This window comes from Phaseolus vulgaris, chromosome 1, assembly GCF_000499845.2.
Source record: "Phaseolus vulgaris cultivar G19833 chromosome 1, P. vulgaris v2.0, whole genome shotgun sequence".
In the NCBI taxonomy this organism is placed as follows: Eukaryota; Viridiplantae; Streptophyta; class Magnoliopsida; order Fabales; family Fabaceae; genus Phaseolus; species Phaseolus vulgaris.
In genome coordinates, this window is record NC_023759.2 from 42024623 (window position 1) to 42086815 (window position 62193).

The window sequence follows — 62193 nt, forward strand, 5'->3', positions numbered from 1 at the left end:
TCAATCAGCCATGGATCATCATAAAGAGTGAATTAACAAATTCAAATACTTCTAGACACACACACAACCAAAAACAAGGTCTTCAAACATTTTTCTTAAATTTTGAGACATCAAAGCACATTGTTCAACAATATTTAATATAAATAAGTAATATTTATTTTATAAATTTTGAAGTTTTTAGAGGTATTGTTGTAACGGAATTACGACGGGATGACATAAAAAAAACTTTGTAAAATAGAGAAGTCGCTATCATAATTTATTACGAAAAATTATGGAAAATCTAAAAATAAAGGTTTGCACAATTGAATTTCGGGTTGGAGAATGAATTACATGTAAGAAATGTATTACACCCTACAACACAACACCCTGTTCTAATATGACACCTTTAATTAAATATGTATAATGAATACAATTTTTTTAATATTTAGTTAAAAAAATATACATGTAAAAATAAGGAAAATAATTTTAAATTTTTTATTTGAATCCAACAAGAGTTGAGCGGTTCTAAAGGTGAAGGATCAAAGATATTGGTATTCACATTTTTAATTTTAAAATCTATATATTTTTTAGACTTTTAATATTTAATAATTCATGCTAATTAGTATTAGATAGTGAAAACATCTATGCTTAAAACTTTTTATAAATCATACACTAAACAAAGAGAATATAAAATATTGATTATTTGTGTAGATTTTACTTAAGAGAAAATATATCTTTTGGATATTTTTTTATTTATTTGGGCAGTGTGCCAACATTATATTTGCATTTATTATTTATTATTTTGCTTTTTGCAAAATTTGTTTTGATGATTGTATATGTAAGTAATGGGTGCCAAATGGCAGAAACACTGGACCAAAGGAAAGGTCCCTGCTTTTTTAAAGAAAATGAAGGCTGGTGAGTGTATAAATAAAATACGGGAGTGGTAAATAGCAAAAGTGCTGGGCCATCTGAACGAACTCATATTTTTTTATAGAAAAAGTTGCGTATAAAAAGCGGGTGGCAAATAGTAGATATCTTGGGCTAGCCGAGTAGACCCAGGATTTAAAACCAGATGATGATGTATATGTAAACAAAGCTGTTTCTTTCTGCACCTCCATATATTCTTCTCTCATCTCCATAAAATTTCATATTTCCAAAAATATTCCTCTGTAATATTTCGGATTACGTAATATGGAAGTCTTTTTTCAAATTTGTAATTAGTTTCTGGATTACATAATTCGAAAACCTTTTTTCAGATGCATGATTAGTTTCCGGATAATATAATCGGGAAGTCTTTTTTAGCTTCTGGATTACATAATCTGAATGTCTTTTTTCAAATGCGTGTCCGAATTACATAATCCAGATACTACTCTATGGGGGTGGCACACCAAGGATAAAAAGGTATTTGCACATTTCGTATGGGGATGGCAGAAGAATCTATGGAGGTACAGGAAGAAACAGTCCTAAACAAGCAGGTGGAAAATAGCAAACGTTCTGGGCTATAAATCTAATATGCCCAAGCTCTAAAAACAGTTGGTGTATATATAAAATTGTGGTTTGGATTCAGTAAAAACATTGGGCCAGAAAACCCTAAACAGCCAAAACGCTGCGCCGCATTGTAGTTCAATATTCAAAATAAAGGCAGAGACTTCCTACACCCAACATTTTTGAACCTGCATCCAACAAAATTTCCAAATTTTGAAAATGCCCTTTATTCCGGAAATGAAAATCCAAAATTGAAAATGATACATTCCAGAAAAGTGAATCTGGAAGAGATGTTCTAGAAAAAAAATCTGGAAACAAAAATCAAAATTCCATTTCGGATAAGAAAATTTGGAATTGAAAATAATACATTCTGAAAAAATAGATCCGGAAGAGATTATTGTGTTCTGGAGAAAGAAGTCCGGAATATATTTTATATGTACCATATTTTTTAAGGGTATTTTTATCTTTTCCACTGGAATTGGGTGTAGTGATATGGTGCAATTGCCAAGTGTTTCTTCGTCCACCCTATCAAAATTGTTCATGCATAATGCGAAATGATCAAATGTTCATCTAATTCGCTTTCATTCCACAAAGTATTTTGCCTCAGAAAGTATTTTGCTTGGAGAAGTTATTCTGAAAAATATATTTCAGAAAATATTATATACGTTCTGAAAATATCAATAAAAGAATTCTTTTAAAAAATGTTTATTAAAAAAATTCCAGAAAATATGCTTAGGAAAGCTTCCAAAAAAAAGATAAACCAGAAGTAATTAAAAAAAGAGAGTAAAACCATTTTTTAAAAGAATTGATGGGTTGCATGAAGAATTTTGATAGCATGAAGAAAGAAACATCCCAATTTTGGTAAATTCCCTATATAACACCATTTACACTTTTATTTTTCTAACTAACACCCTTTTGTTTTTATTTCCCTATCTAACACCCTTTTGTTTTTATTTCCCTATCTAGCACCCTTTTATTTTTTATTTCCCTATCTAGCACTATTTTAAAAATAAACAAAAAATAATTTATTTATTTTTTGATAATTTTAATTTTGAATATATTAAAAAATAAATATTTTTAATGTTTAAAATAGTTAGAAATATAATTAATGAATAAAAAAAATGAGTTTTTACAAAATAAAAATAAAAAAGTAATAAATTTAAAATGTTTAGTTTAAATTTTTTTTTAAGAATGAAGAAAAAAAATAATTAAACCCTACAACAACATAAAAGTTGAATCTATAAACATAAATTAGTATTTATTTTTATTATTATTGATGATGTAATCATGTTAATTTCAAGTAAAAAATACAAGACATAATTATAAAAAAACCAAAGTCAATTAGTATTAATTAATAGTGGACACACAAATAATATTGAAGTGTCTACCTTAAATGCAAAATCCTAAAAAAAGCTAAAGCAAATGTTACACTTAAAACTTAAAAATGAGAAGAAAAAAATGCAAAAATAAATAAGTCTAGAAAATAAAAACTGCAACAATAAAATAAAATAAAAAACAGAAATAAATAAAGAATGGATGAAAAAAATAATAACTAAAAACATAAAAGATATAAAATAAAGGCAAAAAAATAAGATAAAGATAAAAGATAAAAAAAAATCTAAATAAGATAAATATAAAAGATATAAAGCGATACTAAATAAGTATATATTGATCATAAAAAGGAAAAGAATTGAAAGATGATCATTCATTTAATATTTTCTTGAATGGTATAATTAATGACGAGAATTGCACACTCTAGTAATGATGGAACGAGAATTTTTTTAAATTTTTTTTTATTTTCTTCATTCATAAAAAAATAATTTTTAAACTAAATATTTTAAATTTATTATTATTTTTATTTTTATTTTGTAAAAACTCAATTTTTATTCATTAATTATATTTCTAACTATTTTAAAGATTAAAAATATTTATTTTTTAATGCATTCAAAATTAAAATTTTCATTTTTTTAATTTATTATTTATTTATTTATTTTTGAAATGGTACTAGATAAGGAAATAAAAAATAAAAGGGTGTTAGATAGGAAAATAAAAACAAAAGGGTGCTAGATAGGGAAATAAAAACAAAAGAGTGCTAGATGGAGAAATAAAAGTGTAAATGGTGCTAGATAGGGAATTTACTCTCCAAATTCTTACATTTTTTTAAAATTTGAATAACTCTTTCCAATAAAAAAACCACCTATACAATAAAAAAATACATATAGAAAAATTTTAAAAAATTATTTATTTTTATAATTATTTTTAATAAATATATTTTATAATTGAGTTATATATTTTTATTTCAATAGTTATTGTAAAATAGTATTTTTTTTGTCAAAAGAAAAAAAGTGTACAGATAATTCATCTTTTAATAAAGAATAATTTATTTATATTTTAAAATAGTTAAATAACTTCTAGAAATAACGGTTACATCTATAATTATATATAAAAAAGGAGATCTCACCACTCAATTGGTTCTCACATCAAATCTTACATATCAATTAAAATAATCTCAATTTCCAATCACTCTTCCCACTACATTTTAAACAACTATATTTTGTGGTAAAATCATCATTCTTTTGTATTTATCATAAAGTGAATCCTAACCTCACGTAAACATCATGACACCCTTTGATCCCAAAACCAAAACCACCCATGTAAGAAGAGAAAAAGCTTGAAGAAGAAGAGAAACTTAAATAAAATGAAGTTATTTAATCAATTCATCATTTTTCTGAAGTTGATCAGAAGAGAAAAATGCAGATACAAAGACACAACAGCGCGCCTGTGCTTCCCCTAAAATATATATATATATATATATATATATATATTTACCTTTTAATGTATATAATTTATTAAAAAAAATACTCCATTATTGATATAATTTAATAACTAAATTCATTAACAAAACTGGTAGGTAAACTCAAAATAGATACATTAACACTATTTATTTTATGTCTTATTTAAGGAAAAAATTATTAGAGTGTTCTATGCCGATGTTAACATCATTTGAGTGTGAAAACAAAATCTCCCATTTACGTCTTATTTTTCATTTTCTAAATTACATATATTTTATTTTTAGAGTTTATTTAACCAATGCTAATAAATAAATTTTAAAATTTAGTTCTACTTTATAATTAGAGTATATATAACACAGATACGAATATGGATACGGACACTGACACGATACGGATACGGACACAAAGATACGCATAATCTAAAAAATGTAGGACACGGAGACACAAATCTATATATAATATAATTTTGAATTATATAAATTGAAAATAAATATTTATGTGTAAAAGTATGTTTCAGATTCTTTTGGGAGCAAGAAAATATTTTTCATGACTGATTCAAAAGAATTTGTTCCTTATTTTTATAATTATAATAAAAATTTATACAATAAAATTGAGTTTTTAGAAAATTATTGTATTTATACCCTTTTAAAATTGTATTAGAACCGTGCTAGAATTTTCAAAAATCCAACAAATATTTTTTTAATTGAACACTTCACCGATAAGTGTCGTACGAGTGTCGTACGAGTGTCTGATCCCACATTAACATGTACTTCATTTTCCTTTTCAATTTTCAAAATAGATATTTTTTTATAAGAATTAACACACTAACTAATAAATTCAAAATAATTAACACACTAACTAATAAATTCAAAATATTAATTGTAATTTCTAGTTAAAGTTGTCTGATGACACTAATTTCAAGCCAAAAATAACATTGTTTTGACTTTGTTCTCCATTCTAAATAAAAACAAAAACTTATACTTTTAACACCCAATCCCTTCTGTGGGCAACCGTAGTCCGATGTCTATGGGAACAAAGAAACTCCATTGTCTTCAATCAAAAAGCTGTAGATGTAGAAGAAGTTTTCCACAATGCCCAACTTAAATCGTGGCTATGGTTGAAACACAAGGAACATGATTTTTGTTACTCCTATGCAGAATGGGTTATGAACCCGCTGACATACATTTGCAGTATCAAATAACAAGGGGAGGCATATAGCAGGCTAGACGGGATAATGGTGGTGCTGCTGGAAAGAAGGAGGGTAAGGACTAGGTAATGGCCACTATGGTCAGAGAAAGGAAGTGAAATGGGTACAGTAGGTCTCTGAAGTAGCAAATCTGGAGAGGGTGATACCACAATCGGTGAGCGTCGAAGGTATGCAAGTCAACATGATCGTCGGTCGGCGAAGTGGTGCTTTACATAAGTTAACTTGGTTGCCGATCGGTGAAGCGGCCTGACCCATTTGTATGTAGTCGGTGATCGCCAATTGTGCAAAGTTCAACATGATCGCCGGTAATTGAAACGGCGATTTCAACATGATTGCCGGTTGATCCCCTTTTCTTGCAGACGGCGATCGTAGATGGCAACGCTCAACATGACCATGATCGCCGGTTATATAAAACGGCGATGATCAATATGATCACCGATCGAGGAAGCGGCGTTTCCCTTATGTGAGTAATCGGTGGTCGCCGTAGCTACTTGAAGCGGCGTTCCCCTTATGTGAGTAGTCGGTGGTCGCCGTAGGTATGCAAAGATCAACATGATCGCCGGTTGGTGACGCGGCGTTCTCCATCCAACAGGATCGCCGATCGACGAAGCGGCATTCACCATATGTGTAATCGGTGGTCGCCGATGTTGGTTTTTTTGGGTAGGGTTTTCCCACTTTAAGGTTGTTCTGCTCCAACCATAAGGGAGACTTGCGCTTGTGGACGGTATAGGAAGTCCACTTCTGGTTATTGTATATGGGTTGGGATACCTCTGAAGTATCCCCTTTAATTTTATTTATTCATTACTGATAAAAAAAAAAACACCCAATCCCTTCCTCTTCCCACAAACTCTTTTCATTCTATCATGTTTTGTCTTTCCCTTTTCCATTTTTCTCCTCCCCTTTTATATAATTTTTTGACATCTTAGGGTGTTTATTTTGTAGGTGGATGAGGTTTATGCAATAGAGAACAAATTGGAGATCTATGGTGTTTACATCATTGCCCAAAGTTATTCCGAGCAAGAACAAGAAGCAAGATAAAAAGGAAAAGAGAAGGCTACGGTGACACTGGTGCAATGGAAAAAACATAGAGGAAATTGTTGGCATCATGGTTTAAACAATTAAGAGATGCCAAATTTATTACAGCACTATGATACACTTAATTGATAAATAAAAAAAAAACAGTAGTGAGCCATGAAGATATTTTCTTACAAATGTTACCATGAACATTTCTGTACGAAATACTTGAATGGTTTGCTAACGCCGCTGGAAATTAAACATTTTCACTGATATAGCAAAGACCAATGCAAAAACAACCGTGAATGCAACCATCACAGCTGCAACCACTCCAAGAAAATCATGCTTGAAACCAAAGTAACTTCTCACAAAGCCTTCCACTGTTGTTGTCCCATCACTGGATTCAATGCTTTGCTTTATATCTCCATATTGTGAAGCCACCAATCCATACAAACTCCAAGAAATTGGATTTGCCCAACTGTACCACCTCCACCATACTGGGATCCTCTGGTAGACCATGCCAAAAAGGAATATTCTCATAAATTTGCTACCTTCTATGCTTGGAGAGTATGAATCTATTGTGCACTAAATATGAAAGGAAGATGAAACTTACTGGCCGTGGGACTATGAATCCTGAGAAGATATTCCACACTGCATAAAATCCAGCAGAAACTATAGCGGAGATGTGTTGGTTAGGGGTCACTGCCACTGCCATCATTCCATAGTAGGTGAAGTACAGGAAGGTAAAGTACATGAAGAATAGGCACCAGAAAAATTTAGCCACTGTCCACTCATAACCAATCATTGCATAAATTATAATGCTATAGGCTACAGCTTGTCCAAGTACATACGGGACCTCAATCAGAACCTGCAACAGAAATATAGATTAGAAAGTAGGAATACAGAGGTAAATTATTCACTCTTAATGAAATAAATACAAGTAATAATTTCAAATCCTGGTAATAATCACCTTAATTACTAACACATATAAAGTATCAATTACCTTTGGATTTGACTCCTCTAAAGTGAGTTACTTTTTTTAGAGTTTAGAGGTTGAAGTAACTAATCCTGGTCGTTGACGAAAAACTTAATGAATATAAATTTCCAACATATTCATGATTTTTATGCATGCATACATAATATTAACAGTTGATTTTTTCATCAGTGATTGAGATCACTTATTTTTCATTCACTTTCTATATCAAGTGTAGTGAAGATTATGATTTAGGATGAAATAACACTCAAATAAAAGAAACGTATTTAGAAAGTGGAATTGCTTGCCTGGGCAAAAGCATATGGAAATGCTGAATACATTCCAGCTGCTCTTTCCCTATAAAAGACTGTCCGCTCAACAGCAACTACTGACTGCACTGAATTAGAATTCTTAACTCCAAGAAGGAGAACAGTAGCATACATGGAGCCCATGGCATTGAAAAGATCCTGTTGCTTTTCACTACAATAATTGATGGACAAATTTCATGTTTGATGAAATAGTAGCAACAAAACAAATGAGATTGTTCAAGTTTCTTGTTTGATCTTACATATTTGAGCCAAGGTTCCAAAACATGCTCCCAAGCAAAACAGCTACAATAGTTGAGTATAAAAATCTTAGGGCAGTGTATTGAGGATTGTGCCAATAAGACCAATGTTGTTTCCATAAGCAAGCCATGCATTGGGTGAAGAAGGAAGTTGAGTACTGTGATGGAAAATAAAGGTCTTTTGAACCAGGAGATGGAGTACTAAATTCTGTAACAAGTACTTTAGTTCTCCTGAGACAAATGCCAAAGATCATATATCAGCAATAATTCTACTTCTGAATTGAAAATAATTCTAATAATAAACAAAATATTATTGCAACTTTTAGACCTTAAGTGCTTTCTATCGGATTACTTTCGAGTCTGTAGTTTTATTACACCATACAACTGGAAATACCTGTATAACTCTGAATTTTTGTACACCTCGGCAAAATCAATCCCCAATTCCATTTCTTTTGCTGAACTTGTGATTTCCAACATCCATGTTGCTGGATTATAGCCATCTTTAATCTTACCGATACCTTGGATTTCCTTCAAAATAAAAGCGTGACACAAGTGAAACTTTTGCATGAAGATTGATTTGAAGCAAAACATGAGTTCAGTATTCCATAGCATTTTTATTTTCACCTCAAAGTAAGTAATTAAATTGGAAGAATGAAGTCCAAGTGGCCCCACATATATCTCTTGCCCCCCTTGCTTCATTAGAAAAAGCTGCATTTTGTCGTCACAAAAAGGTTAGAAACTTGGTTACGGAAGAGAGCAGAACAAAATTTGCTAACTGATTCTATTTTTCACCTCATCAAATGATTCAAATATGTCTATGCTAGGCTGATGGATTGTACAAACAACTGTTCTTCCAGTGTCTACAGTGTTCCTAACCGTTCTCATGACAATAGCAGCTGCTCTTGCATCTAGCCCAGAAGTTGGCTCATCCATGAATATTATGGAAGGATTTGCTACAAGTTCAACTGCAATTGTCAACCTTTTACGTTGCTCTATTGAGAGACCATTAACACCTGGCAATCCCACTAATGCATGCCTTAGAGGTTTCAATTCCACAAGTTCCATGACTTCCTCAATGAACATCTGCAATCATAAATCAGCGTCAAACATCAAAGTGATTTTTTTATTGTTTAACACTAATAATATTGTTTCCTTTGTTACTTATGACTTAACAATTCTAGTTTTGGCGCTTACAAATTACTGAAAAAAATTTACTAGCAAAATCTTACGTATGGGCTAGTCACAACTCAATCCAAAAAAGGTACGTACTGGATTACTTGAATAAGTCACATTATGTTTTCAAACTAGTTGGCAGCCTTTGTTAAACTACAATGAATTAGCATGAATGGCAGTAAAAGGCATAACATTTAGATACCAACCTTTCTGGTTTGAGCATTGATGTCTGAGGACAATCTGAGCCATGCTGAATAAAGCAAGGATTCATACACAGTAACATGAGGAGAGTGGATGTCGTTTTGCTCACAGTATCCTGAAATTCTTGCAAATGTTTCTTGCTTCTTCTGATACCCAGAGATTGTGATGTTCCCTCCAACATATCCTCCAGTTTTTCTACCAGCAAGTACATCCATCAGAGTTGTTTTGCCTGCTCCGGTAACACCCATTAGAGCAGTGAGAACACCTGGCCTAAAGGAGCCAGTGACACCCTTCAAAAGAACCAATTTATTCTCAACAATTCCTTGGTTCCTCATTTCCTGCAAGTATTTGATAATTTTTAATTCACAATTTATGCATGAGTTTTCAAAATGGTTTAATTCTGTTTCTATATTACCTGTGGCATGTCCACAGCATATGTTACTTCATCAAAGGTGATAGAATGTGGTTCAAAAGGAAGAACCATTCCTCTATAGCTAGAGGGAAAAGCATGGGAAGATGTATTTCCACATATACTTTCGCCATTTCTCACTGTGAAGTAGTTCTAGCGTTATCCACTAAACGAAATGTGAATTGGTAATGAACTATTAGAAATCTAGAGTTGACTATGTTATCTTCTGTTAAGAGAAGTACCTTTAGTTGAGTGACCAGTGAAGTTATATTTTATGTATCTCATAACATTAGTTCCTTTATTACTACCACCATTTTGCTCATTGTTTTCAAGTTCTTCGGATATAAAGGCCTGTTTATTCCCAGGTGCTGCAAAATCAATTTTATCATATTAATAGATAGATTTTCCTTATATGGTGTATTGAATATTTAAGCTGAAGACCCTCACTGCTCAAATACGTAAGAGCAAGGATGTAGCCAAAGTTGAAAAGTAATGTATATCCAATCAAAACCAGAACGCCTATCCAAAACCAATATGATTGGATGAAGAATCCCCGTGATTTCAAAACTTCGACTCCAAGAGGCTCCGAAGAGTTAGGTAGAACCTATCATAAAAAAATATGTTTTAAATATCATAATATTTATATTGTAAAGAAGGCATAGAGGTATATATTATTTAAACTTACATAGTAAAGAAGGCATACAGGTATATATTATTTAAACTTACATGTCTCCATCTCTCCGCAAGGAACTCGTTATTTACCATAGCATTCTGTCCATACATCATAGGTGATATCCAGAAGCCCCATAACCACCATTTTTTTATGTTGTCTGGAATCATAAAGAAGACACAAGTGAATTGTTAGTGTAGAACAGAACATAGTGGAAAGTATGTGATTGGTCTATTTCGTACCCATGGTACCTTTTGATAGGATAAAACCACTCATAGCAAAAAGGATGGTCAGTATAAATGACCCAAGTGTGAAAGCTGCTTTCAATTCCCTCCCAACTCCTGCAAGAAATCGGAATAATGCGGAAGACATCTGGTTCACTAGTAAAAGAACAAGGTATTGTCTAAAAAATCTGCATTATGTAGACATTAAATGCATGTCATTTTTTATTTGCATGGTTGAAGTAGAAAATGAGACTTGCAGGGTTGAGTATGTGGAAAAAAAAGTTCTTTTTACCTTCCAATATTTGGATCAAATCCAATGACATAGTAGGTTAGGAATAGCCACACAGCAACTTCTAGAAAAGTTATAGGGATTTTTAGGATCCATGCAGGAAGAGCATATGCCCATGAAGGAAAAAACAGATTATCCCTTTGCTTGTAGAAAATAGGAAGCTTTAAAACGACCATGGCAAGTTCAGGAAATTCATTGAACATCATCACAAAAAGACCATAGAACAATGCACCAACATATATCCCACCATCAGTCACTGAGTCTCTACGCATCTCAGTCCGGAGGAAGATTGTCATGTTAATAAATGCCATTACAGCAAGCTAAATGGAGGGAGAAGCTATGAGTAAAACAATAATAGTATTAGATGACACGAGAATAAAATGAACCATTATAATTTCCAAACCTACTTGGGTCAGCCTGAAGGTGTAAACAAATGAATTACGCTTCATAAGTAAATAATCTCTTAATAAGCAAGCTTTTAACAGTTCCCATTTCCCCACTCCAAACTTTTTGGTTGTCAAAGAAGCTGGGTGACTTTTAGACTTGTCAAATTCACTATCAAGTTCTTCTCGAAGGCTTCTCCCAACATGAAATGACTTGAGTGCCTCTGAGAATTCTTTAGCTCTGACAAATCTATAAGGTTGATCTTTATGTGCCCAGTACTGTTCCTGGTCTTTCCTTGATGTTACCTGTAGCATAATAATCAATGATCAAAATTAAATTTATAAAACTCTCTTATACCGGTGTAGACAGATTACATTTTTCAGACAATACACAAGGACACTTACTTCTTGCAAAAAGTCTGCCACACCTTTTCTCTCGGGACATTGAAAACCCATTGATTCGAAAAATTCAAGCACATATTCGCGGGGACCCTGGTACACTATATGACTATCAGAGAGTAAAATAATGTCATCAAAAAGATTGTAAGTCTCGGGCGCTGGCTGCAGGAGTGAGATGACTGTGGTTCCTTTGAGAATGTGAACACAATGCTTGAGTGAATTCACAATTTGGAAGGTTGTTGAGCTATCCAAACCAGTAGATATTTCATCCATGAATAGAGCTTTATCTGGTCCAACCAGCATCTCTCCTGCATTACGAGTTTAAAATGATTAAATTTCTCACATAATTACTTTCATTTAATTGAGTGCTGTAAACTTAGTAGTACACTCCGTGATTGAATGAAAAGAAGTTTTGTTTTACCTGTTGTAAGGCGTTTCTTTTGTCCACCAGAGATCCCCCTTAACATTGTATTTCCTACAACTGTATCAGCACATGTCTCCAGTCCTAAAATCTGCAAATACAAGTTAGACATTAAAATAAAATATTGTAATGATTGGATCACGATGATTGGAGGAGCTTTAGAAATAATAGATTGTATACCCTTAGGACGTAATCTGTTATCAAATTTGCTTTCTGGCCTTCAGTTGCTACAGCCTGAGTATTATAAGAGTCAAAAGGACAACCAGTTAATATCTGTATGGAAAAAAAGAAACTGCCGATTCACCTATAGCTTTTTTGCTAGGATCATTATATGCAATAATATAATCAATTTTCAATATAGTGAATTGTTTGTCCTCTGCCCTTATTTTATTTCCTGTGAAGAGTTTTCTAAGTTAAGTCTGTGTTTATTCTTTTCTACTTTCTTTATTTCCACATTATTTCTAATTGTAACTGAAATTATTAGCTACTTCTTTGTTTTTCTTTTCGTATATGTAGTTTATCACTTATATTCTCTTCAAAAGAACCCTTCTGGACGAGAAAATTTGCAATTAATAGCAAGAAGTTGAAGAGCAGAGGAATATCTAAAATTAAACAGGTATAGTAACATTGTTAAGCTGTCATACTTTTTTTTGTCTTTGGCTTGAATGGCTATCAGTAATCAAAAACATAAAGATGGCATCAATATCAACATCTTAACAAGTCAAATGGGAAAACACATTCCTTACAAGTGACGGGCTCTTTGTTACCTTCATGTAGACATCAATATCTGGATCAGGCATGATATTTGCCTCTTTTTCTCTTCTCGACAATTCTGCAAGCAAATCTGCATAAAGCCAAAATTTATACACATGATCAAAACTTAAATTTCACGTATAATGTTAGGATGTGTTTTGAACATTGAACATGAACAAAAGTCATTATTCATGCTGCAGACTAACCATAACGAGTTCCAACTCCTTGGACTCTTGCTGAGAAGGCCAAGGTTTCTCTGACCGTCAACTCTGGAATATGAAGATCATTTTGATTGACATATGCTGCAGTTCTTTGGGGTACAAACTCATCCATCCCATGACCATTATAAGTCACCTTACCAGAAAACTGATCAAGAAACCATACTACATCACTTAGAGATCCAAGATTGAAAAAAAAGAGAAAAAACATGAAATATCTTTCGAAAAATTAAATTTCTTTTCTTTGATGCTCCAACCTTTAACTTTGGATCAAGTCTTGCTGCCAAGGCCAACAATAGTGTGGTTTTTCCGGAACATGGAGGGCCCAAAAGTAATGTCATTCTGAACGGTAATAAATGGAAACATTATATTGGTTCCGAAGGTGCTGGTTAATTACCACTTTATTATAGATATATAGAACACCACTTTCATTACCTGCCAGGCTTTATTATTCCACTGACATCCTGGAGAATATGTATATGTTGTTTTCTACTTTGTAGAATATGAAGAGAGTTCAACATACCCTTTTAACGAAAATAAGTGAAACCAAATATTCAACATGTTAGAACTCCTTCTGTAAGGTCAAGGTGCATGTTCTACTAAATATGAAAGCTGGTACCAATACTCACCTCCACAATATTAACCATGAAGTTAGCGAAGGTAGGCAAAGCTCTAGTTCCTACACTAGCTTCTGCTTCGACATTCAAGTTCTCAAACCGAACCTCTATTGTCGGAAGATCAATTCCAGCTCTGATATCATCCAATCCAAGGAAGCAAAATAGGAGAAGAAGAAGCCATCCATGAGTGCATTTCGATCAAAGATAACGTCATTGGAATCAGGAACAAAAGAGAATGGGAGTCTTACCTATCAATTCGCTCCCTTAGCTTGAGCAAAAACTTCTCATTGTCCTCTTCAGAAGTTCTGATCAGTCTTTCAAGTAAAGCTCTCCTTTCTTGCAACCCAAGTTTGTGCACATCAATCTCATTCACTTGCCCTTCGGGTGAAGTGAACAAAGCTTTCCTCATACGCGAAACGGTGGGAAGTTTCTGAATGGCAGCCCATTTGAGAGCCTCTTCATCATCCTCTTTGTGGAATGAGTTTGAGAAGATATCCGCATCACTGTCCCTCGAAATGGATGAACTACCATTCCTGAAACTGCCCGCACCCTCCATTCAACCAGACAAAATAACAAAACAAATAGAACTTTAAACCCAGTAACTGTTTTCCAGAAACAAAAACATTCTCAGTTTGTTTTGCCGACGTTTTCGCGTGGTTGAAGGATCCAAGTATTTTCCCTGAACGGGAGACAAGATATATACGTGACCATGTGTAACCACCTTCACGTGGTGAAGATGCAATAGTATTTTATTACTTAGTACAAGCCAAATATTGAATAACAAAATGATTACAGGTTAGACATATGGGTAGTGGAAAGCTTATATTTTAGCTAGATATGTATCAAAATTGAGTTGACCTTACTTATTAATAAACATATTTAAAGATGGTATCTTTTTCGGTGCGAGAAAGGTTACAATTTTTTATGGATGGAGTGCAGAATTATAGTTTTTTTTATGTGAAAACTGATATGGCACCAACAGCTAAGCACCTTTGTCCAAAGAATTTGATTCTCAGCTTGTGAATGGGACAAACATAGTTGGAAGGAGATTTTGTCCTACACTTGCAAAAGGAAAAAAAAACTATTATATGGCTCATTACTCACAGATTCCGTTTTTTCTAAAATCTTGGGATCACACTTCCAAGGGCATAATCAACTCTCAACTCTTGGATTATTGTTTGTTTTCACTAAAAGGGTTGATTCGTTTTGGAAATTCATAAAGCACTTTTCTTTCTAATATTTATTGAAATTGTGTTAGTAGGACTGAAAGACAACTTTTGTTTGATGTTCTACTTTTCTGATTTTACAAATTGTCAGTTTTATTTTGGCTGTTTTCTTCCTCAAAATGAGTCAATTTTGGTAAGTTTTGGTAAAAGAGGTTATGATTGTTTAATGCTAGCTTAATCTACGCTCATTCTTATTCACTTTCCAAATTTTAACCCATAATTTATTTTATTTAATTAAAGTATTAACTAAAAACACAAACATTCAATATTTACTATATTTATAACAATATAAGATGGAGATTTGTGAATATTCTACACATGCCATATTCCTATCTATCTTACCGTTAATTATATTTTATATGGAAAACAACAATAAAGAAAAAAGGAAAAAGAATATTAGATATAGATAAGTAAAAAAAAATGGTTTTAACGAAATTGTTTAGAGAAAGTTAATATAATTCCGAAAATGAGTTTAATTAACTGAAATTTTTTTAATCTTCCGTAAATTCTGGTTTAAGAAACCTTTCCAGTCTTACATCTGTTAGACTGGGCCCGTACACAAGCACAAGACTAAAAAGACAGTCCAATTGGATGAAAGATTTTATAATAGGATAGACCCATGTGTCTTTAGGAAATGTCTGCCATTTTATTATTATTATGTTTTTTATTATTGAAAGTTTTTGTAAGGCCCATGGCCCCTTTTTTTACCCTTATAAGGGACTAAGCAATATGAAAGAAGGCAGAGAAGTTTTTGGTAAACCCTAGTTTTAGAATAGCAGTAGCGAAAGCCTAACAATTTGGTGCTTTCATTGTTCCTACCATGGCTCCCCAACCTCCATCCAAAGATCTGAACGAGGCCTTAGCCAACATCCAAACAAATCTCACCGACATCCAAAGCCAACTGGCAGAAAACACTAGCAGACAATCTACCTTAGAGGCTCATAATGACCACCTTCACTTTACCTTCACGTCCATCCTGGATCAGGTTGCTCTCTTGACTCAAACGGAGAATAAAATTCCACACATGAACCAGCAAAGTAGCCCTCATTCCAATCACTCAAACCAACAACAATCCACCACCCCTTCCATACGACCACCAACACTCAACCTATCCTTCTTTGATGGTACAAATCCACTGGATTGGCTTTTTCAAGCTAACCAATATTTCTCCTTTTATCAAATACCGCTGGACCAACGCATTCCTATGGTGGGATTTCATATGCAGGGAGACGCTCTCTCATGGTTTAAATGGCTGCACAATAACCACCTAGTCACAGATTGGCACTCCTTCACAAGGGCTTTGGAGCTTCGTTTTGGCCCCTCAACATATATCAATCATCAAGTGGAGTTGTTCAAACTCTAGCAAACCACGTCGGTCACTGAATACCAATGTAGGTTTGAACGCTTTTGCAATTGTGTGGTGGGTCTCACTTCCAAAACTATACTTAATTGTTTCATTTCTGGTCTGAATGTTGAAATCCGCAGAGAACTAACCATATTAAACCCATATTCTATAGCCCAAGCCATAGGTCTAGCTAAGCTTATTGAAGACAAACTCAGGGATTCTAAACCTAAATAAATTCGATTTCTAGTACCTACCTATCACCACCCTAACCCCACTCCCTCATTCATTAACAGAACCAACACCCCTACACCACCCCCAACCCATATTCCCATCAAACGTTTATCCTCCTCACAAATGCAAGAGAGACGAGCCCTAGGGTTATGCTACAACTGTGACGAAAAATTCTTCCCTGGCCATAAATGCACTTCCTCTCGGTTTTTGCTCCTTTTAGATGACCCAGAACTCATAGCTGAACCCACGGAGGAGATTTCCCCCACACATGACCACACCAACACCATTCACTTCCACCTTTCACCTCAAGCCCTATCAGGTACTATTTCCCCAAAAACCCTCAAATTCACAGGTTTAATTCATCACCTCCCTGTTATCGTCCTTATTGACTCGGGAAGCTCCCACAACATTCTTCAACCACGTATTGCCCACCATTTAAACCTAGCCATATCCCCTAGCCCACCCCTCTCGGTAATGGTTGGAAATGGGGCGTTCATTAAGTGCCAGGGTATTTGTCCATTGGTGGACATATCTCTCCAGAACTCTACCTTCACTATTCCCTTTTACCTTCTTCCCATTGAAGGTGCGGATGTTGTTTTGGGCGTGGAATGGTTGAGCACGCTAGGGTCCATCCAAGCAGATTTCTCAATCCCCAGCATAGAGTTTACCCACAACAACCAACATATTACTTTGCAAGCCGCCCACTCACCCAACCCATCAGCTACCACTTATCACCAATTTTGTCACTATCTATCCAATAACTCTATTGCCTCTTTACACCTCCTATCGGTGGACACCCAACACCGCTCCCATACAACCTTAGCCACTACCATTGATAATCCTTCATCCCCTTTATCCCACCTACCTTCACCCATCAAATCCCTTCTTCAAGAATACCAATGTATCTTTCAAAAACCTAGAGGGTTACCTCCACAGAGACCACATGACCACCATATTCCCCTGTTACCTAATACCTCACCAATCAAAGTGAAACCATACCGTTACTCATATCACCACAAGGAAGTTATTACAACACTGATCTCAGAAATGTTGCAAGAGGGCATTATTCAACCCAGTACAAGCCCATTCTCTTCACCGGTGCTCTTAATAAAAAAAAAAGATGGAACATGGCGTTTTTGTGTTGATTACAGAGCCTTAAATGCAGCCACCATTCGTGACCACTTTCCCATTCCCACCATTGATGAACTGCTCGATGAGTTAGGCTCAGCTACTGTTTTTACTAAAATAGACCTACACTCAGGGTACCACCAAATACTGCTTCTCCCAAAAGACACTCACAAAACAACGTTCCGCACTATAGATGACCACTATGAATTCTTAGTCATGCCATTTGGTTTAACTAACGCTCTTCTACTTTTCAGGTAGCAATGAATGATCTTCTCAGACCATACCTCCGCCAGTTTGTCTTAGTTTTTTTTTATGATATTTTGATTTATAGTCCAAGTTTGCAGGACCATATTGCTCACCTACAAACTATATTGGAAGTGCTACACACTCAACAATTTTTTGCCAAGCTTTCCAAATGCAGTTTTGCAACCGCGGAAGTTAGTTACTTGGGTAACATTATTTCTGCTCAAGGAGTCCAACCAGACCCAGAGAAGGTCAAATCAATACACGACTGGCCTCAGCCACGATCACTCACGGAATTACGGGGTTTCCTCGGCCTCACCGGATTTTACAGGAAATTCATAAAGCACTACGCCACTCTCGCCGCTCCTCTCACCGATTTATTACAACACCACAAATTTACATGGACTGAGCTCACGCAACAAGCATTTGAAAAATTAAAATTACACATGAAGACAATGCCTACACTACACCTTCCAGATTTTAAGCTGCCCTTTGTGGTAGAAACAAATGCCTCAACAGTGGCCATAGGACCCGTCCTCAGCCAATCAGGACAACCACTGGTTTTTTTCAACAAAAAGATGAATCCCAAGCTCCAAGCTTCCTCCGTATATGTTCGGGAGATGTATGCCATAACAGAATCAGTAAAAAAATGGCGTCAATACCTCATAGGACAACATTTCAGAATCATAACAGATCAAAAGAGCCTAAAAACACTCCTCTCCCAAACCATTCAAACCCCAGAACAACAGAAATGGAAAATGGACTGCTAAATTGCAGGGATATGATTTTCAAATTATTTACCAACCTGGGAAGGAAAATGCCGTGGCTGATGCTCTTTAAAGGCAAGGTCAGGATTCCACTCTCATACTGCTTGCAGTGTCGTCCCCAATCTCGCAGCTTATTCAAGAACTCCAAACTTATTTTGCCACCACAGAAGGCCAGGAAGTGGTCCACGCTTGCACAAGCAGTCAACAACATCCAAGCCTGTTCTCCACCAGCCACAATTTACTTTTTTTTGCCATAAGATATTCGTGCCAGCATCAACTGATTTCCGCCAGCGCATTATGACAGAGTTCCATGCTTCCCCTTATGACGGCCATTCCAACATCAAACCAACCCTCAAGCGCATAGCCGCTTCATTCTATTGGTCGAAATGGACCAAAGACGTCCATTGTTTTGTCCAACAATGCTCCACATGCCAAAAAAATAAATATATGCCAACCAAAACTCAGGGCTTACTGCAACCATTACCAATTCCAAAACAAGTATGAGAGGTTATTTCAATGGATTTTATTACTCACCTTTCAGTCTCAGCCGGACACTCGGTCATTTGGGTCATGTGCAGACTCACAAAATATGCGCACTTTATCGCTTTGCCCCCACACTTCATGGCCCAGCAACTAGCCAAGCATTTCTCAGTAGAAATATGTCGCCTCCATGGACTACCAAAAACCATCGTTTTAGATCGCGACCCCTTGTTTGTTAGCACATTCTGGCAGCACCTGTTCAAAGCACAAGGAACAACGTTAAAATTTAGTTCGTCATACCATCCCCAAACGGACAGTCAAACCGAGGTACTAAACCGCGACTTAGAGGCCTACCTGAGATGTTTTGTGGGAAACCAACCAAACAAGTGCATACAATTAATTGCCTGAACACGCTTCCTGACGGAGACAACAGCAGTGTGCCACGCGTCCCACTCACAGATGGTTCAACTTTCCCACGCCTCGAGCCTAGCGCTAGCACTCCACGCAATACAAACCCTAATCCTGAAGTAACTCAAGCGACGCCCCTTTCCCAAAACCCTAACACACTAGCACCACTCCTTACAAACCCTAATGACCCAACAACCAATACCCAACCCAACTCACCCTTAGTGGCCCGTTCTATTCCTGCACCCCCGCGCCAGCTTGCATGCACCCCACCCCATATCCAAACTCACGCAAACCAACACCAGCCCAATCACCGTCCAACGGCCCAACTAATTCCAAGATCCCACTTTGAGGACAAAGTGTCTAGTGGGGTGGATAGTAATGTTAGATTGGGCCCGTACACAAGCACAAGACCAAAAAGACAACCCAATTGGATGAAAGACTTTTTAATAGGATAGACCCATGTGTCTTTAGGAAATGTCTGCCATTTTATTATTATTATTATGTTTTTTTTATTATTGAAAGGTTTTGTAAGGCCCATGGCCCTTTTTTTTACCCTTATAAGGGACTAAGCAATATGAATGAAGGCAGAAAAGTTTTTGGTAAACCCTAGTTTTAGAATAGCAGTAGCGAAAGCCTAACAACATCACTGAGATGAGACTTCTGTTTTGTGTGTATATATGTCGACTGAGTTCAATTCCTTGTTTCTTCCTTAATTAGATTCCTGTAAACTTAGCAAATTATTCTTTTTATCAACAAAAAATAATTAATTAAAAAGGGATACTTCAGGGGTATCTGAACCCGTTTACAGATAGAGGACCCTATCTAGAACTAGAAGAGACTCCAAGAACTAGAAACAATTTGCACCTAAAACAGGTACTATGCCAAGAAGACCATATCTCAAAACAAGAGCTTCTTTAAAACTAAAACACCAACAACAATAAAATAGAGATTGACCAATTCCTGCCATTCCCTCCAGAGGTGCAAAAAACCTTTGCATCATAACGAATCTTCCAAGTTTTCCATTAAAAACAGAAAACACAGTTTGTATAGCAGATTGTTGATTAGTGTTTTGATCCATTAAGAAAAGTTTGTATAGCAGTTGAGTATACTTGCTTCTTCGCAAGGGGGTTTGAGGTTGCAACCTATTCACATTGATGTTATTTATTTATTTTACTGTGGTTTGTCCACTACAAGAAAAGTAACAATTAGCTTCCAAAATCTTGCGTGGGCCAGTAGCGGACGCTACTCTCGTCGGCCAAAATGGATAAAAGCCCACGCAAGAATCACATTGGACGCAAAATGAAGAATTAGCTTCCAAATTTTTGCATGGACCACTTGCAGACGCTACTCTCGTCGGCCAAAATGGCTAAAAGCCTACGCAAGAATGACCTTGGACGCAAAAGGGACGCACAAATGAATTTAATTTATTTTTTAAGAAAAAATTAGTTTGCGTCTGCCACGGCTCACGCATATGTGTCGGCCACAAAGCCCACGCATATGCGTCCGCAATGGCCCACGCATTTTTAGGATTTTAAAATTTAAATTTATTTAATGTATAATAAATATTTTAATATTTAATTCTTTATTATATTTATTTTAAAATTATTTCTTTAATATTATAATAAATTATTTAATTTATCAATTTTGAATATAAATTAGTTAAATTAAATTAAATAAGTGTTTGATTTAAAATTAATTGAGTAAAAGAAAATATATATTTAAATTATTTAAATGTTACATAAAATATTTTATTATTTCAAAAATTATTTATTTTAAATTTATTTTATTTATATATTTTTATAAATATTTTATTTTTGAAATTATGATATAAATTAGTTAAATTACATTTATTAAATTGATTAAGTGTTTAATTTTAAAATTATTTAAAAGAAGTTATCTTAAAGTTTATAAAGATTTGAAAACATATAGAAAAATAATAATTAATTAAAAACTAGTAAAAATAAATAAAAATAAAATGCGTATTTAAATTTTATAAATATTATATAAAATATACATAAATTTAAGAATATAAATTCAAGAGGAAGTAATTAATTAATGCAAATGATAATGGATGTATTTAAAAATAGAGAATAAATTTGATCTAAAAGTGTTTTATTTAGTTTAAGAAAAAAAAAGTTTGATAAAACTTTTGATTAGTAACTTAAATAAATTTAAATGTTATATGTGTGCAATGGATGAATGAATTAGGATTTTTGTTTTGATATCCATTATAGTTTTGAAGATGTTATTTCCATTAATGAATCATAAGATCATCTTAATGAATTAGCGAAAATGTATATGATACAAACATATTAAGATTAAGTGCGTGAGTAAGTAACTTATTCTTAATTGTTAGATTGATACAATATCCAAAGTGTTCCAAAGTTGACTACATGCTCTATAAATGTCATTGTTATAGTTACTGGGTATGATTTCAAAAAGAAATTAATGTTTTCCAACTGAATCACATAATAATGTAGTAAGTAACAAGATGATACATATGCAATATTCCTTATAAGTGTGTTAATATAGTTTCCCAATATACTAAATAATAGGTCTTTGACATAGTAAATTTAGTAGACTTAGTTTTTAATAAATGTAACATAAATAAGTAAGTTTCGACTGGGTGTGATATAGAATGAACTTAAAATCATGTAACAATATTAATTTTAATAATACAAATATAATATTAATAATAATATTAATAATAATGTTAATAATAATATTAATAATAATATTAATAATATTAGTAATAATAATTATATTAATATATATAAATTATATCAATAATAACAATAATAAATAAATAAGTATAAAACACTTCATAAGTCTTATACAACTTAAAAAAGGTCCCATAACAAAAAACCAACAAAAAGCCCTCTCTCCCCCTCTCCCCCCTCTATATATATATATGTCACGTCAAAGACACCTAGGATATCCTATACTAAATTTGCTAGGAAGATCTGTGCAATGAAAAATTAACAATAATTTAAATTTTCTTACAGTAATAAAAAATGTGAGATAGGGAAAAAGGTTTACGTGTCAGAAGGGTTCACTTGTAAGAAAATGGAGCTGGCATTGATGGTTGCAGACACGATGATTTCTGACTTCAGTGACACATTTTCTACAGTTAACATCTCAACTTTTCGCTGTTCTTCAGTCTAGGCCTAAACATAGGAAATATGAGCATTAGTCATTAACTTTCCTCTTGTCAGATCGACCCTCTTCCTGTTTAGTTTTTCAATTTTACATGCAGAGAAGTGAATAAGTGTTAGGATAGGTACAATAGACAGGCCCAATTGATCTATTTAGGTGACATAGTTTCTCTGAATGAGAAGAAAAAAAAAAGAAGAATTTACTAAATCCTAGTTTTAGTTTATGTATAGTATAGGTAGTTGTTCTCTATTAATAAACATGTGATAGTAAAGAAACCAAACTTCCAAATTTTGAACTAAAAATCAAACTTTAGGTTATTAATACTAGTCTAAACTCTGCAAGTTTATCATAAATGTATTAAAGATGACACTTCAGAAATGTTCTAACCCTTACATAGAGTACATTGTAACTTACAAAACAGTTACCTAGCACAGAGGCCTAACTTGCTTTAACAAGTTAAAACATAAGCTAAAGACAACCCCTACACTACATATGGCAGAAACCTGCACTAACACTAGGCCAAAACCTTAAACAGCTAGAGCACTACTTACAGCTGCTAAACATAAACCACCAGTGCCTAGGCTCCTTTAAAAAGCATAATTAAGCACCAAAACTGCACCAAATAAGCACCATCTATGCAGCAGAGAACAAAAAACCAGCTCAGGTTCCTTTTAACCCAAACTGTGGCTTCATCAAAACCACAAAACCTCCATGCATTCCTTTCTTCCGCGTACCAGCAAACTATTAATGCTTCAAACTGGCCATATAAAGCTTCCAAATGAGTTGCAAGCAACCCTTCAAGTTTGACAATAACTGGGCTTCTTGCTTCATAAGCTTAGACAGCTCTTCTCTTCAACATAACTAGTGTTTCCTACACCCTAAAGTTCAACTCATCCGAGACTTTCACATCAGAATTCATCATATTCTGCATAACTCCCTAAGACCACTGTGAAATGCACACTTTACCCTGTGAAACAGAACCAACAACTACTCTAACTGGATGACTGGGAGAACTGGTGCAATAGGCCCTCACCATCAACCATTATCATTTACGGCACCTCCCTTCCACACGTTATCCAGATGCTTTCTAAGATAATCTATGCTGCTAAACAAATTATAGTACGCACCAACAACATGTTGGGAAAAACGGGTAATTTTCCCACTAAAACAAAACCCTAACAGAGCTACCCGACAAATAATATTGAATAAATAAAGCAGAATAATAAAAGAGATAAAGAGGAAAGAACACACCCGAAAATTGTTAACGGAGTTCGGCCTGTTTAGCCTAATCTCCGAGCACAGCAAAAACAGCTCACTTTTATTACTATGAGAGAAGATATTACAAATTGGGATATATAACAGTGAAGGAGGGGATGTTAATATATAACCCTCAAACCTCCTTCCCAAACAATGAACCCACCGATGTGGGACTTGGGATTAAGCCAAAATCAACAAATCTCCACCTTGGCTTAATTTCAAGTCTCACCTAAAACAAATCTTCTCAAAACATAACAAAAACAAACTTTACAGTGCTTCAAATTTGCGCCTCCGGACGCCAACTTCAAATGTGCAAGATATTAACCAAGTCTAAACAGTGTTCAAACTTGGTCCTTGTAACCACCTTGGTGAGCATATCTGCAGGATTCTCCGTAGTGTGAATCTTCTGGAGAACAATCTCCTCTTCTTCGAGAATCTCACGCACAAAGTGATAGCGAACATCAATGTGCTTCGTCCGTGCATGAAAGACTTGATTCTTTGCTAAATGAATAGCACTCTGACTGTCAGAATATAACTCAAGTTGTTTCTGACCAACTCCCAAGTCTTTAAGCAACCCATGAAGCCAAATTGCTTCCTTCACAGCCTCTGTAATCGCCATATACTCTGCCTCTGTCGTAGACAAAGCCACCGTAGACTGCAAGGTAGACTTCCAACTAACTGGCGCTTTTGCTAAAGTGAACAAATAACCAGTAGTAGACCGTCGCTTATCCAAATCACCTGCATAATCAGAATCACAATATCCAACTATGCATTGACCAAGTGATTCATCTTGCTCAAATGTCAATCCAACATCTAAGGTATTTTGGAGGTACCGTAGAATCCATCTCACAGCTTGCCAATGACCCTTGCCCGGATCATGCATGTACCTACTAACAACACTCACAGCCTGTGAAATATCTGGTCTTGTACACACCATTGCATACATCAAGCTTCCAACTGCATTTGCATATGGGACTTTCGCCATGTATTCTCGTTCTTCATTAGTCGTCGGAGATAAACGGCTACTCAATTTCAAATGAGGAGCAAGTGGGGTACTTACAGGTTTTGTATCTTCGTGTATACCAAAACGTTGTAGTACCTTCTGCAAATACTGCTTCTGTGACAGCCAAAGTTTTCCCCTCTCTCTGTCCCTGTTTATCTCCATGCCGAGAATCTTCTTGGCTTCCCCCAAATCCTTCATCTCGAACTCTTTACTCAACTGAGCCTTTAACCTGTCAATCTCAACTTGGCTCTTTGCTGCAATCAGCATATCATCAACATATAAGAGTAAGTAAATGTAGGAACCATCTTCAAGTCTGCGCAAATACACACAGTGATCATATTTGCTTCTCTTGTACTTCTGATCCTTCATGAACTTATCAAATCGTTTGTACCACTGTCTCGGAGATTGTTTCAGTCCGTACAACGATTTGCTAAGTTTACAAACCCAATCTTCTTTACCATCAACCTTGTATCCTTCTGGTTGAGTCATATAGATTTCCTCCTCCAAATCACCGTGTAGGAACGCGGTCTTTACATCAAGTTGAGCAAGCTCCAAATTCAACTGTGCTACCAAGGCCAACAAAATTCGAATGGAGGAATGTTTTACAACTGGAGAAAATACCTCATTATAATCAATTCCCTCCCTCTGAGCAAAGCCTTTAGCAACCAACCTTGCCTTGTAGCGAACATCTTCTTTATTAGGAAATCCTTCTTTCTTTGCAAATACCCATTTGCACCCAATTGCCTTTTTACCTTTTGGTAATTGTGCCAGCTTCCACGTCTTGTTCTTATTCAAAGATTGCATCTCCTCTTTCATCGCACCTGCCCAATTACCACTCTCTGAACTCAAAATGGCTTCTGGGTAAGTGGATGGAATGTCATCAACAACTGGAAGTGCATAGGCAACCATATCCATGAAACGAGCAGGCTTCTGAATATCTCGTCTCTGTCTTCTAACTGCAATTGGCACTGATTGCTGTTGAGATTCTTGGGTAGGAACCTCTTCCTCATCTGACTCTTCTTCTGCCATAGGAGAGTCACTTGTGGTATTTCGTGTTGGGATCACCACTGTCGGCTCAAACTCCACCTGCTTCCGGGCACACTCCACCTGTTGCGGAGTACTATCAGCTCCTTCTGGATTTACCTTCTTTAACATGGCAGATTCATCAAAGGTAACATCCCTGCTGATAATCGTCTTCTTTGCCTCTAGACACCACAAACGGTATCCCTTCACTCCAGGACTAAAGCCCATGAAAAGAGCTTTCTTTGCCCGTGGATCCAACTTTGATTCAATCACATGATAATATGCAATAGAACCAAAAACATGCAAAGAATCATAATCAGTTGCAGGTTTTCCAGACCATACCTCTAACGGGGTTTTGCCATCTATAGCAGATGATGGCAAACGATTGACGAGATGTTGAACGTATGTCACAGCCTCAGCCCAAAACTCTCTGCCTAACTCAGCATTAGACAACATACAACGAACTTTCTCCACAAGTGTCTTGTTCATACGCTCCGAAACCCCATTCTGTTGTGGTGTTTTTCTAACAGTGAAGTGCCGAACTATGCCACAATCTTGGCATACCTTCAGGAACGGATCACTCTTGTATTCTCCTCCATTATCTGTTCGGAGAACCTTAATCTTCCTTCCTGTCTGGTTTTCAACTTGAGCTTTCCACTTAAGGAAAATTCCAAGCACATCATTTTTGTTCTTCATAGTAAACACCCAAACTCTTCTGGAAAAATCATCAACAAAAGTGACAAAATAATGCCTACCTCCGATTGACGGAGTCTTGGCAGGTCCCCACACATCTGAATGCACATAATCCAGAATACCCTTGGTATTGTGAATTGCAGTGCCAAACTTCACTCTTCGTTGTTTTCCCAGAACACAATGCTCACAAAATTCAAGTTTGCAAGCCTTCGTACCTTTCAACAATCCTTGCTTGGTAAGAATTTGCAAGGATTTCTCTCCAGCATGTCCCAACCTCATATGCCACAACTTCGTTGCCTCAGCATCCTTCTTAGTGCTAGAAGTTGTTGCCGCTACTGTCCCCACCACTGTACTACCTTGGTAGTAATACAAATTGTTCTTCCTCACGCCTTTCAACATCACCAGTGCTCCTGAAGTTGCTTTAAGAATTCCATCTCGCATCGTCACAACTAGGCCTTTAGATTCTAAAGCCCCCAATGAGATGAGATTCTTCTTCAACTTTGGCACGTACCGTACATCCCGCAAAATTCTGGTGGATCCATCGTGATTCCGCAACTTGATTGAACCTATCCCGACTGTCTTACATGGATTATCATTACCCATGTAAACAACCCCGCCATCGAGTTCTTGAAAATCAAAGAACCATTCCCGAATGGGACACATATGATAGGTACAACCTGAATCCAATATCCACTCATCTGGATGCAATGATGCTGAAAGCGAGACAATCAACACATCACTTTTGCTTTCTGCAACATTTGCATCTTGCAGAGCCTTCCCTTCTTGATCCGAATTTGCCATTACAGACTCACAATATAATATTCAATATTACAAATAATTTCAAACAACCCAAGGCGAACCTTCGGCTCTGATACCACTTGTTGGGAAAAACGGGTAATTTTCCCACTAAAACAAAACCCTAACAGAGCTACCCGACAAATAATATTGAATAAATAAAGCAGAATAATAAAAGAGATAAAGAGGAAAGAACACACCCGAAAATTGTTAACGGAGTTCGGCCTGTTTAGCCTAATCTCCGAGCACAGCAAAAACAGCTCACTTTTGTTACTATGAGAGAAGATATTACAAATTGGGATATATAACAGTGAAGGAGGGGATGTTAATATATAACCCTCAAACCTCCTTCCCAAACAATGAACCCACCGATGTGGGACTTGGGATTAAGCCAAAGTCAACACAACACACAACAGAGTATACCAGGGTACAAAACCAGAAAAAAACGTTATTATGAATTTGATGATTTTGTCAAGAAAACAAAGGATTCTGCATGTGATTATTTTTCATTTTTTTTCTATTTTTTCGTTTCAAATCAACGATATACCATGAATCTAGTGTTGATTTTGGCTTAATCCCAAGTCCCACATCGGTGGGTTCATTGTTTGGGAAGGAGGTTTGAGGGTTATAAATTAAACGCTCCTCCTTCACTATATATCCCAATTTGTAATATCTTCTCTCATAATAATAAAAGTGAGTTGTTTTTGCTGTGCTCGGAGATTAGGCTAAAAGGTAGCTCTGTTAGGGTTTTGTTTTAGTGGGAAAATTACCTGTTTTTCCCAACATCTAGTAATACTGAAACATGAAAACAATTAATTTTGAAATTATTACACTGTAATTTTTTGAAAATTTATTTTAAAAGGTCCAATAAAGATAACTTCCAACCAAACCTACAATAACTATAACTTTGAATTTTAATAGAGGTTAAATTAAGGCTTAAAAACAGTAGATGCACACTCACATGAATAACTCTTAATCCTTAATCTTTGAGGCTACTAGAGCCATGACTCATCACTTCACCGCATCTTTCACAACAGTTGAGAATCTTTTCTTTTTTTCATTTTTGTTACTATAATTTTAAGAGTGAATATTCCTCTCTTTCGTCCTTTTCGGACAACTCTGATTCCTAGGAAACTATTTAAACAATTAAGAGATGCCAAATTTATAATCGGACTATGATACACTTAATTGAGAAATAAAAAAATACAGTGGTGAGCTATGAAGATATTTTCTTACAAATGTTACTATGAACATTTCTTTACGAAATACTTTGAATGGTTTTCTAACGCCGCTGGAAATTAAGCATTTTCACTGATATGGAAAAGACCAATGCAAAAACTACTGTGAATGCAACCATCACAGCTGCAACCACTCCAAGAAAATCATGTTTGAAACCAAAGTAACTTCTCACAAAGCTTTCCACTGTTGTTGTCCCATCACTGGATTCAATGCTTTGCTTTATATCTCCATATTGTGAAGCCACCAAACCATACAAACTCCAACAAAGTGGATTTGCCCAACTGTACCACCTCCACCATACTGGGATCCTCTGGTAGACCATGCCAAAAAGGAATATTCTCATAAATTTGCTACCTTCTATGCTTAGGAGAGTATGAATCTATTTGCACTAAATATGAAAGGAAGATGAAACTTACTGGCCGTGGGACTATGAATCCTGAGAAGATATTCCACACTGAATAAAATCCATCAGAAACTATACCGGAGATGTGTTGGTTAGGGGTCACTGCCACTGCCATCATTCCATAGTAGGTGAAGTACAGGAAGGTAAAGTACATGAAGAATAGGCACCAAAAAAATTTAGCCACAGTCCACTCAAAACCAATCATTGCATAAATTATAATGCTATAGACTGCAGCTTGTCCAAGTACATAGGGGAGTTCTATCAGAACCTGCAACAGAAATATAGATTAGGAAGAAGGAATGCAAGTTAAATTATTCACTCTTAATGAAATAAATAGAAGTAATAATTACAAATCCTGGTGATAATCACCTCAATTACTAACACAAACAAAGTATCAATAATATTTGGATTTGACTCCTTTAAAGTGAGTTACTTACTCTAGAATTTAGAGGTTGAAGTAAGTAACTAATCCTGGTCGTAGATGAAAAACTTAATGAATAAATTTCCAACACATTCATAATTTTTATGCATGTATACATAATATTAACAGTTAATTTTTCATCAGTGAATATTATGATTTAGGATCATATATCTATATCAGTATATAGCAAAACTCAAATAAAAGACATGTATTTAGAAAGTGGAATTGCTTGCCTGGGCAAAAGCATATGGAAAAGCTGAATACATTCCAGCTGCTCTTTCCCTGTAAAAGATTGTCCGCTCAACGACAACTATTGGCTGCACTGATTTAGAATTCTTAATACCAAGAAGGAGAACAGCAGCATACATGGAGCCCATAGCATTGAAAAGATCTTGTTGCTTTTCACTGCAATAATTGACGGTAAAGTTTCATTTTTTGATGAAATAGTTGCAACAAAAGAAATGAGATTGACATGTCCAAGTTTCTTGTTTAATCATACATTTTGGAGCCTAGGTTCCAAAACATGCTCCCAAGCAAAACAGCAACAGTAGTTGAGTATAGAAATCTTAGGGCAGTGTATTGAGCATTGCGCCAGTAAGACCAATGTTGTTTCCATAAGCAAGCCATGCATTGGGTGAAGAAGGAAGTTGAGTACTGTGAAGTAAAATAGAGGTCTTTCGAACCAGGAGATGGAGTACTCAATTCTATAACAAGTGTTTTAGTTCTCCTGTGACAAATGACAAACATCATATATCAGCAACCATTCCAGTTCTGAACTGAGAATAATTCTAATAATAGATAAACCATTATTGCCGTTTAGACCTTAAGTGCTTATTACTTTCGAGTCTAGCTTTATTACACCATACAACTGGAAATACCTGTATAACTCTGAATTTTTGTACACCTCGGCAAAATCAATCCCCAATTCCATTTCTTTTGCTGAACTTGTGATTTCCAACATCCATGTTGCTGGATTATAGCCATCTTTAATCTTACCGATACCTTGGATTTCCTTCAAAATAAAAGCGTGACACAAGTGAAACTTTTGCATGAAGATTGATTTGAAGCAAAACATGAGTTCAGTATTCCATAGCATTTTTATTTTCACCTCAAAGTAAGTAATTAAATTGGAAGAATGAAGTCCAAGTGGCCCCACATATATCTCTTGCCCCCCTTGCTTCATTAGAAAAAGCTGCATTTTGTCGTCACAAAAAGGTTAGAAACTTGGTTACGGAAGAGAGCAGAACAAAATTTGCTAACTGATTCTATTTTTCACCTCATCAAATGATTCAAATATGTCTATGCTAGGCTGATGGATTGTACAAACAACTGTTCTTCCAGTGTCTACAGTGTTCCTAACCGTTCTCATGACAATAGCAGCTGCTCTTGCATCTAGCCCAGAAGTTGGCTCATCCATGAATATTATGGAAGGATTTGCTACAAGTTCAACTGCAATTGTCAACCTTTTACGTTGCTCTATTGAGAGACCATTAACACCTGGCAATCCCACTAATGCATGCCTTAGAGGTTTCAATTCCACAAGTTCCATGACTTCCTCAATGAACATCTGCAATCATAAATCAGCGTCAAACATCAAAGTGATTTTTTTATTGTTTAACACTAATAATATTGTTTCCTTTGTTACTTATGACTTAACAATTCTAGTTTTGGCGCTTACAAATTACTGAAAAAAATTTACTAGCAAAATCTTACGTATGGGCTAGTCACAACTCAATCCAAAAAAGGTACGTACTGGATTACTTGAATAAGTCACATTATGTTTTCAAACTAGTTGGCAGCCTTTGTTAAACTACAATGAATTAGCATGAATGGCAGTAAAAGGCATAACATTTAGATACCAACCTTTCTGGTTTGAGCATTGATGTCTGAGGACAATCTGAGCCATGCTGAATAAAGCAAGGATTCATACACAGTAACATGAGGAGAGTGGATGTCGTTTTGCTCACAGTATCCTGAAATTCTTGCAAATGTTTCTTGCTTCTTCTGATACCCAGAGATTGTGATGTTCCCTCCAACATATCCTCCAGTTTTTCTACCAGCAAGTACATCCATCAGAGTTGTTTTGCCTGCTCCGGTAACACCCATTAGAGCAGTGAGAACACCTGGCCTAAAGGAGCCAGTGACACCCTTCAAAAGAACCAATTTATTCTCAGCAATTCCTTGGTTCCTCATTTCCTGCAAGTATTTGATAATTTTTAATTCACAATTTATGCATGAGTTTTCAAAATGGTTTAATTCTGTTTCTGCATTACCTGTGGCATGTCCACAGCATATGTTACTTCATCAAAGGTGATAGAATGTGGTTCAAAAGGAAGAACCATTCCTCTATAGCTAGAGGGAAAAGCATGGGAAGATGTATTTCCACATATACTTTCGCCATTTCTCACTGTGAAGTAGTTCTAGCGTTATCCATTAAACGAAATGTGAATTGGTAATGAACTATTAGAAATCTAGAGTTGACTATGTTATCTTCTGTTAAGAGAAGAAGTACCTTTAATTGAGTGACCAGTGAAGTTATATTTTATGTATCTCATCACATTAGTTCCTTTATTACTATCACCATTTTGCTCATTTTCAGGTTCTTCGGATATAACATGTTGCTTCCCAGGTGCTGCAAAATCAATTTTATCATATTAATAGATAGATTTACCTTATATGGTTTATTGAATATTTAAGCTGAAAACCCTCACTGCTCAAATACGAAAGAGCAAGTATGTAGCCAAAGTTGAAAAGTAATGTATATCCAATCAAAACCAGAACGCCTATCCAAAACCAATATGATTGGATGAAGAATCCCCGTGATTTTAAAACTTCGACTCCAAGAGGCGTCGAAGAGTGAGGTAGAACCTATCATAAAAAAATATATTTTGAATATCATAATATTTATATAGTAAAGAAAACATACAGGTGTATATTATTTAAACTTACATGTCTCCATCTCTCCGCAAGGAACTCGTTATTTACCATAGCATTCTGTCCATACATCATAGGTGATATCCAGAAGCCCCATAACCACCATTTTTTTATGTTGTCTGGAATCATAAAGAAGACAAAAGTGCATTGTTAGTGTAGAACAGAACATAGTGGAAAGTATGTGATTGGTCTATTTTGTACCCATGGTACCTTTTGATAGGATAAAACCACTCATAGCAAAAAGGAAGGTCAGTATAAATGATCCAAGATTTACAGCTGCTTTCAATTCCCTCCCAACTCCTGCAAGAAATCGGAATAATGCGGAAGACATCTGGTTCACTAGTAAAAGAACAAGGTATTGTCTAAAAAATCTGCATTATGTAGACATTAAATGCATGTCATTTTTTATTTGCAGGGTTGAAGTAGAAAATGAGACCTGCAGGGTTGAGTATGTGGAAAAAAAAGTTGTTTTTACCTTCCAATATTTGGATCAAATCCAATGACATAGTAGGTTAGGAATAGCCACACAGCAACTTCTAGAAAAGTTATAGGGATTTTTAGGATCCATGCAGGAAGAGCATATGCCCATGAAGGAAAAAACAGATTATCCCTTTGCTTGTAGAAAACAGGAAGCTTTAAAACGACCATGGGAATTTCAGCAAGTCCATTCAATATAATCACAACAAGGCCAAAGAATAATGCACCGACATATATCCCGCCATCGGTCACAGAGTCTCTGCGCATCTCAGTCCGGAGGAAGATGGTCATGGCAATAAATGCCAATACAGCAAGCTAAATGGAGGGAGAAGCTATGAGTAAGACAATAATAGCATTATATGACATGGCAATTAAATGAACCATTCTAATTTCCAAACCTACTTGGCTCAACCGGAAGATGTAAACAAATGAATTGCGCTTCATAAGTAAATATTCTCTTGATAAGCAAGCTTTTAACAGTTCCCATTTGCCCACTCCAAACTTTTTGGTTGTCAAAGCAGCTGGGTGACTCTTAGACTTGTCAAATTCACTATCAAGTTCTTCACGAAGGCTTCTACCAACATGAAATGACTTGAGAGCCTCGGAGAATTCTTTCGTTCTGACAAATCTATAAGGTTGATCTTTGTGTGCCCAGTACTGTTCCTGGTCTTTCCTTGATGTTACCTATATATAGCACAATAATCAATGGTCACAACTAAATTTATAAAACTCTCTTATACCGGTGCAGACTGATTGCATCTTTGAGACAATACACAAGGACACTTACTTCTTGCAAAAAGTCTGCCACACCTTTCCTCTCAGGACATTGAAAACCCATTGATTGAAAAAATTGAAGCACATATTCGCGGGGACCCTGGTACACTATATGACTATCTGAGAGTAGAATAATGTCATCAAAAAGATTGTAAGTCTCGGGCGCTGGCTGCAGGAGTGAGATGACTGTGGTTCCTTTGAGAATGTGAACACATTGCTTGAGTGAATTCACAATTTGGAAGGTTGTTGAGCTATCCAAACCAGTAGATATTTCATCCATGAATAGAGCCTTAGCTGGTCCCACCAGCATCTCTCCTGCATTAACAAGTTTATAATGATATTATTTCTCACATACATTCATTTGATTGAGTGGTGTAAACTTAGTAGTACACTTGGTGACTGAAAGAAGTTTTGTTTTACCTGTTGTAAGGCGTTTCTTTTGTCCACCAGAGATCCCCCTTAACATTGTATTTCCTACAACTGTATCAGCACATGTCTCCAGTCCTAAAATCTGCAAATAAAGTTAGACGTTAAAAGAAAATATTGTAATGAGTGGATCACGGTGATTGGAAAAGCGTTAGAAAGAATGGATTTTATACCCTTAGGACGTAATCTGTTATCAAAGTTGTTTTCTGGCCTTCCGTTGCTACAGCCTGAGTATTAAGAGTCAGAAGGACAACCAGTTAATATCTGTATGCAAAAAAAGAAACTGATGATTCAGCTATAACTAATTGAGATGGCAACTCTTAGAGTTGGTGCCCTAATTTTTCGCCTGGCCCAAAAGCTTTTTGGTGATGAAATAATTTTGACAGGCGTGTCCGAGCCTCAGTAACAGCTAAGCTGTCATACTTTTTTTCTCTTTGGTTTGAACGGCTCTTAGTAATCAACAATATAAAAAGACTTAGGGATGCAAGTGAAATGAGAAAAACACATTCCTTACAAGTGATGGACTCTTTTTTACCTTCATGTAGGCATCAATATCTGGATCAGGCATGATATTTGCCTCTTTTTCTCTTCTCGACAATTCTGCAAGCAAATCTGCATAAAGCCAAAATTTATACACATAATCAAAACTTAAATTTCACGTATAATGTTAGCATGTGCTTTGAACATTGAACATGTACAAAAGTCATTATTCTTGCTGCAGACTAACCATAACGAGATCCAACTCCTTGGACTCTTGCGGAGAAGTTCAAGGTTTCTCTGACCGTCAACTCTGCAATATGAAGATCATTTTGATTGACATATGCAGCAGTTCTTTGGGGTACAAACTCATCCATCCCATGACCATTATAAGTCACCTTTCCAGAAAACTGATCAAGAAACCACACTACATCACTTAGAGATCCAAGACTATAAAAATAGAGAAAAAACATGAAATATCTTTCGAAAAAGTAAACTTCTTTTCTTTGATGCTCCAACCTTTAACTTTGGATCAAGTTTTGCTGCCAAGGCCAACAATAGTGTGGTTTTTCCAGAACTTGGAGGGCCCAATAGTAATGTCATTCTGAACAGTAGGAAATGGAAACATTATATTGGTTCCGAAGGTGCTGGTTAATTACCACTTTATATATATAGAACACCACTTTCATTACCTGCCAGGCTTTATTATTCCACTGACATCCTGGAGAATATGTATATGTTGTTTTCTACTTTGTAGAATATGAAGAGAGTTCAACATACCCTTTTAACGAAAATAAGTGACACCAAATATTCAACATGTTAGAACTCCTTCTGTAAGGTCAAGGTGCATGTTCTACTAAATATGAAAGCTGGTACCAATACTCACCTCCACAATATTCACCATGAAGTTAGCGAAGGTAGGCAAAGCTCTAGTTCCTACACTAGCTTCTGCTTCCACATTCAAGTTCTCAAACCGAACCTCTATTGTCGGAAGATCAATTCCAACTCTGATATCATCCAATCCAAGGAAGCAAAATAGGAGGAGGAGAAGCCATCCATGAGTGCATTTCTATCAAACACAACTTCATTAGAATCAGGAACAAAAGAGAATGGGAGTCTTACCTATCAATTCGTTCCCTTAGCTTGAGCAAAAACTTCTCATTGTCCTCTTCAGCAGTTCTGATCAGTCTTTCAAGTAAAGCTCTCCTTTCTTGCAACCCAAGTTTGTGCACATCAATCTCATTCACTTCTCCTTCGGGTGAAGTGAACAAAGCTTTCCTCATGCGCGAAACGGTGGGAAGTTTCTGTATGGCAGCCCATTTGAGAGCCTCTTCGTCATTCTCTTTGTGGAATGATTTTGAGAAGATATCTGCATCACTGTCCCTCCAAATGGATGAACTACCATTCCTGAAACTACCCCCACCCTTCATTCAACCGGACAAAATAACAAAATAAATAGAACTTTAAACCCTACTGCTAAAACCTTGTAACTGTTTCCCAGAAACAAAAAAACATTGTCAGTTTGTTTTGCCGATGTTTTCTTGTGGTTGAAAGGATCCAATATTATTATTGTCCCTGTATGGGAAACAAGATATATATATGGAATGAAATATGGTGGCAATAGTATTTTATTACTTCGCACGAGACAAATGTTGTATAAAAAAAAGTATATATATAGTAAAAAATAGAATAAAGAATTGATTAGAAGTAGTGTGATCCCTACTCTATCTTTTCCCATAAACCTCCCCTATAACTGCACTCAACATAGTACATGTCCCTTTCCATGAAAGCCCATGTTGATTTGTCTATATATTTTTAGTATATTTCTCGTTAACCTCACTTATCAATAAATATATTTTTATTTTTCAATTTGTAACGTAAAGATAGTATTATTTGTTTTTCTGTGCAAGAAAGACTACATTTTTTTTATGGATGGACAACTGATATTTATCCTACTTATGTGTAAAAAATAGTATTTTTTATGTACAATACAGTAAAAAAAATAGTTTTAATGGAAGTTATTTAACGGAGATTATTTAGTGAAAGTTAATATAACCTAGAAATTAAGTTAATTAACGGAGATTTTTTAAACTTTCATTAACTTTCAAAAGATTATTCTAACACCTCATCAAAATATTTTTTTAACATTCCTTGAATTTCAAAAGTTTATATTAAAACTTCAACAAAATAACGGATTAAATTCAAATGTTTATTCTAAAATCTCAACAAAATAGCGGAGGTTTTTTAAGTTTCATTAAATTTCAAAAGTTTATTCTAAAATCTTGGCAAAATAACGAAGTTTTTTTTAATTTTTAGTAAGTTTCAAAGGTTTATTCTACAACCTCAGCAACTTAACAGAAGTTTTTTAAACTTTTGTTATACTTTTGTTATGTTTCAAAAGTTTATTATAAAATCTCAACAAAATAACGGAACTTCTTCTAACCTTCGTTAAATTCTAAAGATTTATTGTACAATCTCAATATAACACGCCATAAATATAATTAAATCTATTTATAAATAAATAATTAAAAACTATATAATTTTAATATATTTTATAACTAAATTCTCTAAAACTTTGAAAATGTAACTTTACATTACAAAAAGGTTTTCTAAAGTTTCAAAAATTTATTTAAAAACTCAGTAAAATAACCTCGGATAATAAATATTTCAACAACTAATATTGGATAATAAGTCTTTCAATAATATTTGCATATTTCTTATGATTGATGGTTGTTAGTTTATATAATTTCTATTTTTTTTGTTACAGGCTCATACTTCAAAAAACCTGATTTATTTTGTTTTAACTTTTGATGTACGCATATTTTATGTCCAATTTTTGCTTTAGTTATAATTGTTAATATTTAATTATAATATTTTTGAATAATTTTAAATTAAGACCTTTATTTTGAAATGCATCTAATAATTAATTTATTGTAAAAGTGGGAAGTAATAAAGTTAATTTCTCATCTTACAATCTTTATTCAAAAACACACATGGTTTTGAAGTATGGTTTGAGTGAAAGTCAACTTTTGTTTAATTTTCTACTTTTATGATTTTACAAATCAAATTTATTTTGGCTGAAATGAGCCGAATGTTGGTAAGATTTGGTAAAAGAAGTTATGGATTGTTTAATGCTGGATTAATCAACGCTCATTCTTATCTAGTTCCAAATTTTAACCCATAATTTATTGTATTTCATTAAAGTAAAAATGAAAATATAAATACATTTTATGTCTTAAAACCATATAGTGAAACCCTATATTTTAGCTAGAAATGTAACAAAATTGAGTTGACCTTATTTCTTATAGATATATTGATGTTTTTCAATTTGTAATCTAAAGATAGTAATTTTTTTGTGTGCAAGAAAGGCTACATTTTTTATGGATGGACTGCAGTGCGTTTGCTGATAAAAAAACACTTTGCAAGAAGGGCATAATCAACTCTCAACTCTTATATTATTGTTTGTTTCACTAAATGGGTTGATTTGTTTGGGAAATCCATAAAGCACTTTGCAAGGGCATAATCAACTCTCAACTCTTATATTTATTGAAATGGTGTTATATAGTGTAGGACCGAAAGGCAACTTTGGTTGAATGTTCTACTTTTCTGATTTTGCAAATTGTCAGTTTTATTTTGGCTGTTTTCTTCCGCAAAATGAGTCAAAATTTGGCAAAAGAAGTTATGGATTGTTAATGCAAACCTAATCCACACTCATAACATAAGATGGAAACCGACAAAAAAAAAAAAAAATATATATATATATATATATATTTACACATGTCATATTCGTGTCTTACCATTAATTATATTTTATATGCAACACAACATGAAAAGAAAGGGAACAAGAATATCATATATAAATTATCCGTCAACTAAAAATTACTAGACATTATTTTTTTTATCGGCAATAAATTCTTAAATTAAATCGGTTCACGGTGATCCAACCCTTGTACATATAACAAAAGATAAAAGTTCCTTTCCACCATCGTATCTAAAATTCACAGATTAATTCCTCTACTTCCTTTCCAATACTAATAGCTATAACTGAAGAAAAAAAAAAATAACACACCAATATTAAATCGAGTACATACATACCAAAGGTTCAAGACACCATTCAGATAATGAGAAACTACTGAATGAGGTACTAGACATTATAAGACATTACGAGACATTATCTGAAGGGGGTTTGGAGATGGAGGAATGGGGTAACTCCTTTGAGAATTGTTGCGAGTGGAGAGTGGGAGATGGGAAGGATGTCTTGTTCTGGAAAGATGTTTGGGTGGGCAACGTAGATCTGAAAAGTAAATTTCCAAAGATTTTTTTCTTTGTGTGGTAATAAAGAAGGTAATTTACAGTCTTGTGGGGAGTGGGTTAATGATAGATGGGAGTGGAAGTTACTTTGGAGGAGAGGTCTGTTTGATTGGAAAATCTGCCAGGAAGTCCAGTTGTTACAAGAAGTGCATGGAAAGACTCCTATCTTGAATTCTGCAGATAGCCGAGTTTTGAAGGTTGATAAGGATAGTGGTTTTTTGGTTAAATCTGCCTATGCTTTTTTAAGAGGTCCTGTTGAAGGAAATAGTGTGTTTGTCTCCCTCTGGAAGACTACTGCTTTACCTTCAGCACAGGTTACCGCTTGGAGGGTATTGATTAATTCGATCGCCACAAAAGCTAACTTGGAAAGGCGTGGGGATGGCAGTGGAGTCGACAAAACACATGTTTTTTTATTGCAGGAGTGCTTGGTTAGTTTGGAATAAGTGTTATGCATGGTTAGAGATTGCGTCGGTTGATCATGTTGATCCAACTGCTCACTTCCTGCATTTTAATTTGCTAAATGAGCCCAGGTAAATGTTGTTTGAAATTGTGTTTGGATTGCTGTAGTTAGTGAATTATGGAAGCACAGGAATAAACGTACTTTTCAAGGAGGGGTGATCGACCTTTGTGTTCACTTTAGCACAATTAAAGGCTTGGTCCTGGGTAAGATCTAAAACTGTTTCTGCTAGTTTTACTTACCCTGAGTGGTGCATTAATCCTGTGACTTGTATGTTTTCAATTAAGTGAGCTTTTATAAGAGGTACTTCTCCGGTGAGATTGTCTGTTGTTCTTTGTTTTAGAAGGTTAGGTTGTTTAGAAGGGATGAGAGGACTTATATACTGTGTTCTATATATGGGTTGGACCACCCCTAAAGTGGTTCATATTTATTTATTTGTTTCTTGTTGATAAAAAATAGTTTTCCATTACAAGAAAATCATGAAATAGAAACCAATTTTAGATATTAAACATAATTAGTTGCTATAGTGACTAAATTAGAGACCATTTTAGAGACTAAAAAAATTGTTTGGTTTCTAAATTAGTTTCTATTATTGTTAAATAGTTTCTAAATTGGTATCTAATTAGCTACCAAAGTTTAACTATCAATTATTTAGATTCTAAATTTGGTAGCAAAAACCTTGGTCGTTAATTAGATTACCAATTTAGAAATCATTTAACAATAATATAAACTAATTTAGAAACCAAAACTTTGTTTAGTCTATAAAATGGTCTCTTATAGCAACTAATTATTTCTTGTCTCTAAAATGAGTTTCTATTTCATGGTTTTCTTGTAGTGTTAATGGAGATTATTTAGTGGATTTTAATAAAATTCTAAAAATTAATTTAATTAATGAAGGTATTTTAGCAAAATTATTCTTTAAGTTTAAAAAATTATTCTAAAATTTTAGCAAAATAACATATATTTTTTTCAACTTTCGATAAATTTCAAAGGTTTATTTTAAAACTCCAGTGAAATAACGAAAGTTTTTTTAACCTTCATTAAATTTCAAAGGTTTATTTTAAAATCTCAACAAAATAACGAAAATTTTATTAACCTTCGTTAAATTTCAAATGTTTATTTTAAATTTCAACAAAATCACGAAGGTTTTGTTTAACCTCACTACAACAAAAAAAGGTTTTAATGGAAGTTATTTAGTGGAGGTTAATATAACCCCAATAATGGATTTAATTAACGGAGGTATTTTTAACCTTCGTTAATTTCCAAAGGTTTATTCTAAAATTTCAGCAAAATAATTGAGGTTTTTTTAACCTTCATTAATTTCCAAATGTTTATTCTAAAACCTCGGCAAAATAACAAAAGTTTTTTTAATGAGCTTCAATTAAGTTCCAAAGGTTTATTCTAAAACTTTAACAAAATAACGAAGATTTTTTTAACCTTCGGTAAGTTTCAAAGGTTTATTCTAAAACTTTCACAAAAATAACGGAAGCTTTTTTAACCTTCGTTAAGTTCCAAATATTTCTAAAACCTCAGCAAAATAACTGAGGTTCTTTTAACCTTCGTTAACTTTTTCCTATAAGAAAATTTGTTATTAACCATAGTATATTGTAGTGAAAGCCAACTTTCGTTTAATTTTCTACTTTTTTTATTTTACAACTTGTCAATTTTATTTTTGGTTGACTTGAGCCAAATTTTGGTAAAAAAAGTTATGGATTGTTTAATGCTAGCTTGATCCACGCTTCTTCTTATCTAAGAATGACAATGCAAGTTGGCCCACCCTGCACTTGGCTCGCTCTGTACTTGGCCTGTAAACTGCGGTTCTGGTTGGTCTGCCCCGCATAGAATATGCGAATTGATTTTTCTAGCCCACTCCGCATAAGGATTGGTTCGTAGGCCTACAGGCCAGCCCGCATAAGAAATATTTTTTTTTTTAAATTAATAAAAAATAATTTTTTAAATAGAAATTTTAAATAAATTTAATTTTTATTTTATTTAGATGCATTAGGTAAATGGTCTCATAATATTATTCTCACGAAATCTACGTAGTAAGATGTTATTAAAGAATCCGGAATGTGAAATGTGAGGCTGCATTAAGAAAATATGGGGGTGCAAAATTTTTTTTCTACATTTTTAAGTTATGTGGGTTATGCGGGACAATCTGCCCCCGCCTCGCACTTAGCCTGCGTGGATTGCGGGTTATGCGGGGTGCTTGGCTAGTTTGGTCTAAGTGTTATGAGTGGGTGGGTCTGGCGGCGATGGTCCATCAGGATCAAAAAATGCACTTTTCGCAGTTTAGGATGAATGAGGAAAGCGAAGAGGTTAATCAGATTTGGTATTGTGTGTGGATTGCATTATAGGCAAATTGTGGAAACAAAGAAATAAGAAGGTTTTCAATAATGGACACGTAGACTACATTGAAGTCTTTACAATGGTGCAGTTGCAAGTTTGGTTATGGATTATCTCAAAAGTACGCTTAACATGTTTCTCTTACTCTGGTTGGTGTCTGGAACCTTTGGAGTGCATGAGAACGATCAAAAAAGGAAACGTTAGAGGAACTAAGCTGGGGTGAAAAGGGTTTCTCAATGTTTGAGGTGGTGTTTTTTTTTGTATCTTTAGGTATGGGGTAGACTTTGTAGCTTTTGTGCTAAGCATTCTTCTTCAAGACATCAAAACAAGTTTTAGGTTGGAAAACATCTTTGTTTTTTATAAGGGTTATCCTAAAATACTTCAATTTTTTTTTTGCCAATAAAAAAAATATCTGCTGCAGTATGTCATCCCTATTTTTATCTAGTTTCCAAATTTCAACCCGTAATTTATTGTATTTTATTAAAGTATAAATGAAAATATAAATGCATTTTATGTCTTAAAACCATATAGTGGAAACCTATTTTAGCTAGATATGTACCAAAATTGAGTTAACCTAAAGATATATTTATGTTTTTCAATTTGTAATCTAAAGATAGTTATTTTTGTGTGCAAGAAAGGCTACATTTATGGATGGACTGCAGAATTGCGTTTGCTGATAAAAAAAAAACTTCCAAAGGCATAATCAACTCTCAACTCTTAGATTACTGTTTGTTTCACTAAATGGGTTGATTTTTTTGGGAAATTCACAAAGCACTTTTCTTTGTAATATTTATTGAAATGGTGTTTTAGTGTAGGACTGAAAGACAACTTTGGTTTAAGGTTCTACTTTTCACTGTTTTCTTCCACAAAATGAGTCAAACTTTAGTAATTTTAAAGGTAAATTGGCCCGTTTTGTTAAAAGAAATTATAAATTGTTTAATACTAGGTTAATCCACACTCATTCTTGTTCACTTTCCAAATTTCAACCCATAATTTATTGTATTTTATTAAAGTATAAATGAAAATATAAATGCATTTTATGTCTTACAAAGCAAACCATCATAGGCCCATTCTAGTAATTCAACCTGCCACCACCTAAACTTGGCACATGTTACATATGTTTTATCTCGTCATCACCGTGATTCAAATGGAAGTACCATAAGACGGTTCTCACCTTCCACCTCCAATATTTCACCCTTTGCATTACAACTGAAATTGGAGTGTTTAGATGATTATTATGCACCAGACTAACATCAAATGTAAAAAAATAATAACATACAAACATCGTGGATATTAATTTAACTGGTTAAAATAAGATATTATGGAAAAAAAATCGTCGATAGACAGTGTGATAACACATATTTTCACTACTAAAAAATATAGAAGTACTAAAGTAGTAGAAAGATTTAAAAATATTTAGAGATCCTTAGCCAGAGTGGTCCCCTCTCCTTATTCTAATTGTTTCTTTTAATATAATATTTGTTTAAGAAAGTGACACCTATTTTGCAAAAGAAATCAGCCATCACAGAAGCCATTGCAAAGTTTAGGCATTGCCTCTTATGTGTGTTTGGATTGGGTGGAAATTTGAGAGAGTAGATTTAGAGTGATTTGAGAAGAAAATGAGGTTGTTTGAATTGAGATATGTTACAGTATATTTGTGAAAAAAGTTTATGTCACAATGTTTGGAGCAGGAATTTGTGTCTGTTTTGTAGGCTATGGCAAAACCATACAACAACCATGGAGGAATCAACCAGTACACAAAGAGTAGAAGTGGGTGGATCTACACAAGTTTGCAGGAATTAACATACACCTTGTGTTGCCAAACATCATTTTCTAACAAGACCAACTTGGAGTGGGCAAGAAAATAAAAACCTATAATGGGTGAAGGAAAAGGCTGGGAGGCACACGTATCAATTTCTAGAAAACCTGTAAATCCAGCTGGAGAATATATATAGGCAAAGTTGGGGAAGGGCAACGAACAGAAACAATAGACATCACAGCCCACAATTTCACTCGGGTTAAGTTGTCATCTTTGAACTCTTCGACTTGAAGTCATGTTTTTGGCCTACACTTGTCATTGTACGTTGTATGTAGACCATTAGTAGAATTGATGGAGGTCTTAGCCATATGTAGGAATAGTTGTGCACCAGGTTTACAACTTTGGAGGGCTCAGGAATACCTTCTTTGGCTAGTTTTGTATGTTTTTGGGGGCTGAATTATGCTGGACAATGATAGTTAACTAGTCCCTTATTTAATTACTTTTTTCTGATAAAAAAAAGTATAAGTCACCAAAGAATCCACTCCTCAACTCTAGGGAGACATACAGGAATAATAAGGACATTGACTCAAGTAGCAACTCAATTTTATTGGAAAGACCATCACAGACATTACATTTTTTGTCAAGTTTGGTACTACTCCAGTCATGAGTACATATCTTATTATTCCCAGTTTGATGGTCAATCAGAAGCTATGAATTATTGCTTAGAAATGTACCTTCTTTGTTTTACTTATGAAAGGGTGGACCAAATTATTGCCTTGCGTATAATTTTGGTATAATGCATCATACCATTTCAGCACTAGCACATTTTAAGGTAGTTTACTCTGTGGATCTACTTGCAATTGTGAAATACATATATGACTCTAATAATCATGTTGATGTGCAAGAACTATTACAACAAAAAGATTAATTATCTTTACTCACTGAAACATAATTTAGTGAAGGCCCAACATACTATGAAAAAATATGCAAATAAAGAGGAGGAATTTCGAATTCAAGAAGGGTGAATTGGTTTTAGTGAAGCTGCAACCATATAGGCAACACTTGATGGCCTTAAGAAAAAAACCAAAATTGAAAATGAGATATTTTGGACCTATCCTAATCATTAAGAAAACTAGATATGTTGCTTACAAGTTGTTACAACCAGCCACTACAAATTTAGATATGGAACAGTGGATGAGGAAGAATTGTTCCATATGGCTCAACTGAAGGCCTAAATGTGGATGAAAAATAAACTGTGTGCTCTCAATTTTTCCTTTTCTGACTAGCTTTTATGTCCAAATCAGTATCTTAGATCAATCAAGTAGTTATCAGGTTTTATGTGAAGGTAAGTATCATAGTGTTGGGAGTTTTCATGAGAAGCTTTGTATTATGGTGCACAATTTATTTACTTTTTATTCTCTGGAATTATATATAATGAAATCTTGGATGCAATTACTATTCAACAAGCTACCTTCTACTATTTATATGTATCTTATAATAGTGTTAACTTCTTGGTCAAGGGAAATGTTTTTTAATCTTGTAGGAATTGGAGCATGGAAAAATAGGGGACTTAAACAACACCTCACAAGGGTTGTAGTCAAACATGTTGGGCTTGAATTAGGGGATGTAGTCTTATCTCTGGTTTAAAGCTGGTCATATTCTATGGTAAGGAAATGGAATTTTGGTTTCAAATCTGTGAGTTTAACTCCTTTTTCAGTACTAAATGGTGAGTCTTCTGGTTAATACAAGGAGGATGAGACGAGGTTTCAAGCTGAGCATAAAACAAATAGTATGACTTTCTGTCTTCTCATTTCTCTGTTTGCTGTTTACTTTAAGATTTTAGTGTAAACTTGTTGTTTAGCATTCTTGTTACTTAGTTGATTTAGAAAAAAAAAATGAAGTATAAAACTTCCATAAACTTAGAAAAGAGAAGAAAAAAACATAGGGTTAATTTTAAGGGAAATAGGAAGTTATTACTTAAATCAAAATTGTAATTAATCTACTCACTCAAAGATGGAACCTAATCATGAAAAGAATGACCGATGAATCGTAAATCTTAAAGAATGTGTAGAGAATTTAGAAGTTTAGGTAAATTAAATAAAATAAAATTTTAGAATAACTGAAGAATAAAATTATATATTATCATAATTTATATTTTTATCCTTAATAAAATAAGTTCAACATAAATTATTAATGTAATGTTGGATATTTTTCATAGTGTGTGCCCACATGGGTGTGTTTTGTAACCCCTACTCCTAGGATTTTACATGTCTTTTTATGTGTGCTGGGTCTCTTTAACTGCACCATTAAATATTATTTATTAATGTAATGTTGGATATTTTTCATAGTGTGTGCCCACATGGGTGTGTTTTGTAACCCCTACTCCTAGGATTTTACATGTCTTTTTATGTGTGCTGGGTCTCTTTAACTGCACCATTAAATATTATTTATTGATAAAAAGTGTTGAACATCTCTAGCAGGTACAACTCTGTAAGCGCTGGTATAAAGTATTGAGGCACTTATACTTAGCCAGGAGCGCCTGAAGTCACTCAAATCTCAGTGGAGGATGCTGAAGTATGATGGGAGTAGGCATGGTTGATGGCAGAATGACGGTGAAAAAAGGCCTTCGAATGCCATGGCACAGCCGCTGGTATGGCTCAGTTGCTGGAGTATGCAACATCACCACTTTGCTGCTTCCTGAACATTAGTCGTGAACGAAGATGAAGCCATAAGTGTCAAGGAAAATAGCATGAACAAAAGGATGGATGGGATCTGTGCAGGGGTTGAGTATCAATATCAAACCCACGTCCGATCCTCTGGTGAAAACTCAGGCAGCGAACAACCATGGAAGCTACAATTACCAAGTCAAGGCTGTTCAAGAAGATGTGAAGATGTGCAGGGCAAGGACCGTGTGGACAACAATCTGAAGCATAAGGGCAAGATTTGTATCCTTGTCTGTAATTTTTTGCTGCTGTCCTGCTCGTAGGATTCATCTTTTCTTGATGGTGTTATTTATGCGTGTTTTATGTGCTGATGCTGGTGTGTTGTTCCTGGTTATGCTTAGGCAGTAGGATTTTCTTTTCTTTGAAGAAAACATATATATGGGTTGGGATACCTCTAAAGTATCCCACTTAATTCAATTCATTTATTGCTGATAAAAAAAATTTAAATAAAATTCATTTTAAATAATAATAATTAATTATTATATTAATTAAATTAAATATTATTTAAAACAAATAAATGATTAATATTTAAAATAATTTTTATTATTAATAAAAATTATAAATTAATATTTAATTAGTTATCAAGATTTTAACTATCAATTACAAAGGTAATTACAAAGGTGATAGTTAAAATTTTGGTAACTAATTAAATATAAATTTAAAAATTAATTTATAAATTTTGTTAATAATAAAAATTACTTACCAATAATTTATTTTTTTAAATAATATTTAATTTAGTAACTAATTATTTTTTCTAAAAATTATTTATATTTAATTATTTTCTTGTGATATATATAAATTATTATTATTATTATTATTATTATTATTATTATTATTATTATTATTATGTATATTTAATTTGAGGTGTAGATTTATCTTTCTTTATTTATAATATTATAAAAAACTTGATGTAAGAGTAAATTATGATAATATATAATCACCAATTTATCTATTTAGTTTAGGATAGATATAGTTTTAAAATAAAATGGAGAATAAATATATATTTTATGAGATGAAACAGAACTTTATGTAGAATTTTTTGTGAGCCAAATCGATGTTTTTTTAAGCCATTTGTCAATGCTTTTATGAGTTGGTGACGGGTTTTTCATTTTAAGAATAGAATTTATACTTAAGAAGTCTACGTCGTTCATAAGAATTTCTTGATACTTATATATATATATGATTGAGACACTCTTAAAATATTTTTTATTAATTTATTTAATTTTTTATTGATAAAAAAAATATTTATAGATTAAAATATAGATTAGTTTTTTAATTTGTATTTCAGATTTTCTTAATTTATCATGAAGTTGTATAAATTAAAAAGTGTAAAGTAGTGTAGAAATAGTTGCACAATTCATTTTCATTAATTAAATATTAAATATAGTTTTACCATAATAAAAAAGGATTATGCCAAATTTGAATTTCTTGAAGTCTTGCTTTTTTTTTTATCAACAATAAATAAATTAAATTAAGAGATACTTCAAACTATTCAACCCATATAAAAAAACTCCAAAGTTAGATCTCCTTTAACACTTAAAAAAAAAAGCCATATATTGCTTAAACTACATCATAACAAACACAAAAAGAATAAACATATTGCATGAGCACCTTCCACACCTACACACCATCTGCAATACAACCTAAAGGGGAATATAGCATATAACTGGAACTATATGGATCAGCATCCATACAAAAAACAGCAGCACAGAGTTGTATGTGACAGCAACCAGATCAAACCGGACCAAACCATATATGAGAGCAAATATGCATCAAAACAGAATATGCAGACTTAGTGCCATAATCAATCAATTATGTAGCAAACCATTTCAGGCACCTGAAACATCTAAATTGTTGTATTTCCAACTCTGATAGGAGCTTATTTCGGACTTCAGTCTGCATAGATCAGCGGAACAGGAACAGAAAATGAAAGCCATGACCAGCTCCAGCAAGTTATATCAACAAAAACTCCTCAGTCTGCACCCTGCATCTACCGTAACTCCAACAAGCTACTTATCTAAACTCATGGCAATTTAGATGGGTATCCCAAAACATCTCCAAATACTCCATATAGCCTCGCATCTGTCCTTCATCTGCCCTGTATCTACTACTCCTTTCAGCACTACCTGGTCTTAATCCATCATCCAAGCACCAACCAACATTTTCTTCATCCAGTCCAGATCAGCCCTGTCTGTTCTTGCAGCAGCTACACCCAACCTACCAGTGTATATAAGCTGATATGATCCTACCTTCACCTGCAACCTGCATTTACTTCCCTCCTCTCCTTTGGACACTAACTCTGCTCTGGCAGCCGCCCTGCATTTTCTGTAACCCTCATCTACCCCTCTACCACTTCCTCCTTCTTACTTGATGCTATTTATACATATCACCGGATTAAGAATCCAATCTACAAATGAGTATTCAAAAGAACTGGACCTATATTTCAGCCATAACCACACTTTAAGTTGCTTGTAGTGTTCTTTTCTCATCAATTCTCTCCTTTTATTTGTTTAAAACACCAAAACTCGATATTTTGATGTCACCAACCCATACAAAGTCGAAGCTACGTACTGAAATATCAGAGTGATATCTTGTTGGAGATCCCACATCGACTAGAAATTAGAGCATTTCATTGTATATAAGTGGGTGCAAACCTTAACCTCATGAACTGGTTTTATGGGGTTGAGTTAGACTTAAAGTCCTCTCCATAATATGATATCAGAGTCATTTTGAGCCTATCCTAACGAGCAAAAGAATGAATGGGCAGTTTTTGGTCCATAGTAGCAACTCAGTTTTATAGAAGTTGATGTCATATAGGATGCAGGAGGCAATGCTGTTCTGTTTTTTAGTTCTTCACCACTAAATAGCTTTGTTTTTCAACATACTGCTAGTGCTGATTTTTCTGCAGGACCTTTATAATTTTTGGGTATGTAAGGGTAGTGGGATTTCATTAATAGTTTAAGAATTTTGAGCCATGTCTTGTTTTACATAGTATGTTATGAACTAGGAATTCTTAAGCTAGGAGAAGTTTGTGTATAAAAGTTAAGACACCCATAAAATGTGTCATTTAATTTTCTTAATTCTTTTATGATAAAAAAAGTTCTTTTCAAATCCCTCCACCATGGGAGTCCAAATTATTCTCATCTTGGTCTTTTAAATCTCTCCATAATCCATTCCTTTCTGTTTTTAATCTCCATATCCACTTTCCCAATAAAGCTATATTAAACAATCTTATATCTTTAATTCTTAATCCACCTTATTCCTTGGACTTATTCCCAATCCTGCAATCCTCCAATCCTACTTTTCAAGTAATTTACTTTCAACCTGACACTAATTCAAAACAGTTCAAAATTGATTTTATCATTAAAACCCATGTAGTGAAGTATATCCACCTTATAAAGGCATACTTTACTTGTTATTATTAAGAAGTGGACTTTAAGCCTAACTCAACCCCATAAAACCAGCTCATAGGGTTGAGGTTTGCACCCACTTATATACAATGAAGGCTCTAATCTCTAGTCGATATGAGATTTCCAACAGTTATCCTCATCAATTTCTTGTTCTAACTAACCCCTCCTTAATTATTAAAATACCTCGCCCAACAATTTTTGATGAACTAAGGGTGTATGGGAGGTTGTAAAATTAAAATTAAAAATAAAATTGAGTTGTATGCGATGAAACTTCTTCTCAGCGACGGTGTACCACACAAAAACTTGTATCCTTCTCCTAACCTTGTTTGATATGTACTAGACTGTTCTCGTCTAATATGTAATAGACAATCTCTGCCCTATCTGTATTAGACGGTCTTGTCTTCTCCTACCTATACATTTGGCCTTCCTCTTCCTTTGTAAAGTTACATTAATCAATGATAAGTTTATCTCCTATGTTCTCTTTCATTGTATCAAGAGCCAGTAAAATGACTTCTTCACCTACAACGCTCAACTCTTAACATTTTTTCGTCTTCGACATTTGCTCCGCGTACCTTCACCATGCCTATCAATCTCAAGCTCAATGATGATAATTTTATCATCTGGCAGTAGTAGGTTCTTGCCACCATTCACGGCCTTCAACTTACACATTTCTTGGATAATTCAACGGTTCCTTCAAAATTCAAGACTTTTGAAGATTCTCAAGCAAATAATATCAATCCTGATTTTTTGCGCTATGAGCAACAAGACCAACTTATCATTTCTTGGCCACTTACTTCAATGTCAACTCCATTTCTCACCAACATGGTGGGTCTTGAAACTGTTGTGCAAATTTGAACACGCCTGAGAACGTATTATGCCTATCAAACCATAGCCAAAAACTGAAACTTCACCTACACACATCGAAGAAAGATCATAATATCAATACTTATCTTCTTGATATCAAGAAGACGGTTGATACTCTGACAATTGTTAATGGAAGAAGCCATAGAGAGTGGCGTTTCCTGTAGTGGTGATGCGGCAATGCGGTTTTGCTAGGATACTCTCTGCAACACAAGAAATTAACCAAAAACCAGAAGGCACAAAACCAAGAACAAAAGAAGAGAGATAGGGAAAGAAACCCTAGAAGATGAGAAGGGATCAGAGAAGCAGAGGCAGGGAATACGCAAGAGAAAGATGAAAGAAATTTTTATTACTTTTGTCAAAATTCCCAAATATTGCAGATTCTCTCACTCTGTTGATATAAAACACTGGAAAAAATAAAAGGGAACGGAAAAAGGGCCTAAAGCTGGGCCTAAAGCTAGTGAGCGGCCCAATTAAAATAAACACAACATTTCATCAGCCCCCCTCAAGCTGGGAATAGATGTTCTTCATACCCAGCTTGGTATGTAATAAGGTAAAGATGTTGTGGGGAAGCGGTTTGGTTAGGATGTCCGCAACCTGCATGGAGGAGGAAACGGGAAGAAGTTTGAGAAGACCAGCTGCAACCTTTTCACGAACAATATGACAGTCAATCTCTATATGTTTGGTACGCTCATGGAAGACTGGATTGTTGGCTATTTGGATTGCAGATTGGTTGTCACAATAGAGAACTGCAGGGTGAGCACTGGCAATCCGAAAATCTTGTAGAAGGTACATTAACCACTGGATTTCACATGTTGTAGCTGCCATGGCCCTGTACTCTGCTTCTGAGGAACTTCTGGAGATAGTCTGCTGCTTCTTGGATTTCCATGCAATGAGAGAGTTGCCTAAAAATATTGAAAACCCAGTAATGGATTTTCTTGTAGTAGGACATGTTGCCCAGTCAGAATCACTAAAACACTTTAATTTAATGAAATTAGAAGAGTGGAAGAATATACCCGATCCTGGTTCAGATTTTAGATACCGCAGAACCCGAAAAGCAGCTTGTTGATGGTCTTTAGTTGGTGCTGTTACAAATTGACTAAGGTTGTTCACACTAAAAGTAATATCAGGTCTTGTGTTTGTGAGATAGAGAAGACGACCAATGAGGCGGCGGTAGGCAGATGCGTCTGTATCAGACAAGGGGCACCTTGAGTTGGGGAGAGCCTAGAAGATTGGAGCATAGGAGTAGGCATGGGTGCACAGTCCAACATACCAGCATCATTCAACAGATCCAGCGTATATTTTCTCTGACAAAGATGAATACCTGTTGAGTTGCGCGCCACCTCAAGGCCCAAGAAGTAGGTGAGATCTCCAAGATTTTTTACTTTGAACTGTTGGTCCAGCAGATTTGTAATGTGGGCAATTTCCTCAGTATCATTTCCAGTGAGTACAATATCATCCACATACACAAGAAGAGCAGTGATGTTAGTTCCTTTATGTTTTAAGAACAGAGAATTATCAGCAGTGGACAAGATATAATTATGAGACAACAAAAAATTAGATAGTTTTGCATACCATTGCCTTCCCGCTTGCTGAAGCCCATACAAAGAACGTTGTAATTTGCAAACATGAGTGCTGTTAGGAGGAAGAAGACCCGGTGGAGGTTTCATGTAGACAGTCTCAACGAGGTCTCCGTGTAGGAAAGCATTGTTGACGTCTAGTTGCTTTAATACCCAATTTTGTGCTGCGGCAAGAGCAAGTAACAGGCGAAGTGTGGTGAGCTTGGCAACGGGCGCAAAGGTTTCCAGGAAATCAAGTCCTTCTAACTACGTGTAGCCCTTGGCAATAAGACGGGCTTTGTACCTCTCTATGGTACCATCAGATTTCCTTTTTATTTTATATATCCATCTGCAGCCAATGGCAGTCTTACCTGGAGGGAGAGAAGTAATGACCCATGTGTGATTGGTTTCAAGTGCTTCTAGCTCTTCTTTCATGGCTTGCTGCCAGCATGGGTGCTTTGATGCTTCCACATAGGATTGCGGCTCCATATGTGATGAGACAGAAAAAACAAATTTTTTAAAAGCTGTAGACAAAGATTTATAAGAGACAAAGTTAGAGATTGGGTATTTTGTACTTATATTATTTGTATGTGTGGATGAGGTATGAAAATCATGTAGGTACATTGGCATTTTCCTCTGACGGGTTGACCTTCTTAGAGTGGTATCGGGTTGCTCTTCAGCAGCAGTGAATTGGGCCTCATTTGCAAGGTCATCAGGTTCAAAGGAATCACCAGATTGATTATAAGTGTCATTATTTCCAATAAAATCAGCATTACCAGTCACCAGACTTTCCTCAGTGTTCTCAAGAGAATCATCATGAATAAAATCATCAGAAAAAACATAATTATGGGGAATTGGAAGGGATAAGTTGTTGGGTCTTTCATTATTATCAACATTCAATTTATAGGGAAATTGATGTTCATGAAATATTACATGTCTTGAGACCTCAATTTTGTGATTTTTAAGATTTAAAAAAACATAGCCTTTGGTATGAGGCCGAAAACCCAAGAACACTCCAGAAACAGCACGTGCATCAAACTTTTTTCTGTTAGAAGTGATAGTACTAGAATAACAAAGGCATCCAAACACGCGAAGAGCAGTTAGATCATACGATTTAGCATGCAGTTTCTCATAAGGAGATTTATTCCTTAATAAAGGAGTCGGAGTGCAGTTTATCAAAAGGACAGCATGTAAAGTAGCAAAATTCCAAAAAACAGGAGGCAAGTTTGCTTGAAAAATAAGAGCACGAGTTACATTTAGTATATGCTGATGTTTCCTCTCAGCCACACCGTTTTGTTCGGGTGTCTCAACACAAGTAGTTTGATGAATAATTCCTTTAGAGGAGAAAAAAGATTTCATGGAAAATTCTTGTCCATTATCAGTACGAATTATTTTGACACTGTTTTCGAACTGATTTTTAACATATGTAATGAAATTTTCAATGTGAGTTCTGGTTTCAGATTTAGTGACCTTGGGAATAAGCCAAGTAAAACGTGAAAAATCATCAACAATAGTTAGAAAATATTTATGACCATACATAGAAGAAACAGAACATGGGCCCCAAATATCCATATGAAGTAATTCAAAACAGCGATTAGTACGAGAACTACTCAAAGGAAAGCACAATCTCTTTTGTTTTGCTCTATGGCAAGTATCACATACATGGGTTTTGTCAGCAGTAATAAACAGAAATTGAGTTCTCAAAACATGTAATCTTTCATCAGAAATATGACCCATTCTATTGTGCCACAGATTATGGTCTTTATCAGTGGTACTGTAAGAAGAGGCAACAGTTTTGAGCCTAGAATTACAAACAACAGCAGAATCAAGAATATACAAGTCATCTGTGGTCTTAACTGTACCAATCCTCTCGTTGGTAATATTGTCCTGTATTTCACATTTATTTGAAGAGAAAATTAATCTGTAATCCAAGTCAGAACTAATTTTTGAGACAGATATTAAATTAAAAGCAAAGTGAGGTACATACAAGACATTTCTTAAGTAAAACCTTTTACTAAAGACAACAGTGCCAGAGTATTTAGCCAGAACATGATGGCCATTTGGCAGATTTATAGGGACAGGTTTAATAGATTTATATGAGGCAAAATTAGATAAAGAAACACATACATGATCAGTAGCTCCTGAGTCTAAGACCCAGCAAGAATTAGTTTTGAGAGGGAGATTACCTGTTGAAGAATTAGATTGATCCGTCACTTGGTGAGTTGAATGGGTGGAGAGAGATCCTACTTGATTTACTTGTGCCGGATTGATCATGCCTTTGTTATCAACAGCACTCTTATTTTGCTTGAATATATCGGAAAGGATCTGGTACTGCAAGGGAGTGAGGGTCATGTTGCCCTCTTCCTGTCCTTTTTGACAATTTTCAGAAGAAACATCATCAGTAGACACAATATTATTAATCTGACTGGGTTTTCCACCATTGGAAAATTTATATCCAGGAGGATAACCATGTTTCTTGTAGCAATTCTCAACAGTATGGCCACTTATGCCACAATGAGTGCAGATTTTCTTATTACTGTTATTTTTGTATATTCTACTGTCTTTATTTGGAAAGCCATTCTTTCGAAAACAAACTTTTTCAGTGTGCCCTATCTTACCACAAAAGTTACAGATAACAGAAACAGAACTAGCAGAACCAGGGTTGCGATTGATACTAATATTGCTAACGACATTGTTGATACTAGTGACCAAAGTATTACTAACCAACTGATGTTCTTGTTGTACCACCAGAGAAAAAGTCTTTGATATGGGAGGGATAGGTTCCATCAAAAGAACGTGAGACTTGATGTTGTGATACTGCTCATTTAACCCTCTGAGAAACTGTGTTGCCTGATCTTCAAGCTTCCTCTGATTCAGAAGAGTCATAACAGCACAATAACAAGGGCAATTTGTTTTACAAGCACATATCGGGTTAGGTCTAAAATTCTCAATTTCATCCCAAATAATGCGAAGCTTAGTAAAGTAATCAGTAACAGATTGGTCTCCCTGACAGAGGGTAGCAGCTTCCATTTGCAGATCAGAAATTCTAGAGAGATTACCTTGGGAATACCTAGTTTTGAGATCGTTCCACACATCAACAAATGAATCCATCCAAATAATGCTCTTCCTTATCGAGACTGAGACGGAATGCACCAGCCACGACACCACCATGTTATTACAGCGGTTCCACGCGGCATAAGTAGAATGATTCTTAGCTGGGCAGGGATGCGTGCCCAGAACAAATTCCAGTTTATTTTTCGCACTCAAGGCCGTCATGACTGACCTACTCCAGGAATGATAGTTTGTCGAATCCAGAACGGGTGATACCAAGCTGATTCCAGGATTCTCATTAAGATGTAGAGAAAGATAGGTTTCGTCAGAGGTCTCTTTCGCCACTTCTGCCATGACTGCGGTGCAAAGAAGAACAAAACTTCAAACACAATGTGACAAAAAAAACAGAAAAAGGAGAGGAAAGAAAAAGTATGATTGAAAACCAAGAAAACAAGAGGAATATATATACAAAAAAAATAAAAATAATCAAGAACTAGAACCAGAAAGAAAAAAAGATCAGAGTGCACAGTAGAGCTCTTCAAATGAAGAGCTCTGATACCATAATGGAAGAAGCCATAGAGAGTGGCGTTTCCTGTAGTGGTGATGCGGCAATGCGGTTTTGCTAGGATACTCTCTGCAACACAAGAAATTAACCAAAAACCAGAAGGCACAAAACCAAGAACAAAAGAAGAGAGATAGGGAAAGAAACCCTAGAAGATGAGAAGGGATCAGAGAAGCAGAGGCAGGGAATACGCAAGAGAAAGATGAAAGAAATTTTTATTACTTTTGTCAAAATTCCCAAATATTGCAGATTCTCTCACTCTGTTGATATAAAACACTGGAAAAAATAAAAGGGAACGGAAAAAGGGCCTAAAGCTAGTGAGCGGCCCAATTAAAATAAACACAACATTTCATCAATTGTTGGAGCTCCCATCACTACTGAAGATCATATAGAGGTTATCCTTTATGGTTTACCTGATGAGAATGATTATTTCATTATGTCCATCACATCCTGCCTGGATCCGTATTCTGTTGATTTTGAATCCCTTTTTCTTGCTCAAGAAGAAAGGTTTGGGAAACATTGCCTCGCTAATCAAATTCTTCTCCAAGCCCATACTTTTTCTAGTTCGTGGTATTATTCAAATCATCAACAAGATAGATATCACAATAATGGTTTGAAAAACAGGGGAAGACGTATGCCTTTTCATTATAATACTTCTTAGTATTCAATGCATTTTCCAGTATCCAAAAATGACAATCATGATTCTTGGAATTCTTCTTGGTAACACAATAAATCCAAGTGTCAAATTTGTGTGAAACTTGGTCTTACAACTTTACGTTGTTAGACAAGGTGTGAACAGAGTACATCGTCTAATGCTCATGCTAACCTTTCTCAATTTTCGTCTACAATCAATTTTCGTTTACAGAGGTGCTTGGCTCATGTAAATTTACATTGAATGAAGATTAAAGTTACTATATAGAAATTGTGTGAGAATAATGAGAATTATTTCTCCTAGTTTAGTCTTATCTTTGTGAGTGGTTGCTGCATAATGCAGCAGTGTGTTCCAGCAGGGTCTGTCATATTGCAGCAGTACCCCTAGAGTTTTAAGAAGGGAATTTTTTTGTCGGGTGTGCTCTGCTTGTGCTTGGTTTCTTCTCAGTTTTCTATGCAGTGTATGCGGCTGTTTGATTTAAATGTTAGGAAGCATTAGCTTATACTTTGGTTTGATTGTAATGTTCTTGGTGTGTAAGGTAGGTGGTAGGCTTGTATGTGTTTTCTGTAAAAGGGTTGGGACACCTCTCAAGTGTCCCTTTTAATTCATTTATTCTTTGCTAAAAAAACAACTTCCCTGTTCCATGTTTTAAGGTTAGTGATGACTTTTTTACGGCAAGTGCACCGCTTTGTCAGAAGTAATAATTTGTCCCTAAGGATGGATATCGAATCCACGAGAAACAGTTGAATAATCAAGTAAAAGATTTACTAAATAGAAAATAGAATAATAAAGTTTGTTGGAGTTGTTATGATTGCAATGATTAATAAGAAAACAAATCAAAAAGTTTGTTGCTTCAATTGGGAAAATAGGGATTGGGGTTCATTTTTCTCACTCTTTTTGTATTTTGATTAGTATGACAATATTGTGTCCTTTGATTGATATTGATGTCCATATGAAAATCATTTGTATCAATTCCTCGCTTATAAAATTATTAAGATGATTCCTAAATATCGATTCCTCGCATATTTATAAAAACTTCTTATCATTAAGATCAGACGTTGATAACAATTAACATTTCAAATCTACTTCTAGCATTCAAATATCTTAAGCATTATCATTTTGGGACAGAAACTTAGAAGTACTTTCCAGTCAAATCTAAATTTCGAGATCATGGTATAACCAAGCATTACAAACAAAACGAAAATATCAATCAAGAACAAAATATTATGTTTAGATATCACTTCAATACATAAGAGTTTGAACATATTACTCCCAATCGCAAAGGGTAGAATTAGCCATACATGATGACTGTTACAAACAAGGAGAGCAAGAAAAGAAGACCCAAGATGTTTGTCCTTAACGACTGCCTCCTTTAAGGTTTCTAACACCTCCTATTCTCCCAATTGGATTACAATTCACTTAATGGTGTTTTTCTCTCAATCTTCCACCTCTCGGATTGTGCCTCAAACCTACTATTTAACATAATTTGGCTAGGATTAAGTGACTTCTTGCATGGGCGTTATTGGGCTCGCCTGGGCGAGTTAAACGAAAAAAGGCCCAACACTTATGGAGCAATCTCGCTCAAGCAAGATTGAGCTCGCTTGAACTCACTTGAGTGAGATCCTCTGGGGTGTCTGACTTAGGCGAGTTTGGGTGAGCTTTGGTGAGTGTTGGTGCGTTCCAGCTTTCCCTTTTTAGCTTTGTATATTCTCCTTTTGCCCAATCATCTCCATTCTCCATAGAATCCTGAAATTAACACAAATTTAGGAATAAATCGTTCTTATTCAAATTAAAATCACAAAATATGTTAAAAGGTATAAATTCATAATTAGGGGTTGTTTTATGTTTATTTTATCAATTAATACCCATAAGTGTTTGTATTTTAATATGAAATATTACTAAAATCCGACATTTATCAGTTAGCTTTCAAAATCTTTAGCTTATCTTTGAATTTTCTTACACCATCTCCTTGCCCTATCTATGAACACCACTTGTCCTTCACAAACTCCTTGAAACCACTTTCTAAATCCCAAGCCTCAATAGACCTAAAGGGTCTTGGTCCCCAATCCTTAACAGATGATTTCACCACAATAGCACAATGATAAGAGATTTTTCTAGGTTGAATATATTGTTTACACATTGATCATTTTTGGAACCATTCTTCAGAGACTAGATGATATGAATCCGAATAGAAATGACAATAAAATTGGGAATTTAGGGTTACGGAACAGAATAAATTCAAAACAGTAACAATAGAAACCTGGATAAAGGAAGAGCCACAAACAAAGTTTGATAAGCCTAAGGATGATCGCCACAAGAATTGGTGAATTCTTGATAAGATCGCAAGATGCAGAGAAAAACCCTAGCAGAGAAACACTCTCTAAAATTATCAAAATATTCGTCCCTATTCTGAGTTTCAACAGTGTATAAATTACAAAGGTATTTTCTTGTTTGTAAGAAAATAAGACGATACTACAATCCTTATATTTCATGAATGATCATTTGTCTCAGTGGTTAGGTTGATACTTTGTACTTGATCCTGAGTTCAAATCCTAACTCCAAATAAAATAATAATATTATTTTATTTTAATATTCCAATCTTGTTGTGCGTGGCCCTTGGGCTTGGATGTCCGCATCATTCCCTCCCCCTCTTGAAAGATCAATCTTGTAGGCATTGTCATTAATCATTTCTAACACTTGAAAAGGTAAATATTACTTTCTTTCTTCCTTTGTTAACTTGTTTAGAATAACCTTCAACTTGTGCTTCAACCTTTTTATGTTGCTTTCTCACATAGTCAACCTTAGCTTGTGTATCTTTATGCTTTAAAACATAAATGTTAGGCATAGTTAACAAATCTATTGGAGTTAAAGGATTTAATCCATACAAAATTTCAAATGGATCACAATTCGATGTGCTGTCAACAACCATATTGTAAGCAAACTCAATCTGATGTAAACATAATTCTTGGATAGCCATCACCTTGTCATAATCTACATGAACTCCTTTGGTACTTACCACAAAACACAAGAATGCAATTTGTTCAGTACAAAATGTGCATTTCTCAATATTAGCATACAACTTTTCTGTTCTAAGAACATTTAAAACAGCACACAAATGTTCCTCATGTAATTCCAAACTAGTGCTATAGATCAAGATGTCATCAAAATACACCACAACAAATTTTCCCAAAAATTCTCTCAAAACATAGTTCATTAATCTCATAAAAGTGCTTGAGGCGTTTGTTAGCCCAAATAGAAACACACACCAGTCATACAATCCATATTTTGTTGTAAAGACAGTTTTCCATTCATTCCCATTCCTAATCCTAAATTGATGGCAACCTCTTCTTAAGTCAATTTGTGAAAATATACAACCACCATACAATTCATCCATTAAATCATCTAACCTTGGAATATGGTGTTTATACTTAATGGTAATGTTATTGAGTGCTCTGCAATCTGTGCACATCCTCCAATAACCATCATTTTTAGGCACTAAAATTACTGGAACAGCACATGGGCTCATGATCTCTTGTACCCATCCTTTGTTCATCAATTCTTCAACTTGAGTTTGGATTTCCTGCAAAACAGAATCAACACTAGGAAGAAAATTAATTTGGTTAGAATGGTCAGCAACCAAAGTGTTGTTTTTGCAATAAGGTAAATAAAGAGGTTTGCTAGAAAGTAGCAACTTCTTCACTTCATTCACTTTCAGTAATCCACTCATTTTTCTCTCATGTGTTTTTCTCTTTTTAAGTGTTTCACTCTTGCTCTGTTTAGGTGTTTCACTCATCTTTCTTTTCTCTTGGACTATCTTTTCTCTCAATTTGATTTGATCCTCACACATCTCTCTAGGAGATAAGGGTTTGAGAATGATCTTCTTATTATTCTGCATGAAAGAGATTTTATTGGTGAAACCATCATGAATAGCCTTGGTGTCAAATTGTCACGGCCTCCCTAACAAAATGTGAGTTGCCTCCACTGGAACCACATCACACAAGACATTGTCATTATATTGTCCTATGGATAGGTTCACCTCCACTTGCTTACTCCCTGTCATCTCTCCATCTTCATTAAGCCATTGAAGCTTGTATGGCCTTGGGTGCGGTTTTGTATCCAAATTCAATTTGGTAACTAGTCTTGAGCTAGCTACATTGGTGCAACTTCCTCCATCAATTATGAGTGAACATATTTTTCCTTGAATGGAACATCTAGTATGGAAAAGATTTTCCCTTTGGGTTTGGTCCAAAACCTGCATTTTGCTTCCCATAAGCCTTCGAATCATCAACAAATCACCCTCCAATGTATCCAACTCCACCTCTACCTCTTCCTTCTCTTCTTCACTTGAAGGTTCATTGACTATTTGTGTCTTTGATAAACTGATCATATTCTTTTTTGTTGGACATTCTGAAGCATAATGTCCTCTTCCCAAGCATTTGAAACATTTTACCTCACTTGTTTTCCTTTTAGGTGGTGAGTTACTATATCTATGAGGTGACTTCCCACTTGAAGATGTGACTGAACTTGAGGGAACTCCTTTATCCTTCATCGACTTATCCTTCCAATTGAAATTTTTATTATTGTTAGAACTCCTCATGATTCCCTTACTCTTGAGTTGTTGTTCTACTTGGTTAGCCTTGTGCAACAACTCTTTCATGTCAACATACTCTTGCAGCTCCACAACCCTAAAATATTATTTTATTTTAATATTCCAATCTTTTTGTGCGTGGCCCTTGAGCTTGGATGTCCGCATCACTAGAGCTCTATCTAATATACTCTTTGTCGTTCCATTTGTTTTATACCACATATACTTCCTACCTACAATTGGCATGTCCAACAAGAAATTGTTTTCAATAAAATTGTTAAACCTTTTAATTTCTCTCTTTTTGATTCCTTCGATTCTAACTCCCTTCTTTTCATTACCATTCCTTACTGCATTAAAATCTCCAATAATACACCATGTACTATTTTGTTGTGCTTGTTTAATATTTGCCAATTCTTCCCATAAAGCTACCTTAGATCATGTGGATCTATGGAGTGTGTCCGTTTATTGGAACTATTTTTTCAGGATTCCTCTAGATAAAAAATAGATAATTTTTTATCTAAGGATTGAATTATCCCTTAAATATTCTTTTTACAAGCTGTGGTGGGGAGGTGCTACTAGAAGCACTCCCAATTATAGGCTCAGGTTTATGCTCTATGTTTTTTTTTTTTTTTTTTTTTTTTTTTGATCAGCAATGAATAAATTAAATTAGAGGGTTACTTCAGTGTAACCCAACCCGTATACACAATCACAAAGTTCCATTCCTTGTGGTATTGAGCAAAATCAATTACCCAAAGGTTCTGAAACTTTAGATGTCAAAAACCTACAACTAATGATTCCAAACTGGTGTACACAGGTAAATTCTGTACCAGTTTTTCCTAATACTATTATCAACATCCGCAATAAACCAAAATAATAGTAGCTCAAGGTCTGCACTAAAAACACAAATTGTATTTGGCTACTTAGAATTTCGTGCAGCAGAATAACCTTTGACAGCACCATTCCCCATACCAGCCACACCAAGAATAAAGACAGCAGCAATGCGTTAGTCCTTTGTGCATGATCTCCACAAGCTGTTCCTTGTATTAGTACACACCTTCCAGCATAACAATTAACCATAGTTTCCCCATCTTGTACCATTCTGTCCACGCAAACCATGGTATCATGTTCCAATCAAAAACCAGAAAACCTTTCCTAGCTTTCAGCTAGGATATAAGTGATACAAATTGATACAGAACAGTTATAACAATCTTAGAATGAATTCTATATTACCCTTCACCC

The 62193-nt window shown here is 34.8% G+C and overlaps 1 protein-coding gene across 3 annotated transcripts; it reads right to left on the reverse strand.

The window, feature by feature from the left end:
* Positions 1–6518: 6518 nt before the first annotated feature.
* LOC137814340 (pleiotropic drug resistance protein 1-like) lies at positions 6519–36243 on the reverse strand. Of its 3 annotated transcripts, none has more exons than XM_068617024.1 (24): positions 35801–36181; positions 35565–35685; positions 35371–35459; positions 35198–35282; positions 34929–35088; positions 34737–34813; positions 34375–34428; positions 34196–34286; positions 33789–34090; positions 33404–33685; positions 33000–33316; positions 32735–32895; positions 32540–32643; positions 32302–32458; positions 32103–32222; positions 31864–31997; positions 31454–31786; positions 30867–31157; positions 30699–30782; positions 30469–30602; positions 30090–30317; positions 29824–29995; positions 7091–7345; positions 6519–6984 (listed from the first exon to the last, which is right to left on the reverse strand). In XM_068617024.1, exons 1-24 carry the CDS (start codon positions 36106–36108, stop codon positions 6718–6720), a joined length of 4326 nt encoding a protein of 1441 aa, XP_068473125.1. In that variant the 5' UTR covers positions 36109–36181; the 3' UTR covers positions 6519–6717. The 3 variants fall into 3 exon arrangements, with proteins under 3 accessions (XP_068473125.1, XP_068473124.1, XP_068473126.1); XM_068617023.1 differs by lacking the exons at positions 29824–29995; positions 30090–30317; positions 30469–30602; ... (17 more) ...; positions 35565–35685; positions 35801–36181 and adding exons at positions 7759–7930; positions 8019–8246; positions 8410–8543; ... (17 more) ...; positions 13785–13905; positions 14021–14582; XM_068617025.1 differs by lacking the exons at positions 6519–6984; positions 7091–7345 and adding exons at positions 28671–29076; positions 29183–29437 and having other exon boundaries at positions 35801–36243.
* Between the last annotated feature and the right edge of the window lie 25950 nt (positions 36244–62193).

Excerpts from the sequence above, each read along its gene's own strand:
- LOC137814340 (XM_068617023.1), bottom strand. The coding sequence starts at position 14,328 with ATGGAGGGTGCGGGCAGTTTCAGGAATGGTAGTTCATCCATTTCGAGG. Across the intron at positions 10,881-10,984 it reads TTTGATCCAAATATTGGAAG|ATTTTTTAGACAATACCTTG; the intron begins GTAAAAAGAACT and ends TACATAATGCAG. Across the intron at positions 10,403-10,524 it reads TTGCGGAGAGATGGAGACAT|GTTCTACCTAACTCTTCGGA; the intron begins GTAAGTTTAAAT and ends TTTTTATGATAG.